General features: G+C 37.8%; 1 protein-coding gene across 1 annotated transcript; it reads right to left on the reverse strand.

The window, feature by feature from the left end:
- Positions 1-6871: 6871 nt before the first annotated feature.
- ZC2HC1A (zinc finger C2HC-type containing 1A) lies at positions 6872-40130 on the reverse strand. Its single transcript, XM_080338542.1, has 10 exons — positions 40069-40130; positions 28290-28363; positions 27501-27617; positions 27156-27291; positions 24336-24484; positions 23247-23349; positions 22222-22330; positions 15645-15767; positions 9782-9883; positions 6872-9085 (listed from the first exon to the last, which is right to left on the reverse strand). The coding sequence occupies exons 1-10, from the start codon at positions 40082-40084 to the stop codon at positions 8905-8907; spliced, it is 1110 nt and encodes a 369-aa protein (XP_080194668.1). The 5' UTR covers positions 40085-40130; the 3' UTR covers positions 6872-8904.
- Positions 40131-64396: the final 24266 nt, after the last annotated feature.

Raw genomic sequence — 64396 nt, forward strand, 5'->3', positions numbered from 1 at the left:
GGAAAAGGTTAACTTTTTGAAAAACTTAAGAAGGGTACTGACTTTTGAGAGATGTAGCACACGTCTACTGGCAAGACAGTGAGACCTACGGAAAGCGAGAAAGGAGATGCCTGAATGCAAGTTTGTTCAGCTGACTGGAAGCAGCACCAGCCTTGTGGGTTTGGTTATCACGGAGTTCGCTGCAGGAGGAACTAGAATTTCTTGCCTTCAGATTGTGATTTCTTATATGCAATTATTTTACATAAAGTGTTTAACATGTTAGACAAACATGACATAAAATGTGTGAATATTTTCAGAGAATAATATATTGGCATTTAACTAATAAAGTGTTCATATTTAATTTTGGATAAATAGAAGTATTTTTATAGTTGTTTATAACTCTTTTACAGTTTCTTACTTTGATATTATAACTCCTTTGGTAATAAAATATTTGTCTCCTATGGAATTGGGTTGCTGACTTTTTGGTTGTCATTACTCCTTTTTTAGCCTTTTTTCATAGTTAGTCATTAAAAGCACAGCTGGTAATATAACCTCCAGCTGCTTGGGACTTCCCATTATAAAATACCCATTTCTTAGTTGCTCATAACCTCACCAGTTTAGGTAAGTATTTCCATACCAGGAATCTGCCTTGAACTAAATACTTCAGGAAATTTTTAGTTAAGCCAGCCTGTTGTTTCCTGGTTCAGAGTAAGGCAACATACATTGTTGTATCTATGCTAAATTTTCTGTGGAGCTACTCTGATAAATCGTTTGTATTCAGAGCAAAGACCTGAAAAAATGGTGGGACGTGCTTCAAAAAACTGCATAGATCTCCTTTGACTGGGCTAAGATCACTGTACTGAATCCATGAAACCTGGCGTGCCCTACTGCTAACGGTGAGAGAAGAGGTTGAGAGCAAAGAAAACATAGCGTTACGCTTTCCTTCAACACATCATCTATTTATGGTGAAGAAACTTCTTGAGGTAGGAGTAGTATCTTTGTAAAACTGTGACTGAGACTCTCACATATTCTTTTTAGCTCTTGATGCAAGAGATTGCAACTTTAACTCCAAACACAGAAAACAAAACAACAAACACAAACCCAACCCATAACTCTTTTACGTAACAGGAAACAGATTTCCCAATATCATACTGCAGATCAGAGAATGTAACCGCTATTGTAAGGGCTTCTCTGGAAATCCCTTCTACTGAAAAAGTCCCAGGAGACTGAGGAATTGTCTCAGAGACTGAAGAACAGTTGCTTTTGTTTGGAAACTCAGGAACAGTTTAAAGCCAAGGTTTATTTGCTAATAACCACTTATCAAGAAAAGATCAGTGGGAATTAAAAGCACACAACAAATGCAATAGTAGCTATTAGAAAACTGGAATTTCAGTCAGCATAAATGACTTGAGCAGCAGCCCACTACTTAAATCTTGAGGCAAATCAAGGAGTTTCAGGCCTGTCCTGCTAAAAAGACCAAGCTTAGATCCAGACAAGAAATTCAAATCGAGTGATTATGAAATTGTATTCCACTTCCCCCCCCCGACCCGCCAATTGCTTCTCTTAATAAAAATCCTGCCTGATTTGTGTTGCCAAATTTCCTGAGTCACCACATGCATGCAAAGACTAACTGCTAAATGCAGTGACTTGTGTTCTGTGATTTGTTCCTTCCATTCGAGAACCTTCTTTGGTCTCTCTTGAAATCAGAAATGTGATAGCAATAAACTGCTCTGAGGAATGGGCGAAGAGATGAAAACCTTGCAGAGTATCACCACCACGCCTACCACCCTGCCACGTCAATTTCTAGATTTATTTATTTGGCCACAGCAAAGAAGGAATACAAGGAGGTCAAACCCATAATTTAGAAATAAAAGGAATTTACGGGAAGGTGTCAAGGGAAAACAATTTAGGTATTTAAAGTATCAAAATTAACTTTAGTACTGTTGCTGCTGAGAAAGCAGAAAGGGGTGACTAACCTCTGTGAGCAAGACCACGTGCATTTCGAACAGTAAAAATTAGTTAGGTGCTCTGTGGTTGATAACAAGACCAAAGAATTCCTGGTGTTTAGGAAGCCAGATAAAGGAAGGCCACTGGAAGAGAATGCTCAGATCCTACTTTACACCGCCAAACAGATGTTTAGAGCTGTAGTTCTTTAGATGAAGACGCAGGAGTAAACCTCTCCTGGCTCGCTATGTGTTTCCTTCCAGTTCTATCTCTTCAGCTTTGTGCTGAGAAAAAGAGATGTTTGCTTTATGATAGGTTTCATTCAGCAGCTGCTGAGGTTTTTGTTGGGTTCTTTTTGTTGTTTGTTTTCTCTCCTGCTATCTGATTGGAACAGTTCATGATGAACTAGAAGAACAAGGATGCCAGCATGAGGAATCTCACAGAATCTCAGCAGTGACAACAGATTTCGCAGACCCTTGGCACATAAATGAATTTCATCCCGAATGAAGGGAAAACCTATCCGCCCTCCTCTGAACAGGGTGTGGTGAAGTAAACAGAAGAGCCCAGTAGGAGGATCTTTCCCCTAAAAAGCTGAAAGAAAAGAGGAATTGGTCTCTATTCATCTGTACTTAGCAAAAAAAAATCAGGAACCCAAACCCTTATTACAACTTCTGCTCACATAAGTGAAAAATAGAACTTTTTTTTTTTCCTGCTTAATCATTTCATCAACACAAATGCTCTAACCTCATGAAGGAGAACAAGCCCAGATCAAGCTTAGATTTTATTATACCTTACAGCCTTATTAAAAAGAAAAAAAAACAACAATAATTTACTACAGGTATGACCGTGATAGGCTCTGTATAAACTAAAATCGCTATGTAGTTGGGAAAAAGAAGAGACAGAGAGTTAACTTTATATAAGCAGATCACATTGATTTAAATATCTGGTATAGAGTAGTTTTCAAGGCAACTGAGGAGTCCAAATGTCATCTCACAAATCAATCAAAAAGACCTGTCCTTTGAAAGGAATAACCAAGTGGTTCTCTCCCCGATCACTAGAGGAGAGGACAGTGGACGATCCTCACATCAGGGCTGGTGCACCTCAGACCAAAGACATCACAATATTCATACAGTTGAAAAGATGCTACCTATACCTATGCTATTTTATTTAAGACAATTTCACATTTGGCTCCAAAAATGTGTGCATCACAAAGTTTTATTGGCATATTTGCTTTATTGTTAACAAGTGGCAAATTAGCATTGGGTAGTGATTTACATTTATTAAAATAGAACTGACAGTTTAAAATAAACATATTATACCAAATAAGATGCAAACAAACCCAGGAATTCTGCAAAAAAAATACTGGATGGTCACAAACACAAATATTTAATGTTCTGAGGGGCAAGGCAAACATAATAAACACAGTGCTGACAAAATTAATTACCTCAAACACATGAATAAACACTTCATTTAAAAACATGGAACATCAATAAATAAACTTATGAAGATACACACTAAGTATATCATATGAAGGATGGAAACCAGGACCTAGAGCAATCATATAAAGTAGGTATTGTAACAGTCGTAGAACACTCAGTACTTTACAGATCAGACCCAAATCCATTCCTGCTTCTGCCAGAAATCCAAATACAGAACTATGATAAACCATGCACTAGTATTTGGAACTTAAGTCCAAAATTCAGGTACATCAGACTGAATATTTGATTTGCTAACTCAAAAGCTAATGTTCACATTGCAGAAATGTGATTTCCCTATTGATTATTTTTGTAAAGAAGAAACACTAATTTAGAGGAAATCTGAATAAGCTCTTTTCTGGCAACATGAAATGGAATGAGACTAAGTAGGATCCTCCAGAAATGTATATTCTAGAATGACATATCAAAACAAAACAACCCACTGCACTAGTATGCAAGAGTAATCTCTTATATTGTGAATATTGGGAAGAAAATATCTACCAAGTAACTGCTGAACACAGCTAGAGAATCTTTTTTCTATCATTTCTTCCAACAACACAATTAGGTAACTCAAAACTTACTTAGCAAGTTGAAAAAAACCCAAAACAAAAACATCAGCAACAAAACCACCACGAGTTGGAGTGAGTTTTATGTGAAAGGCAATAAAACTATTTTCATCGGTCACCAAAACCACTTTCACCAAAAATGAAAATTCTACTGTCATACAATCCATATAATTATTCATAGCTTAGTCAAACTGAAAAGAATTAAAAATGCCAAAAGTGCTTTTATAAAACACACATTTGTCATTCAAGATAAAAAAAAAACCCAAAACCTTGTAACAAGTTTGTTCTTTGCACATTTACGAAGTCTAGGTGATGGAAACTAGCACTTCTTGAGAACTTTGCAATACATAGACAATACCATTTCATTTTATACTCAGAGTACTTACAGGGCCTACACCAGTGTGCACTGCTACAGACCTCATTTATTAACATTTAAACTACTGCAGCCGTACCTCCTTCCACTGATTGCATAACCAGGCATCACAAAACCCTTTGCTTTGCACACGTCGCTTCAGGCGCTACCTCTCAGTTGCAATGGTGAATTAAGACCTAGTCTCAGACAATAGAGAACTCCCATGACGCCTGAGGACTGAGTCATGTCTTACAATACATTTCGGAGTTACCACCTTGTGGAGGAGGCTGAGCAGGCATTGCGGGGGGTTCGGTGCCTGAAGCACCATGGGGAGCTCCCCCCACGCCACCTCCCCCACCCCAGCCCTGTGGGGTGAGCTCCTCACACCCACTCAGGAGCTCAGTGACTCCTGGAGTCTCTTTGGCAAATTTGAAAAGTTCTGCCTAAATGTTAATCTCATAGGTACAAGCTGAAACAGTGGTAAAGCACCTCCCCACACCCACTCCCCTGGAGCGGTGTGTAAGACTGGGGGTATAACTATCCCTGTAGCATTATACCAAAGTTGCTGTATATTTAGAGATTTCAGATGTGAAACTACCTAGGGTATCATGCATAAATACAAACCTGTGTATGACACATCATGTAAAGATTAAGCTTTATACTATGTTGTTTCTACCAGTGAAATTGGTATTTTTCATAACTCCATTGCACTTGTATCAGTAGAGTTCCAATGATCCTGTGCTCCTTTCTGGCACAGAGATGTCTCTTGTATAACAGATATTCACAAAAGTAGAATGGAAATGCAAATATCCTCAAGGCCAGACCTCAAAACCAGCCTTTTCCTTGTTTCTTTATGTGGAATTTTACCTTTGACTTTTTTTTTTCTTTTTCAATTGAATGGAAGAACCTAAGTAAGCACGTTAGGAAGATGTAGTGGCAGACAGTAAAAGTCTGTTATAGCATCAGACATTGGTATACAAATTATTAAAAGAATCACATCAATAAAGTTCACTTTAAATGGACAGTAGCTACATTAGTCTGCTGTCTGAGATTTCACAATCCTTCAGCAGCATCCAGTTCTGTTTTGTATCAACTTTGCTCTACCAAAACAACTTTTTACATTTGTATAACTTACGAGTTCTCAGAAAATACAGGTGTGCTCATGCACACATCCCATATATATATACACACACACAGAGAACTGGAAAGATAGATACCAAGTGGAATAAACATATCATCCTAATTTTACACATGAACTCTAAGGAATTTAGGCTTTTAAGTTAAACATCTGTTAACAGGGCATCCAGAGCTTGACACTGGGTAAATTCAGACTCATCAGTGAAGTGCATCAGTGGTGCACAGATCATCTAGCAGTTTTATCTTCGCAATTATAAATATTTTGATTCTTGAGACATTTTGGAATACTGTCAGTGTATGTATCCATATACAGGATACAGGGGGGAGGGCTAGGGCATGGTGCTTCAGGCGCTACCTCTCAATTGCAATGGTGAATTAAGACCTAGTCTCAGACAATAGAGAACTCCCATGACGCCTGAGGACTGAGTCATGTCTTACAATACATTTCGGAGTTACCACCTTGTGGAGGAGGCTGAGCAGGCATTGCGGGGGGTTCGGTGCCCAGAGCACCATGGGGTTTGGACCTAGCTTGTTATAAATTAAATTTGGGAACTTCCTGACACATGTGATGTACCTAAAGATTCAAAGTCCATCTCCCATAACAGTTTATTTTTTCTTTAAATATAGCAAATTTGTTTCCCATACTCAGTTTTGCAGGAGCATTATTAAAACAAATCTACTATTTCCTAACGAACATGCAATTGAGATGGAATCACAGTGATCTGTGCTCACAACCTGTATAATACAGTCTATGGTCTGTAACACCAAAGACTCAAGTCACTCAGTAACAAAACCAGTTGATGAAATGGAAACATATTAGGCCTCTGATAGTCTCACTATACAGTGGTAAACTGCACAGCCAATTATATTTCCATTGTCTGCTTATAGTTATTGTAGATTTAAACACACATTACCCAATGTTGCTATCAACAATCATTTATGTTTCACTAGACCTTCTTGTAATGGCAAATTGAAAGGTCAGGAAATCTTTTTAAAACTCTTTAGTTCAGGTTAATCCCTTCTCTACTCCTTGCTATAAATCAAAGAACTGTAAATGAAGTAAATGTGTGACTCAAGTAATTTACCAAGCGCTGCATTGGAAGCAAACAGTTACACAAACAGCTCAAAAAGCAGAAACTAAGGTAACTGCATGTGGATTAATTTAAAACTAGGAAACCTGCCACCTACAACTCAAAGGAGAAACAGTCACTGTTTTTTATACAGTTACGGTAATCCTCAAAATCCTGGAAGGTATTTATTTCCTTACTAAACTTTCTCTTTGTAGAAAGCATTTTCACTAAATGGTAAGCTGCATTTTTCCAGCAGAAACAAGAACTGGAAATTCATTGAGCCAGACAAAGGAATTGATTCCTCACTAACTCAAACCTATTCTGAACTTTGATCTTTGCTGATGAACATGCAGCTTGCAATAATTCAGTCTGCAGACCTCCATGACCCAAGCCCAGGGCAAATTTTCTAAAGCAGGCTTATCTATGCAAAGGACACAGGACTCCAGCTTTTCCAAATACAAATATGAATGTGCAAAAATATGGATCCTAGAACCTAAACCACCTAGAAGATAATTTGGCTAAGATTTGTCAGTTCTAACTATTGTTACCAGTCATCCATCCTATCATGCTCAGTAGCCACCTTACACAAAACATAATAAAACAAGACTATCCTGAATGAAGGATAATCTCTCAAAATCTCTTTGTATAGAAAGTGTCAGACAATTCAACATCATTGAACTAATTCTAAAACATCAATAGCTTGTGGCCTGCAACACGACCACATCAAGTCTCTTAAATCTCTCCACCCTCCAAGACTGGTACCTGCTTTGGAGATGCTTTTCTTCAATCACACTTTCTTCAAAATTGGCCCCCATTGATGGTGATCACAGGTTGTGAAAATGCAAACAATGATCATACTGCTATAATGAAACACTACATTATTTTTTGTATAAGCTAGAAAGAAATTATATAATTGATACTAATGGTGTTTGTGACCTGAAAGTAATCATTTCTGACAAAAAGACTGTATTTATTGTGGGAAAGGCACAATTAAGTTCTTTCAGATTGTTCTTTCAAGCATAAGATGGTGCCAGCACTTCAAGGCAAAACAAAACAAATTCACAAAACAAATTACTACATTCAAATACAAGTGATTTGGCTTGTGAATGGTTTTAATAGCCTGTGTAATTTATAAAAAAAAAAAACACAACAACTTCTTCCAGGGCCTGACCCTTCTTCTCAACAAATAAAAGTCTGTCACTAACTTTAAGAGACTGCTATTCAGAGCCCAAGAATGGACAAGATTGCAAAAAAAACATGTAAGGTATTAACACATAAACCTGTGGAGCACAGTTACTCCATTATGCACTCACATATGAGCTGTGCTATTTGCACAGGAATAAGAATAAAAAAAGTCACTATGTACACATCAAGTTCTACTGTCCTAATAACCTACATTTTAATGGGACTCTATTTTCTTTTGTATTGGATACATCAAGAAGGCTGTTTTCAAAAGAAGAGTTCAACATTTAGGTAGGATAAGCAGAGACTTTGCCTCTCCTTCAGGAAATGAGGGAGGAGAAAAAAGGAGCAGGACCTTTGGAAACCTTTGAAGACAAAAAGCATCAAAGTTGTAGATGCTAATCATAGTGGAGCACAGGAGGAAGACGACAAGTATTTCTGAACAAAAGGAACTTAATAAAAAGACGATACCATATTTGTCCTTACAAATACATACAAATATTAACATTCTCTTTGGAAAACAGAACATAGAAAGCCACAAAAAAAATTGTTTCATCTTACATGTGAATAAAGTTCTCAGGTAGTTTTTCCACTTAAATTCTTTAAATAAAAGCCTAGGATGTTACTAGAAAGTCCAATTGGGATATCACTGTTAAAGAGTTTAAAAGAATCCAGACTTTTTCACTTTTAACTAGGAATTTATAAGGAGTTGCTCATGTTGTTTTCACTTACAACACAGCATCTAAGTTACTGTCACATATGAAGGAAATGCTTTCACAGAGAAACTTTTGAAGCCCAAGTTCTTCATGGCTAGTTACACATGGCTAAGCATTATCCTACAGAGGTGATTTAAATAATCCTTTACCTAGCAGGATTTACAAGAAAAATTACATTAAACCACTTCTGCTACCTAAGTTACTTAACACATTTTTACCTTAATTTTATATATTTCTAACAGGGATTAAAGAGTATTTCCTTGAATGGCACAGTTTTAGGTACTTGCTATTTTTATATACAGTATATATATTTGTTTATAAATAACTTTGTAACCAGAAGATTGCACTCAGAAAATTACAATGCGATGTTTCAACACCTTTGCAGCATGAAGTCTAACTGGACGGAGTGCTCTAGCTTTCCATGCAGCAGTACATAGCAGATGCTTCTGATTTCTCTTTTTCTTTTTGCTTTCAAGAATATGTTCACACAACCATTCTTCGAATTCCACACTCACAGCAAAATTTCGCCCATTCCACTGGATACCTTGTTCCACATTCATGGCAGAACTTGGATAAATGTACAGCTGAATTTCCTTCACTGCTTTTTGAACTTCCTCCATTGAGTGCGTGGTCTCCACTGTCATACCCCATTTTACCGTCAGACCTGGACATTCCCAGATAAAGAACATTCTCTGTAATACAGCTTAGCGTAACTTGATGCAAGATTATTCTAATCTTTAAAGTGAATGACTGCTATTGTTACTGTCATTTTCATACTTACACTTCCTATTTATTTATTTATTATATACCTTATATCTCTACCCAGACTTCCCTACTTATCTCCAGATACCCCTCTTCCTTTCAAGAAAACAAAAAATGCTGAAATTTTAGGAGAAGCATCAAATATTTGATTCTCTAGTTAGATTAACTGTAGTGTTTGAAAACTTAAAACTTAGCTTGTTAAAACAAGAAAGACTAAAACAGCGATATGATTTTTATCCTACCCTTTTAAAGGGCAGACATCAGAAAATTTGTGTGCTTGGCATGCAAATTTAATGCCATTTCAACTGAACCACTCACTTCCCATTTGGAAGACCACTTCCTTATTTTTTCAACAGCTCCTAAGAGGTTTTCGACATTTCTAAGAATTTTTTGTGCACATCTGAGAGAGCTGATGACACAGGTGTTCCGTTAGATGCTAAATATGCAAAATATATTAAGTATCTTAAACACGCCAAATAAGATTGACCATGAATTATCTATTAACTGAAGAGAATATTTTCCCCTATTTCTTTAGTAATAAGTACTCCCTTTTAATAAAAGTATTATTGCTGATAAAATCCACAAAGTTAAACGCTACCTTGAGTCTGAATTGCTAGTTTTTCTTTTGTTTGTTAGAGCACCTGTGCTCATGGTTCTTGCCACACTAGGAGGGGTTGATGTCCGTGTTTTTGTTGTGCCTCTGAAAGAGAATAAACATCTGATAAATTATATACACACAAAAATAATATGCATTTACAAATGATATAAAAGAATTAGTTCATCAATCTACACACCAATTAATTGTATGAAAAATATCACTTAATTCCTACCCAGAGCACACAGAAAAGCTTTGCCATGAACTTGCATTTGGACTCTAACTTCAGTCTTATAATGACAAGCTAAACGGAACAGCGTTTCACTTGCTATCACACCAAAATACAGGTAGATTCTGCACTATTGGTTATTTAGTATGTTCTAATGTCTACCTTGACAGACTACAAGTCACTTCTCAGGACTGGCAGAACTTTCAGAGAAACAGAGAGCAGTTGACTGCAGGTCTTAGTTAAAAAAATGTAGAAAGGATGCCGTATTCTCAACACTGTGTAACGAATATGAAGTGAGTCACAAGACTTTTTGTTTTTGCTTCATAGCCACAGACTTTATTTAGGATGCATACTTCTCAGATAATCCTGTAGATACTCTTTCTTCAAAGCACAAATTTTGCAATTGCAAATATAAATAGAAGGAGTAACGGGAATCCATCCAACTGAGCATCAGGGCCTCATTTTTTTCTAGCCTGTAACTGTGTTCTTAAAGTTGGCTTCAGCTGTATGAGCACAAGCCTCACAGGTTTTACAAGAAGCCAGCAGGCAATGCATAGCACATCCTAAACAGACAAAACATCTCACTGCTTGCTTTGATGAGTAGATAAACATCAGATGCCCCTGAAAAACCTGAGTAGCACTAAAAACAAGAGATAGGAAGGGGCATCCTTTTGTAATCAGTGACCAAGGACAGAATTTTTTGTCATTGCTCAAAACAACTACCATTCACTGGGACGTCTTCTTTGGCAAGATTGCAGTGACTATGACATCTTGTATAAGACCAAGTTTTTCTGTTCTCATTCTTGAACACCAACACATAAATGGGACTGGCTCATGGTCATTATAAAAAAAAACCAAACTAAAACACTGAAACAAGACTCCATTTAAAAAAATTAGTCACCAAGAACCAAACCAGGAAAAGCTCAAAAGTAATTTCTTTTTTTCTTCCCTTCAAATGAACCTAACTGCTCCTTTCAGAATTATAAACAACTTGGTCTGGGTCTGGTTTTCAAAGTATATATAAGGAAATACATTTATTTCCAGTAACTTCAAATGCAACACCAACACAACTGAGGAAGAATGTAACAACACGCACATTTTAAACACGTTGCATTAAATATTTCTTCCTTCATGTTATGAGTGTTGGCCAAAGACGACTTTTTGGCTCCTTCCATCACTTAAAAACTTCAGTGGAAAAGTGATCAAATTCTTAAGCACAAAAGCGGAAGTCAGGAACTAAATTTTAATATTAAATCAAGTGTGGTCTATCTTGATTTCAGTAGAGCATTTGATGCAGTCTCCCTGAGCATCCTCACAGCTAAACTGAACAAGTGTGGTCTAGACAATCAGGTAGTGAGGTGGACTACAAACTGGTTGAAGGAAAGAAGCCAGAGAGTCATGGTCAATGGGGCAGAGTCTGGTTGGAGGCCTGTATCTAGTGGAGTCCCTCAAGGGTCGGTACTGGGACCGGTACTATTCCATATATTCATCACCTACCTGGAGGAGGGACTAGAGTGCACTGTCAGTAAGTTTGCTGATGACACCAAGCTGGGAGGAGTGGCTGACACGCCAGAAGGCTGTGCTGCCATCCAGCGAGACCTGGACAGGCTGGAGAGCTGGGTGGGGAAAAATTTAATTAAATATAACAAGGGAAAGTGTAGAGTATTGCATCTGGGCAGGAACAACCCCAGGTTCCAGTATAAGTTGGGGAACGACCTATTAGAGAGCAGGGTAGGGGAAAGGGACCTGGGGGTCCTGGTGGACAGCAGAATGATCATAAGCCAGCACTGTGCCCTTGTGGCCAGGAAGGCCAATGGCATCCTGGGGTGTATTAGAAGTGGGGTGGTCAGTAGGTCGAGAGAGGTTCTCCTTCCCCTCTACTCTGCCCTGGTGAGACCCCATCTGGAATATTGTGTCCAGTTCTGGGCCCCTCAGTTGAAGAAGGACAGGGAACTGCTGGAGAGAGTCCAGCGCAGGGCAACAAAGATGATTAAGGGAGGAAAGGCTGAGGAAGCTGGGGCTCTTAAGCTTGGAGGAGACTGAGGGGTGACCTCATTAACGTTTATAAATATGTAAAGGGTGAGTGTCATGAGGATGGAGCCAGGCTCTTCTCAGTGACTACCAGTGATAAAACAAGGGGTAATGGGTATAAACTGAACACAGGAGGTTCCATTTAAATTTGAGAAGAAACTTCTTCTCAGTGAGGGTGCCAGAGCACTGGAACAGGCTGCCCAGGGAGGCTGTGGAGTCTCCTACTCTGGAGACATTCAAAACCTGCCTGGACACCTTCCTGTGTAACCTCATCTAGCTGTTCCTGCTCTGGCAGGGGTATTGGACTAGATGATCTTTTGAGGTCCCTTCCAATCCCTAACATTCTGTGATTCTGTGTGAAATTATATCTATCTAAAGTATTCAAGTTTAACACAAATGGCTTCTACATGCAACAGGTAGAGTGGAACCACCAAAGATTCTGGCTCACTGAGCAGAACACCAGCCAGTATTTAGCAAGGAGAGTCTAATGATGGTTTTATTAATTAAAAAAAAAAAAAAAAGAAAAAAGAAAAAAGAAAAAAGTAGTAAGTTCTATCAGAATGGAAGCCTATTAAAAGTTATGTCAGTCTTTCAAAAGTTACAGAGGGCCAGGATAAAAGTTCTAAGTGTAACCTAAATTACATTGCTACAAGTATGCACAACAGTACAGATGCTAAATACTCTGTGTCGTTTCCCTCATCTCATTTTACATGGAAGAGAAACCTTTCTTTATAATTGAGTAAAATTCACTAGATCTCAATAGTGGAACGAATATACTCAACTGTTACTTGTTACGGAAGCTAGGAAAGCACATAAAAAAATTCAGCTGTAGACACAGAATTGGTATTGATCATAATGGATCGGGGATGATCAGACAATGATACAAAGAATGACTGTGCTTCAAATTCCTATTCAGACAACTCCAAGTTAAATTTAAAGTTTTTCAAAAGTATTACTCAGTTGTCTCTGGATTTTCAACTTGGAATCAACATATTACTTTTTCAAAACTAACAGCATTAATTTCTTTAAGTGAAGCCTCTTCAAGGTGTACACTGAATTAGCACTTTTGTTTTTAACATAATGCTAGGAATCCTAGATATCTGAAAGAAATTAATACGAATAACTGTCCACTATTCTTTCTTGTATTTCAGCTGTTCCATTCTCTAAAATATGTATAATATACCCTCATGCCACTAGGTAGTCTGAAAATTCACTTGATACTCTAATACTAGGTGTATACTAGAGAAGTTTCCCAGAAATCAGTGTCCTTAAACTATGATTCGTAAGTGGAGGGAGGGGAGGGCGGAATATTGAAAAGCCACACTGAAAGTACACTGTCCACGCTGTTTATTGAGGGATGCAGAGTCCCAGGAACAGATAAACATAATTCATTAAAGGTTTAATGGGACATCTTAATTCTGAAATGTTTAAACATAGTATTCTGCATAATTTCTATAGATTTTATTTTCCCAATTCATTTTCTAAATGTACAGAAAAAAAAAAAATTGTATTTAGACTAGAAACTTTAATATGAGTCTTATAATTAACTGCAATGATTTCTGCCATTTTGATGAGTAAATCAACAGAAGTAGCAGGCTGCCACTGCCTACAACTTAATTCATCCCAGATCTAGACACACAATTAGCATCAGGTTTCATGATGAGAAATCTTGAAATTGCATCCTTAAATTGTAATCTGATCTCTAGATACAGATGTCTTCCAACAAAGTCAGACATTCCTGATTATCTCCATTTTTGTCACCAGAGCTTTGTCTCTTCCAATCTGCCCAACCTCTGCCACTTCTATCTACTTGTCCAGATCTGTTGTTTCATCTGTTTGGTTGGATTTTTTGTTTTGTTTTTGCAAAATTATCTAAATCCCTAATCTAAGTTGTATCACATGAAGTATTAATGGAGCCTAATGGCAGATGAGCCTGTGTACCAAAGCCACCTTGAACTCTTAAAATACAGACATACCTTTAAAGATGTTTATTATCCATTCTCAGTTTCAAAAGAAAGAAGATAGAAGGGGACCTCCCTTCCTAAAACAGCTCATGTCATTTGTCTAGTTGAATTACAACTACTTGCAAAACTAGAAACTGAATGAGATTTGTAAAAGAAGCTTGCCTTTTTTTATTTATGCTTTCACAATGCGACTGGATTTTGTTATGAAATACTGAAATATCAAGCTTGCTTCCTAGACAGGGCATTTTATGATATTCTTGATAGCTGTCACTGTCACCAACAGCTCATAGTTCTATGCAAAATCATAAATAAGTTCCTTATCACTAACAGCATGCATGCCCAAGTCCAAAATCCTTTGCTGTGAACTGTAACCATCCACACTACTGCACTGAATTGAACAATGGCAAGTAGCTATTCACATCTGTCCAGTGCTGTTGGCATATAACCTATTGAATAACTTCCCGCAAAGAAGGCAGATTTATTCAAATGCCCACTGGGTCTGTGAATTAAGAACAATAATGATGTTATGAAGAGCAGAATAAGTGTCTATACTCTTAAAGAAGTTCTCTTGAGCAGAAAAATCGCTCCAGAGATAGGGGCTATTGTAAGCAAGTTTAGTAACTTATGAAGACAAATTTTCAACATCTTAGTAATGCATTATAAAATGAAAAACTGACCTAATTTTTGACAGTTCACAGGATTTATAGCTCTAACCAAGAATGTAAAGGAACAACAAAAAACATTTCTGTTTGTCTAAGAAAAGCTTCCCCCAGCCCCTCTTCATTTCTTTTGTTTCTTCAAATAGAAACCCAAGTTCAAACATTCTGGCCCTGCCTCAAAGGTACTTCAGTTTTGATTACAACACTAAAACAGCATCAAGAGATTTAGACACTTTTCTACTATTTTAAGTATTACATCCCATGTATGTGACACATAATTCGTTACTAATTTATCTTTCACAGTATTCTTTAAGGTATTGTTTACAAAGAATCAGCCCATTTGAATTTGGCATTTCCAAATTATATCAAAGGATTAAAAACAATATAGTGTCTATTCCCTTTTTAAAATATTGGAATGGCCTTTCTTCCCAACTTAGATCTTAAACTTAGTGAATATTCACAAGTCTTTCTATGAGATAAGTTTGACTTAATGCAAGAGTTTACCTCTCCTCACAAAGCCTGTCTTGCTTATAGTCTTGGACCACCCTGGCTGTCTTACAGAAGTAATAGACAACTATTTGACTTTAAGAGAACAAAATTACTTTGTTATAAAATATTTGTCTGTAAGGCAGATATTTGTGCAGCTATCAGGCTTAAATGCTTACGTCAGCTTTACATCATGCTAATTCAGTTTTATCTCAGGTTTACAACTATAGATGTTCATTACTCAGTCCATTATCAGTCAGTGACAGAAGAAATCAAGTCTGAGAAAAGCCTTCACCTTTCCTGTCCTCCTATGAAGTTGTTTACCTAGTATGAAACAGATACTTATACTAATTACATTACATACTCTTCTCCCACAGCATCTATATTGAAGACATACTGAGCAGTAGATGTCTGTCAGGGTTACACTTTTACTATTCCAATTCTTTAGAGTAACATTTCTGCAAAATAGATAAACCAAGCTGATTTGTAATACTTACTTCTTAATAGGCAACAACTCATTTGGTCTTTTGATGGTACTGCCTGTTTTTGTGTCAGTGTCATAAAACCTTTGCACATCTCTTCCAGTTCGCAGTGGTGGGCCTAACTTGTCCATCTTACTACTAAAATATATAAAGGGGTACTCATAAGGAGATTGCTAGATTTCTATTTAAGCTATTGCAAAAAAAAAAAAATAAAAAAAAATAAAATTAAATACTTATATTCTCAAAGTACAACCATTAACTTAAAAACTGTGCAAATTAGACTTCAATAGTCCAGGAAACAAAAGAGTACTTTAAAGAAGAGAGGATTTCATAGCCTTATATTTGGATTAGGTTTCCAGTTGCTTCTTTACTTTTTAAAATGCTGTTTTAAACAAAGCAAAAAGCTAACACCAGTTATCCTCACAATTTGCACAACAGAGTTGCATTTGGCTTTTTTTTCTTTTAGTAATAGCTCTTATAAGGTTAAGCTTATCACAACTAGAAAAGGGGGCTCATAATTACAAGTCATTTTCTAATACCTTAATAAAGTTACTATAACAGAGATGTAAAAATGAGCCCCCTTAACTTTAGAACTAGCAAGAGGAAATTTTTTCCTTTTTCACTTCTGTTTGTTTGTAAAGGCTGAACATTGTGCCCAAAGAGAATAATATGCCTTCCATTTTATTTTCTCTTATGGAGATGAGCAAAGAACAGAGGAAAGCCTGAAAGAAAAACAACTTTGTTTTCATATGAAAAAAACCCTTTCATAATAGGTAGAACTATACATACAGGCAATAATTCAATATTTTTTTTTACTATTATGGATAACATTTACAAACCAAAAAGAATAAACTATAAATAAAATTTTAAAAACATTAATTAAATAAAAATTAAATAAAACAAACCACCACCCCCCCCATACAGCATCATAAGAATATCTTTAGCTTTTGAGAAACTACAACTTATATTAGAAAAATTAGGTCTTCAAGCAAAGTTCTGTATTTTTATCATCTAAAACCATACTGTAAAACGTGCAAAAAAGCCCATTATATCTCCAGTCCTACATTAACAATGCAATAGAAATTTCTTCTTATTCTCAAAAAAGCCTAGTAACTTAAGCCTTATCTGGGAAATGATGACACAGTATTTTTATTGATCTTTCTGAAATTAAAGAACTATGAAGAAACAAACCAAGCAAGATTGATTGAAATGGCTGGGTAAGCAAAGCTTAGCTCTTCTGTAAGCTTCTCACCCCTAAAGGGATGTCATAAGGTAAAACAAACAAACAAAACCAACAAAACACAACCTCACAAAGAGAGAAATAATTTCTTAAAATTACTATGCAACTTTCTGATTCTTGTCATATAGCCTTAATAAATTACAATGCAAGAAAAATTACTAAACAGCTAATTGCTGTCAAGGAAGAGTGTTATTTTCAACATAGCTTTTAATATATATAAAAAAAGGCTCTTGTGTACCTCCAACACCCATATCATACAACTTTTCATACTCTTTCTTCAATAAATTCATATTAAAAGCCACAGAACCCATATGTTTGCAACTTAATTTGTTTTTTGGGAAGCTTCTGATGTGAACCTTGCAATCCACATTACATCTGTGAAGCATCAGAGGAAATCTCTCTATGAGGAAGAACAATTCAACAGTACTAAATTATATTCATTCATTATCAAGTCAGCAGGGAACACAGAGATTTTAGTCTTGACAATTCAGTCCCAAATAACGCAGGGTATAATATAAGCTCCCCTAGAGTTGTTCTTCCCATTCTGCCTCCCAAACAGATGTTATAATTCAAACTAATTAAGTCGGGAAATGCTTAATCAACTCGTGTTTGACCAAATACATACTCTTTAAATATTTCCCAAGGACTGAGAAGGAAGACTGATGGTTTTCATGCAGCAAGCCACATACTCCAACCTATCATGATTTTCTTAGCTTTTTCCTAAACCTTTAACAATTTGTCAACATAATCTCTGAACTCCAGGTACCTGCAGCGTAGAATTCAGATGACAATAACCTAGAAACAGTCACAATACTGCCAAATAAACAACTACAGTATTCTTCCACACTTAAATATAAACAAACAAAACCCACACAAACAAACAAACAAAACAAAACCAAAACTCAAAGCTGACAGCACTTTCATGTACTAATGAAAAAAGCACAATCATAAAAATCTTCTGAAATGAAAAGACCACCAAGACAATTTCTTATTTACCTTGATTTCATTGAACAAAGCTATTTAAGTTATAGTCTTAATGAAAGAAACAAACCATTTAAAAAATATAAAGTCTTTAAATGCTACACATGCTGTATGGCAAATATATATGTAACCAGTATCAGTAAATTTTAGGTTAAGTGTGCAACTCACATTTCATTACAGCTGTAAGACAGTACTGGATCTGTCACTAATAGACATGACTCCCAGAAGGCATAACTTTGATCAGCTTAACATTAAATAGTATGTTTTATCTCCAAAATAAAATAAAAATGACAAAGTAATTTCTAAAGGTTCATTTTCTATACTGAAAACCACATAACTATCTAAGTCCCAGTAAAAACAAACAAACAAAAACCAAAAAAAACAAAAACAACAAACAACAACCATACTGGTCATAAATGAAATGTACATAGACAGTTTGTACATGCAGAAGATCTCTGGCTGGCCACAAATAGCAGTGTCAAGTTCTGCTATGCGAAACAGTTTGCATGCAAGGGTGGAGTTAGCCCATTTGTGTAGGCTTAGGATAGGAAGAATACACCCCTTTTTCTTCTCCTGAAGATCTGATTACTTCTGACAGCATCCTAGAAGTGCCCTACCCCTCAAGAAACGTAAGATAGTGCTGGTCTCTTACAAAATATGTATGAAACTCAGGATCTTAACATGATTCACTATCAAAATACAAGACTAACTACAATCTCTGCAGCATTGGTTTTACTTTTCCCAATTCTTCAACATCAGATAGATGAAATGAATGAAGTTTTTCCTACTGACTACAGTACAGAGTCACATTCTACTCTTTCCCTCTCACTTGCTTCTCTAGAACTCAGAAATGATGCCATTATGCTACACTTCCATTAATACTTATAACTGCCTGTGCTCTTACACTGTCCAGGCAGAATAAGAAAACTCTCACAGCAGAGCTCAGTTGACACATCTTGATCTACATGTACAAAGCAAGCCTCACTAACACTGACCCAGCTTTTGTTGATGATACTGTTGTGTGCTCTCTCAGTACTCCTGTACTTGGAGAGCAGAAAAGAAGAATTCAGATTAAAAAAAAAAAAGTATATAAAAAATGAATTAAAATAAGGGAGTTCATAAAATTTGTTTGCAAATAATAAATAAAATAATAATTAAATAATAATAAATAAAATAATAATAAATAAAATAATAAATAAAATAATAAATAAAATTAAAAAATACTGTGATATTGAAGTTGCACTTCATATCAAATGAAGTTCTAGAATCTTTCCTTTACAGAACTGAACACCTTAGAGACCCAGTTCATTTTTAGCCTTCATGTTTAACACAAACACATGAAACAGCTTCATGTGTCGCTCAGAAGTTTCACGGAGCAGTTCAACAGCGCCACCTAAAGAGCAAGAGGGAAACCGCACGCTTGTATATTTTAATCACTGGCTGTTACATTAGCCAGCAGATGGCTGTTTCTTACCACTTTGCATATTCGCCACAGAGAACAAGTAGCATGATTCTACAGAAAGTAACAGTGTCTGATTCAATTTTTTCCTTCCAATATCCATATAATTCATCCTCGATATTGCACAATACAATTGTAATCCTACTATTAAGCCTCGCTACCTCTCTACCAAACCTGGAGTTAAAAAAAAATCTAGGCAAAAATATGTAAAAAAAAACAACCCAAAAAACCAACCAACCTAACAAAAAACCACAGTTTGCGTTAGGGCAAACTGCAGGAGCTTGTTTCTTACAGCAACAACTGGAACTTAGCCTGGTCAAAAAAGTGTGTATGCTCTTAAAGACCTGCCAAAAATAATAATTAAAAAAAAAAATCACGAGATCTCTTAACATTCCATTTGAAAGACTGGCCTTAAAACCATACATGTGCAACACTGTGCTTAGTAAATCAGTCCACTAACAACTCAGAAGGAAGAACATGACATCATCAGCTCTGCCTGACTTTGGTACAACAGAATCCCAGATCTCATGCTATGACTTGTCATGTTACTGGTTAAATTGTAAATGTAGCAAAAGAAATACCTCATTTATAAAAAAAACCCTTTTATTATGATGAAAACTTCAAAATTGCTTTTATAAAATAAAAATATAAAATATTTATAAAATAATTCTAGCTGAAATTCACTACAGCCCAAACTATAAGATGTTTTAATGTTTAAAATCTGTGTCACTACAATATTAGCTATTCTTACTTAGGATGTTGACTGTTAGTGTCCCAGTCCCTGCTCTGATGTAATTTTGTAGGTATTTCAATAGAACCCTAAGTATTTTTCCCTTATAACCCAATACTATGGCTGAGATTATTAAGGTCAAAATTGTCACAAGTGGCCAATATGGGGCGTTTAACACTTCTGTGTTGTAACTGCTCCTACACCTCTTTCCTTCTAACTTAAATTCCAACTAGCTTGTTCTCAGAAGTGAATGCAACATAGTCAAAAGTAAAAGGAAGAATTGCTCAGTCTCAGGTAGAATGCTTAAGAAAGAGACACATTTAACAGTGAGAAGACTAGTTAGTAATGGCCAGTAAGAAATCATAAGGACTGGTTGGCAAAGACAAGAAGAGAACACAAGCTTTTCAGAACAGAGAAGTGTGGACTGCAGGCAGAAACACTCACATCCATACACTGGAAATCGTGTAAGCAATTCAGGATGTTATAAGCCAAGCTAACATTCACTGCCTCTCAGCAGAGATAATTATCTGAGAGCTATGCCAACTGGAAGTCATCTATTTGCAGTTAATGGCATGTGTGAACAGAGAGAACCTGTGCAAACATCTCTCCACATATTAACTGCTGTTTGGCTTGGTCACGTCGCAATTCTTCCTCCAAGCTTCAGAAGAGGAAATGGAAGACTACAGAATACAAAGTAGTAAATTCAGCGAGCAACTGACTAGTAAAATTAATATAGCTTCCTTGTTAGGAAGTGAAGACCAAATCTGTACCTACCCACAAATCAATACAGACTGCAATTAGAAACCCTATCAACAGGAAAAAACCTTTCCAGGCAGCTGGGATTCACCACTGGGGTCAGACACATGCCTTCAAATTATCCCAGCGTTTTTTACTATGATTTGCAGACCTATTTGTTTGCCACTCATCAGTAGGTGTCAATTCAACTTCTGAAAATGGAAAAATGGGATATAAAAATCAGTGAGTAACAGAGGCTGGGATTTTATGATAGTCAAAGCATAGATGCCTACAAACAGTAGTGAAGCTGAACTGTAGGCCAAAGACACTGGAGGGCTGAGGGGAGGGAAACAATAAAAAGAAAAAGAATTCTGACAACCTCATGGGCTTTACTTCCAGTAAGTGTCTGAAAGACTTAGTATGAGTGGGCAGAACATGGAGTGATAGAACTACATCCTCACGCTACATGGTGTTACGAGGGAGGTGTGACAGAGCTTGTGCATAACTTGTAAGACTTAAGAGAGATAAACTAAAAATCACTAGTTATGTGTAATTAATAAAGCTGTTCATCCCCATTAGTTCTTTCAGAATGTCCTTTTTCTTTCTCACAAGGTTAAGCCATTGTTTTTCTCCACCTTATACAACTTTCACCAATCTGATACACATTTTTATAAGTCTCCTTCAATCACCCATATTAAAACTGCAATCACTTTGTTGCATTTTTTGTTTTCTCCCAGCACTCCTTGGTGCTCCTCAGTCTTCTGTAAAATTGCGCTACTTTACTTCGATCCCTTCCATATATTTATTTGAGACAGTGTATACTGAGTACCCCTCCCAGCGAAATATCACTAACATCCTTGATTGCACCAGCACTTTCACTGAACTCCAGTAAACTACATCTACAACTTCTTGTTGCTGTTGTAGAGTACTGGTTTCCATTGCCTTATTTGAGCTCATTTATTTCTTGCCTCTTGAGTATTCTAAGACAGGAAAGGGAAGAGGCAAAGTATCCACGCTTTTGCGCTACGAGGGAAGATCCTGTCAAAACTGGCTTGTGGCAGAGACCTCTTTATTTAATTTCCACAAATTGAAGGAAATTATGCTTCATGTTTCCTCCTTTTTTAAGTCTCTTCACTTTTACAAAGAAAAAAAATTATAGCTCCAACCACTTCTGCATATTCGATAACTTTTTCATCTACTTTATATCTATTTTTATCACTTGCTCTCCTTTGGCATTCTTTTAAGATTAGAAAATAAATCTTTGCCTACTTAAATGTTCCTTAAACATTAATTGTGTTTATAAAGAAAGGATAAATTCAAAAACACTGCACTTCTGAAGCTCTCAGGACAAAAGAAATGCAAGTGAAATAGACCAGAGAGACTTCTAGAACTAGCACAACTAAAATATGAAATAAAGCATAAACAACAACACTAAATGGAAACTTACCCTGCTTGTGGGCTCGCTGGTCCCAATGAGTTTTTGTGAGCTGGGGATAATGTCTGAATTTTGCTCCCACTGGATCCAGATGAAGATAGTGCTTTATTTGAAGAGGCACCTTGCAGTTGAAAGCAAGCATGGAAATAAAAGAAAATGTAAAATTTTGCTGCTGGAAAGATACAATTATTATTTAGTTTTAAATTGTAAATTCAAAACAAGAGTTTTAGAAATATCAAGATAAGAACAAGTTTCAAGATACTAGGAAAAAGCAAATAGGTTTCTGGAAATTTACAGAAGATATCCAATGGAAACATAATGTTCTATTCCAATAAAAAAACATTGGGGCTCAATTACTTTCCTTAAAAAAGCAAAAGGAAAGAAGTCTGGAATGTCCAAGTATGTACAAACAGAGCATGTTTGATATCTGATGATATCTGAAATCAGAATAAGACCAGTGTTTGCATAGTTACAATATACATGGCTTGACTATGTATTTTCACCAATTCACATCATATTCAGCATACAAATTAGTTACAAAACTAAGCAACAGAAAAAACTCCATCGAGAGAAGAATATTAGCTACAATTATGCATTACTACACACAGTGATTTTGCATGTTTAATTCAGAAGAAAACCTAATTTGACCCAATATATAAAACAGAAAAGAATCCTATGTGCTCAAGAGTCTTGATGGAAATATGGCAATCAGTGTCCCTTTCAACTTTAAATGAATTTTTACAAACTACTATATCAATTTCAACAATAAATTATATAGCCGTTATATATTTAAGTTAAAAAAAAAAAAAACAGATCACAAAGACATCGATTAAAAAAATTGTATTATGAAAAATAGACACCATCTTATCCACTTGTGTAACACTGAACTCCTATGAATTTTTCTACTTCAACAGTTTAAATCACTGGGCAATGCTGTAGAAATCCTTCCAGCTATTAAAATTACACTGCTTTTACTACATAATTTGAGAACTAATATTTAGAAAGGAAATGGAGAATTAATAACATTCATTTCATACCTACAACCGTTTTGCTAACACCACTTGGCTGTGGTAAGCGTGATGATGATGACGGTGGCATTGATCCTACAGAAGGCATCTTCTTAACTGCAGCAGGTTTGCACTGTAACAAAATACAACCTAGAAATTTAAGCAATTAAATCAAACTATCTATATAACAAGACAGGTAGTTGTCTCAGGTACTGCGAGAAAACAACTGTGATTACCTACTTAGGTAAACTGTTTCTGGTACAGGATCATGCGAATGGCTTCTGCTACTCTGCTTTCTCATACATACAGATGATACTAGGTAAGACGGATTATTTAACTGGTTTTGTTTTTTCATTTAACTCTATGTCTTTGTTTATTTTCCCCTCTCTACAGCTTTGTTCATAGTTTTCCATAGCGAACTCACAGGATTAACATTATCACCTCATTACTAGTTAATTTTAAAAAGAATACTCAAGGACAGGATCATTTTTGTCTTTCAGATCCTCTCACCTGTGTGCTCTGAACGAGTCCCAGCACTGATTCGGAATATAGTGCAAGAATCACTAAGTAACTGCTTCTTGCTATTTGACTCTTCACAGCTTCCATAAAAAAAGAACATTACCACTAAATGGAAAACACACATATGCTTTAATCCTTCATTTGTTCTCATCATAACTACTGTACCTCTTACCTTAATAGGCCTGAAATCCTCTAAGCCTGTAATTAGCCAAAATATTTCTGACATCCGTTCTGTAGTTATCTACCTTTGTTTGTCCACTTAAGGAACAGTCTTGAATTGGATTCAGAACACTTGCACAACAGAAGTTCAACTTTCTTTAAAAACACTGCATATCTACTTCCTGCTGCTACCCCTACATGGCATTTTCACAAATCTCTGAATTACACTTACGACTGATTTTGGCTTTGCATCTGCTGCCATCTGATCTACGGATCTCTGCAACTCTCATAAGAAAGCAAAAGCCTCTTCCATGTTTAGTGTCTAATTTCAGTTTAGCACAAGTAATAAAAGTACAGAATAAAATAGCTAATTCCATTTAAGAGCAACATACTATTTAACAAGCTTGATTTGCAAGTTAGAAGAAAAATATTGTAGTTCACCTGTGTTCGAGTAGGAAGCTTCCCTTTGGTATCAGCTGCCAATTTTCCCTTATTAGTAATACGTGCTGCTTGTTCCTTACAGAAATTGATGTGTCTGTCAGCTGCATTTTCATTAAACCTCCTCTGACAATATGGACACTGAATGTAATCTTAAAAACATAAAAATCTAGCATTAATAACATGTTTCAAAAAAATAGTGTTTTAAAGTCTTCTAAGATCAACCCCACCCCCAGAGAAAATGAAGGCCTCTTAAATCTGAAAACGAAATACTCATTACTGGGGAACAGAATATTGTCCACGTGTAGCAAAAAAGATGTTTCTTGTTTGATGGATAAGAATGAGAAGGAAAGAGAAAAATGAGAGAAAGTTGAGGAAGAGAAAAAACCTAAGAAAAATCAGAAACACTTTGAGAGATGCTATTCAGCAGAGGAGGTAGCCAAAGAGGTATATGGATATAGCAAGTATATCAGCTGGAAGGAAGTTGAGAACAGAAGAGGCTAAAAAAAAAAACAATAATAAAAAAAAAATAAATTCAAAAACATAGTTCAGTTTGTTCAGAATAAGAAAAAGCATTAAAACATTTCCCATACAAATAGCAAAAAACAACAAAAATCTGTTTCCTCTGGCAATTTTGAAAGAAATGAGACATACTAACTGCAATATTGGAAACGAATATTAAAAAAAAAAAAAAATAAATCTGGAATTTAACAAAAAAAAAATCAGAGGAAATCCAGCCAAAATTAGGAGATATCTATAGAGACATGCAAAACAGGGTAATTGATGGATGTATGTTTTTTCAAGATTAATTTAGTCACATTACAAACAGTACTACTTGCAGGAAATATAAATTAGGGGAAAACAACCAAACAAAAAAAACCAACCACACAAAAAACCCCCAGAAAGGCTATGTAAATGTTTAAAACACTAAAAGACCCCACATCTGTATGCTGGAAATAAACTCCTTAAAATATACTGCCCTTGGAAAGCAAAATGTTTGGACTGCAATTTCAGATAGACGTTTTAGTGTCTAGAGATATCAATGTTGAATTCCCCAGATTATAGCATTCAAAACCATACAAACATCAATTTCAGAAGAACTAGAGACTGGCAAGGCAGGTTAAATTAGTATGATCCTAGGTGTTTTTAGACATGTATTGAAGAAACCAGTGAGATATTCAACAGTCACCGCCTCCGAGATTACAGTTAAATATTATACAATTTAAAATAAGAATTGTATTACGTGTTACTACTCCAAATGCAGCAGATCTGGCTTAAGTAGTTATCCCTTTAGATTAACAAACTATTTTGAGAAAGTCAAATGATGTAGTGGCCACCAAGCCATGAACTGTGACCCAAGAAGTGTGAGCAAAGGACACAGGAAGAACACAGAAATCCTTCAGAGAAGGGACAGCCTGGGAATCTCATGTGATAACAACAGATTTTTATTTATTTATTTTATATAAACTCTACTACTGTCAGAATACTCAAACACAAACTATACCTTAAGAGAGAGAAATTTAAAAGAACCGTAGTATCTATACGGTCAAACCAAGACAGGCTCAAAGTTTTATTAAAAAAAATAAACAAAGCTAAACAGATCAATAAAGCAGCTATGGAACCCCCTAGATAATAAGAAAAGACATTACTAGCTGGGGCACAGCTCAGTTCCCACAAAAGACTTTGAATGCCCCCTAAAATAAATAGATCAGACTATAGAGGATTAATGTAGGCTCTTAAGAATCAGGGATTGTATCTTCATTCTTTTGTAAAATGCTTAGCACCAGACAGCCACCTGGCTATCTGGAAGTACTGTTTGTACTGTCCCAAAGAGCTGTTAGGATTCAATGTAAGCTTTATAAAATACAAACTAACCAAAATAAGTGGGCAGTACATATATGCAGTCAAGTTCAATGCAAATGGGGTGACTTAAGGTCCTTTTTAATACCAGGAGGCTAGTCCACACTTCTAAGGAAAAGGTGGAACAGGAGATCAAAGAATCAGAGATACTGCTTTCTTATAAATGCAAAGCATGCAATTAACTAGGAAATATTAATACAGAACTCTCTTATTTGAAAGGAAAAAGACTAGCAGCTAGTTAGAGATGGGCACTCCAAAATGGTTGAGCTCTTATGACAAGAGGAAGAAATATATTCCCCAAAGTACTATCACATCTAGTATCTATTATTATCTATTTTATTCTCACATCAGACTGTTTAAATGCTTTACCCAGCCTCGGTTCTGAAGGCACCTGAGGACTGTCACTCCCTTGTTAATACAAATCCCACACATCTCACCCAAAACACAAGTACCCCCACCACAAGAGGAAGGATCACATGCACACTAGAGCAGGCACTACATACATGAAACTAAATGTGAACTCAGCAAGAAATGAGAGAGACTACATTTGAAGAACATACGTGACCTGCATTCCTACAATATGAACAGGCTGTGGGTGCCCAGCACTAGTAGCTAATCAAAAAGGTATCCCACCCTTTCTGAGCGGTTACACTGTTGTGGAAAGAAGTGAGGTGTTGAAACAATTTGTCCAGCCTATGGTTTATAACACAGTAATGACCTGCAAACTGACCACAACTACCTTTCAATGCATTGAAAACAAAAGTAATGAGCATTGAAAGCTGCTATGCAAGGAAGCTAGTCAGTCAGACCCACAATCACAAACCAGTATCTGCATAGGGATAATTAGACAGTCATCTTCAAGAACTTGTGAATAATGTATTCCAACAAATTCCTTTCCAATTTAAATTTTCACAAATTAAGTTTAAAAAACAAATTCATAAAGAACTCGATTGTTTTACATACCAGGGTCATATGATGGTGGAGGTGGTGGAGGGAGTTTTCCACCGTCTTTAAGATTAAGTCCTTTGGCTGCTCGTATAGTTGCTATAAATTCCTCATGCTTTCGTCTCCAATTGGAAGGTTTTTTGGGTGGTTCTGGCTAAGAAGCCAAAAAAGAAGGAGCTTTATATATATGAAGCTCTTACTTCAAGCCAAGTATGTGCCTTATTTCAGTACACAATATTATAGTAGATTTCTTCCAGATCCTAGTTGATCTAATTATCACAAATAGCCAGCAGAAATAAGCATTCTTACTATGCATACATAGTTTTCCTAAAATGTTCATATGCAGAGCAAATTATAACATACCCGTGGCTTAAGAGGTTTTACTGTGGGAATGTCAGTTCCTTCTGCTCTCTGTCGGCTGGAATCAAATGTCTTCCTTTTCTTGGCAGAAGTTTTTTGGCAAATGGGTCCATGTTTTTTCTACAAGTAGAAAAAAAAAAAAACGAAAGGAGAATACAGAATCAATCAGCAAACAAGGCCCAACTCTTGATGAATAAGATCAGATTGCTTTCAATCTATCATATATGCCAGCCAGTACTTTAGAACAGAACTACAGAAGTCACAAATGCATACACGTTCTCCCAAAAAATTGGGAAATGAAGAAGAAAAATAAGAGGTGCATGTATTTGCTCCTTGCAAATAAAATTTGATGGCAGGTAGACCGCATTTGCATTGAGTGTCAAGACAAATCAGAGGTGCCTGAAGTCCTTATTCATGCTGAAGGACAGCAATTTCTATTAAGACTGGAGAACACAGCATTTTGAAGGTACCTAACAAGACACTTAGTTTACTAGCTGGCACTGCATTATGTTAGGGCTTACATGTGCAAGGAATGATTCTGTGACCGTAGAGAAGATGATTTTAGAAGCGCGTATTTTCAGAAAGTGCTGGGACGCTGAAATAAAAATAACCTCCTTCTAAGCTTCAAAAGTGAGATAACTAGAACGAGTAATAGTTTATGAGAAAACAAACAAACAAAAAAACCCCATACCAACACCAAAACCAAGCACCCAGATGTGCTTTATTTAGCTATAGTGACCATGGCTTAACTCTCTTACCAGTTTATCAGATCTAAGAGCTCAAACCACTTACCAGCGCCGCTGGAAAGAAAGTCCTTCCACAAATCTTACAGGGCAACAGATCTCCAGTTTCCACTATAACCTCACCTTAAAAAAAACCAAAACACACATACTTCTGTAAGAAAATTCATTTAATTCATGATCAAAATTTCTTCCTGGATTGCTAACTCCATATACTTAGCCATATCAGTGGTTGCTGCCAAAAATACGCATTCTTTGAACTGTGCAGAGACTATGCAGATCAGAAAGGAAAAGATGATACATCAGTCCTTGATACACTTCTGGAAGCAGCCAGGCCTGGTAACTTGCAGCATAAATTCCGATAATTTACAATATGAAACCCTGAACCTTTAAAGTGATGCCTGTATGTCAACATGCAAATGACAGATTCACTGTAAGTCACAATGACAGCCAAAACACACACCAAGAATAATGATATTTAGTGTGTATTTCTGTCTTTGGAAAAGAATCACCTGTTATAGTATCAAATATGAGTCACATCCCATCATTTATTTTTCTCTATTATGTTAAACTATTCCACTTTCTCTTGTAAAGGAAAAAAAAAATATTTAATGTTATTTTTACTATATATTTTATTCAGATTTTTACTGACAGTTTACAAAAGCATTTCTGATGTTACTATTCAAGCATTGCTAAAAAAAATATAAATTGTATACTTGACATACAACAAATTCATAGAACCAGATAAAAGAACAACAAATTAAAGTATCCAAGCCTATACAAGCAAATATATTCATATAGCACACATTATGCAATGGAGTCATGGCAGAGATGAAAAACTACGTAGGGTTACCCAATAACAGGCATCTATTCTATTTAGCACTGTACTAGAGATAGAGCGTTCTTTTTATACCACATACACATCAATAAAGAGGTAGTAAGTTTGGATTGAGAGCTACCAGGTGCTTTCTCTGTACTCAGTCTGGCTATTGCAGACAATACAGCTCCCTCTATTTATACTAAGTTAAAACAAAACCACTTTGAATTGACTTGTATTTCAGGGAAACCAGTGGCTTAAATTAATGAAGTTATGAACATAGTAACATTTGATGATTTGATCACTTTTTGTTCCCAGTTCCCCAGTGGAAAACAATTTTCCATCTAAACATACACACCTGTCAATTGTCAGTAGGACCAGTCACAAAGATAATGGATAATTTAACAAAATGTTTCATGGCAAACAAATGTAGATGTGGATCCCACTGAAAATCTTTTTTTGCAAACGTAAAGATGAAAACTGCGTGAGATTTCTAGCACCAACATGTAACTATAAGGTCTATTTCTGCCTTTTTCAATTACTTGAATGAAATTCACCATAACTACATTAATGTATTAATATACTGCAGTGCACAATCCATCTTAAGAGACATAAATCGTATGAAAAGTGTTATTCCCTAACATTTTTGATAAAAACTTCAACTTCCTTTTATCACATTATTCTAAATCAATCCTCAGCTTTGAAACAAGTGAGAGGCATTTTATAGAAATACAAAGTGACAGTTTGTGTATGTAAGAAATTAACTGAAATAAATCAGAATTTGTGATCTTGAAATAAGGTGTATAGTATAAGATTAAGGATCTGACCAAGAGAAGAGTTCTTTCAACTATCTGCCTTAGTAGAAGAAAAAAGCACTACAGTTTCCACCATTTTCTTCTGTTCACTGAACAGAAGAATTCAAGGTTGTGTTTAAACTCACCATGAAAAGAAGTAGACTTGATAGACGCTCACCTGATCAAGCAGTGTTTACACAGGACATACCAGTGCACAAGGAATGCCAGTTAGCACTCAACTGCAGCTACAGTTACAAAATTGGATTTCCCTACAGCATTTCCACCCTCCCCTGCCGCTGGCAGGTACTCAGTCACACTTGCCAAGAGCCATTTCTACTGCCAACACCTCCTCCTCCATAATACAAATCAGTGAGCCAAAGCGGAAAAGGAAGTTATTTTAAAAAATTAAAGTCCCTTAAGTTTTGTTAAAAATGGGAAGCCTACAGTACTTTATATTTGCACACTTAGCCTTCAATCATTCCTCTGTGATTTTCCTCACATTTAAGGTGAAAAAAACCCTGTGCTGGTTCGACTGAAAATGAGTTAATTTTCTTCACGCAGATAGAAACCTTTCTTTCTCATAGCTAACATGGTCATTATTTGGACAAGAGAACACCCAAGCACAGAGCTAATGTTTTTAATTGCTCTGGTCTGAGAGTCAAGGACACTTGGTGCTCTGCCCACAGGTGGGAGGCATCGAGGAAGGGGGGCATGGAAGAGGCAGAGCTTGACTGATATCCAGACTGATCAATAAGAATATTCTATCCCATTAGCATCAGGCTTCATATTCAAGGAGAGTCGGGATCTTCTGGTCTCCCTCTCTCATGCATTCTTCTTTGCTCTTTTTGTCAAAGCTGGGAAAGGTCTGTTTGGGACATTTAGTTTGGTCTTTTGCCATTTTGCAGAGGCCTTTGGGCCTTTCTGCCCTTTTCTTTTTCCTCTCTCTCTTCAACATCAGCTGTTGGGGACCAGGTGCTGCCTCCTGGGACTGGCTGCTTGGTGTGGACTGAGTTTGTGAGGAATTGCATTGAGTATCTTTTATTTTATATTCTATTTCTATTTTATATATATATACTTACTAGTAGCGTATTAGTATTTTGTTATTTTATTAACCTGTGTTTATCTCAATCCAAGTTTCTCCCTTCGCTTTCGATTCTCTCCCCTACTTGGGGCGGGTAGGGGAAGTAGTGAGTGAGCAGCTATTGTGGTTGTATTGCTAGCTTGGATTAAACCATGACAAAAATGAAAAACAACAATCAAACAATCTCCCCAACCAAAAAAACAGAACAAAACACCAACAAAAAAAACCCCACAACACACCACACATAAAATAAACGCCCCCACCACAAAAAATGAAACAAACAAACAAACCCCCACCAACCCACCATAAGCACAACAAAACCATGAGTTAACATTTATCTCTAGGAGCCCAGGAGTCTTCCCTTACATAAGGGCTAGCAATGTCAGCAACATGTAATCTGATAATTTAAAAATAAAACATGAGAATAAAATTGTAAAAGTTGGAAAAGAGTTCTGTTTGTAGCTTTTTTGTTTTGATTGTTTGGTTTTATTGTTTATTTGTTTTTAAATGCATCAGAAATGGTTGTTCAACTGAGTTGTATTGGGAGATGGGGGGAACAGGTTAAAAGTGAACCCTCAAATCAAGAAACAGAAGAAGGATTTGCTTGGTATATGAGTCTGAGAATAGAGATTGGTAGTAAGATGGTGTCATAGCAATTTTCTTCAGCCTTCTTTAAGTCTAGCAACAACACAGGGATTACCCTCATTTTGGTTATACAACCACAGACCACCCAAGATTCAGCAGCTACACTTCTTTTTCCTTTTATCATCTTTACTACCACTAATCAGCAGCAGTTTACATGCTTGTATTAAACAGGAATTAATACAGTTAACTTGGAAAAGGACAGACATAATTATTACCGTTTATCTAATCTAAACACACTTTGGGAAAAAAAGAAATATGTTCAAAATAGTTATGTGAATACCAAAGGAAGAAGTAGTACTTCTGCTGAGGTGATGCCAGAACTATGATAAACAGCTTTCCACCCTATTCTCCTACTGTTTGCCTGAGGCCAGGTCTCAAATAAAAACAGAGTTCAACCTAGTAAGATGCTGGGTATCTGAATTAAACAACTAGATTGCAAATTTTACCAGCAACACTACAATAATCCCATCATTTGTGTTTCTAAAATGTCCCTGTCAGAGTTCTTCCTCTTCCAGCTACTTTCAGAGTACAATCACCTTCAAAATTATTTTTCCCTACCTACACATAAGTTATTGCACACATTCCTTTTGAATACGGTCACAGACTACTTACCCACACTTTCTGTTCTTGAAGCTGGAGTTTCACTGTGTAAAGTTAGAGTGGACCTCAAAGCCTGACAGGATAGCTGTACATTCAGTTTCCAGATGTAGCACAGTGCTTTCAATATTCTTATAGATGAGTTTAGATTTCCTTGAAACCTAGATTTCCAGGGAACAACTTTTTTTCTCTCTCTCCTCTCATGTCTAAATCCAGCAAGTGATTTAAAGCAGAAAGTGCAAGCTGCCTGTTCTCACATTTATATTTCTCAGTACAATGTGTGGACCCATCAATGCACACAAGGTCGATCTGACATAGTCACAGGCATAATGCTAGCTCTTGCTGTCATGTTTACAAATTAAGCAGTTGTGTAAATAGACTCCATACCTAGAGGGAACAGAAGTCTTCGGCATTGCTGAACAGCAATTTATTGAAGTTTTATTGCAGTTTTCTCTTTTGGAGAGCTTTGTATACTCAATTAGGTGTCTGCACGTTTATATACAAAGTAGAGAATGCTTCCAAGAAACAAGATTGCACTTAGTAACAGTATTTTGTCATGTGAAATCTGACTGACCACCCTTCAAAACCTTTTATCTGCAGCAGTGACAGTACTAAGTGACTTTGGCCAGACAACCGTGCTAATCAGAACCATCAAGCCTCACTGAATTCAAACTTGCAGAAACACTCTGGTATGAATTCCAGCCTTGAGACTAGGTACCTACTTGAAATCGGTAAGTCATCTACAACTACTGAAAGTTATTGTTTGAAGAGTGCTTGCCAAATTCTTCTCCTGCAAAATTCTATTTATTGCTTTTAGCATAACTCTCATATCCAAAAGTGAAGTATTTTCCACTTAAGAGTCCCACATACTTCAGGTATGAAAAAAATATATTGCATTCCTCACATTAATTGGAATCTATACCATCAAGCCACAACATCTTGTTCTCTGGGGACTGTCAATCTCCTGTGGATGTCCACTAATCAGTACTGACTGGGTTATACTTTTTAATCAACACATTAACGAACAACAGTCTGAAAAGACTAATGACAAATACCATAAACAGCAGTCACCTAAAAATGATACCAATGCAGTGACATAGGTAGGAAACAATTCTTTGAACAGCCAAATACCAATTAGAGCATTAATTTTTAAAGAGCACTAAATAAAATAATGAAAACACGAATACACAAAATGTACAAAAGTGAAAAAAAGTATGCCAATAACAACCGAAAATCCGGGTGTAAGTTTTGCAACTTTTCTTTATTTTGCCAAAATGACTTCTGAAATGCAAATGAAAGTCAGACATATATGACATACTGCTTAACAGCAGGCAGTATTTGCCATACTTTGCTAAGTTTGCTTGATAATCGACATTGTTCATGATGTACCCCACTGAGCAAATTCCTTCTCACCTATATGCTATTTAGCAGCTTGCAGGAAGAGTTTTTGAGTTTTTAATCCAACTAGATTATTCACAATCGTGTAACAAATAGCAGACAAATCTGCCTTTACCTATCTACCCCTAATTTTTGAGGAAAGCCTCATGAATTCTTTTCTACTTTTTGTATTGACAGTGCAGTCTAGTATTGAATAAACCTGTCACTTCTGCTTCCAAAAGGTAACAAAAAGCAGTATAACTTGTATTTCTTCAAGCTGAAAAGCTCAAGATTTTCATAGTACCTCTGCATGTTTTTATATCAGCTCTTCAGCCTGACAATGCTAGTGCATTATATTTGCCAAAATTACTGTTACTGCATTGAACATGAGTCTGATGATGGTTGGTTTGATATTACTTCCTTGAAAATAACATATCAAGGAGGGTCCCAGTGCCTCAAAGTGACAACCTGAAGGAGTATTCTGTGAAGAAGTTTTTTTGTGACTGAGAAATGAATTGCATGCAGTTAAGAATGGTTGTAAAAGCAGCAGATGCACAAATTGCATCATGGTGTACTCCCCTTTTCTACAACCATCTGTCCTTTTTTCCTCCCTTCCTCATATGAAGCTTAACTTTTAATGTGAAAAGATGCCAAAGCCACGCTATACATTCTCAAAAATAAGCAGCTCTCCTGGACTGCTCTCAAGGGCCATATCTCATGGTATCTCATATCTCTTTCAAGGAGATCCCTAAACCAGCCAAAGTCTGCTCTCCTGAAGTTAAGGGTTGGGATCCTGCTACTTGCCCAGCCGCCTCCTCTCAAAATCCTGAATTCAATCATCCCTTGGTCACTGCAGGTAAAGCTGCCCCTGACCTTCACATCTCACATGTTTGTAGGTGTGAAGACCAGCAGGAGTGCCTTCCCTTGTCAGCTCCTCCACCATCTGGGCCAGGAATTTGTCATCAATGCATACCAGAAGCCTCCTAAACACCCACAATAATTCCTGCATTGGTCTGCCTTCTAACCCTGATCCATAAGGTCCTAAGAAGCTCCACAGCAAAGCTCCATGCATTCCCACTGCTGTCCCACATAAAGGGCAACTTCCATCCTTGCAATCCAGCTGGTTCTTCCTGAAGAACCTGTATTCATCCACCACAACACCACAGTCCTGTGAGCTGTCCTACCACCTACATGTGATCCCAACAAGACTGTAGCCTTGCAACTACATGGACCTCCAGTTCCTCCCATTTTTTTCCCATACTATGAGTGTTAATATCAGTACAGGCACTTCAGAGGGGCACTCAGTCATGATGATTATCCAGAAAAATCGATGAGAGCTTCCCCTGCAATGTGTATGAAACACAACAAAACGAAAGTCAAATAAGCAATGCTATTTGATCGATTTGACTTCCTGATACATTATCTGGTCTATTAATTAGCTTTATAATCAACTAAGGCTACCAGAAAGCACGTGACCTGCAAAATTTATGTACATTACACAATTCTGTTTTGTAATCATAAACTCATTATTCTCCTGTATTAGGCTACAAGCACTATGATGACTGTAAGCAGGCAGTCAAGTGAACATGCGCCTTCTCAAACTAGCCTTAAACTTAACATACTCTACTACCCAAATGTAATCAGACAGAGGAATCCCAATCTAAGCCTGCCTGCTTATGAGAATATTACTTGGCTAACAATAAAATCATGTGCTAAACCCAATTTTGATAGTAAACTTCATTTATAATATATTCATTCCTAGTTTGCTTCCCCTGTTCAGAATTTCTCAAAAAAGTAAGTAAAATCCTCACCCCTCTAGTCAACTGTTTAATATAAGCCTGAAAGCAGATTTTACTGAAATGCAACAACTGTTTTTGATAATAACCGTATTTGATATTTGATAATAACTGAGTGTGTGTGCAGGTAAAATACATTCATCTTCTCACTATATTCAACCAATTGAATTCAATTAAAAGATCAGTCTAGCTTCTGCAAGTCAAGTTAAAAATGCAAGAATTCTACAAATGCTATAGAAAAAGGGGTAAAATCTGCTAGTCCTAAAATGCTGAAGAAACTAATCTGACACACTCAAATTCCTGTCCACACATATTACTTCCTTTCCTTTAAAGGTGAAACATTTTGTAACAGCGCACTTCCTAGCATATCAACCTGAACTTCAGAATTCTTCCTTAAGTAAAACTTTTAATTTTAAATTCTTCCCCAAAACATAAACATTAACCAAAAAAAACCCATAATAGCCTCAGAAAAAGTAAATATGTTGACCACAATTATCCAGTGTATGAGATGTCAAAATTAGATCACAACAGAGGTATAATTGTGTCTAGTGAAACATAGCAGTTCAATGCAAAGTCATATTTATCAGTGTTTAAATGACTATGAGAAAAAAATTCTTAAAAAGAATATATATGAATATTAGTTTTGCATTTTAATCTTTAACAGTTTCCAACTTGTTGATTTAAGAACAGTACCATAAAATTAATTCTTCCTTCTGTTGGACATAGAGATCTAAAAAAGCTGAAGCATTCCCAAAAGGTAGGAGCCTCTCTCAAACAGTGCTTAAGAAAATGGCTGCCAAAGTAAGGAAGCTGCTGCATGCATCCAGTGAGACAAGACAAAGATGAATACTGAAAGGAAAGGAAGTCTCATACTAATATTGTTTTGTTTTTTAAAAATAAATAAATTCCTACACTAATGGGGGAAAACGGAAAAAAAGACTGAGCATTAGCTTATTCAGAAATTCTGCCAAAGCAAGCCTAAGCATTTGCTTTCAACAGCCACATTACCAATAGAAAACTCTGAACTATAATACTTGCACTGTTCGGGGTGGAGCAGGTTGTCTCAGACATTATCAGTGCCAGTGAAGTGTCCACAGACAAATGCTATTACAGCACAGATGTCAGCTCTCAGCAGAAGATGCCGTACATCGACCCTTATTCTTATGAGACCTCAAGGGCACACCCAGACTGCTCAGAGTCTGAATGCTTACTCACAGTAGTCCTTACTTGGCATCTGCAAGGGAAATCTCTGGGTTTGAGACTGCAGGCTATTTCCTGAGCAAGCAGCCACCCAGCCCCTTCCAACCACAACCAGCCTTCTCTGGCTGCTGAAGGAGAATGCTGGGGCTGGGGCAGCACTGCTACTACCTACTACAGAGAGCTGGACTTTTACCCTCGGACACAGCTGCCCCCCTGCCCTTTACTCCTCAGGCAGTAGCAGTCCCGACCTGCTGGGATGGGCTGTGAACAAGTGTGGGAAGAGGCATTTAGTCAGCTCAAGCAGCTGTTCCCGGCATCCTCCCAGAAAAAACAACAGGCTGTAGAGAAGCCGATCAGATGCCACCATTGAACTGCTCTGGCCTAAATGAAGTCAGTAATTCAGTTCTTGGATGCCCTGCTCCATCTCCTTCCAGCAAAGCACAGAGCAAACATGCCAATGTGACAGGTTTTTTTCTTGCCGTCCAGAAGCAAGATGAACAAGCCCATTAACCCATTGAAAATGGTCCTGAGATTCAGCACATGGTTGACTACTCAGGAAAGGATTTTTAACCTCTCCTAAGAGATCGCTACATTTTAAAACACAGTCTATTGCTCTAAGTATTTTCACCAAGAAATTAAATAAAAATTGAATAACAGCCAAACAGCACACAGGCTGCAAAGTAACAAATGCTGAACTAGCAACTTTAGATTTAACTTTCAAAGTAAGCATCAGTCGCTTGTAATGATGTGTGTGCACTGATTCCTCTTAGCAAACTTGAAAGTTATAAACCTGACTTACAGTAACAATCTAGTCATATAACAATACTGATATACAAATAAAATAATAAAGCAAAAGACTTAACAAAAGCAACAAAATTTCAAAAGAAACATTTAAGTCATACAGAAACCTACTTTGTCATTTCACTGAACATTTACACTTGCGCACAGTGAGAAAATGCAACTACAACACTGGAAATATTATTTAGCTTTTTAAATGTCACTAATGCAAGCTCCACAAGCCAACTAATACACATTCAACTCTCTACATTATGGAAAGAATCCTTATAAACTGAATAGAGTTATTCCTTGCTAATAGCATGCTTAAACAAACAGAAATAAAACAGATCTTTCATCTACAATGCTGAGCTTCAGAAACACAAAGCACCAGCTCCTGAGGGTGAAAAGTTCAGGCCAAGCACCCTGAGCCCAAAGGGGTCTTCCACAGTCATAAGAACACACCAGCAGAGTTTTGCCAAACATCAGTCTTGTGCTCCACCATAACTGCATCCCTTGCATACAGAACTGCCAGGACCCGCTGCACAAATCAGCTCTGGGAATTGATTTTGCTAAGCACTACCATAGAGAGGGAGGAGGCTGAGCCAGATTTCAGAAGCAGCCCATACTTCCATATCAGATGGATATGACTGTGCAACTGTGCTTCTAAACACTGGGAAAAAAAGCATAAAATCCTATGAAATAATTTACTGTTGTTATTGGTTTTGCCTACACTTTTCCTGTCTTGGGGATAAAGTTTCTGTAGAAAGGTACCTGAGCCTAACCTAATGTGCATCAAGAGAGGCAGCTTAAACTGAAAAACTGTAAAATGAAAACCACTTGCTTCAAATGTTTTGAAGCAAAAAAAAGGAAGTATTTTATGTTGTGGGAACTTGTTTAGAGAAAGAAAAACATAGCATGAAGTGACCCACAAAAATGCAAAATATTATATTCTTCACTTTTGAGAACTCTAACATTCAAAGATGCTGGGCAACAGCATGGGATATGAGTGTTCACAATGCAAGGACATCTGAAGTTTTAGAAACAGCTTATCATCTGTGTTATTCTCAAATTAATCTTGAGTGTTTAGAAGGAACGTTTCACATTATGGAAAAATGCTTTGATAAGCTCTAGCTTTTGAAAATACTTTCAAGAAAAGGTTTACAGAGTAAACATGAGATTTCACCTATGACTTAGCAGTTCTTCCTCCCATCATCCCAGTACCTACTGAAATACAAACAAAATGTAAACCATTTCCAGAAGACTTAAAAATCAGCAAAGTCAAAACAGTCAGGCAAATTGTACTCCAATAATGACATGTTTTTTCAGGCTTCTGCTGTTATCTGTGGATCTGCTTTCTTCCCACCCTCTGTTCTGAAGGTGCTCCAGCTTATACAACACAGTTGGCATAGTTGGGCCTTGCTAAGTTAGCTCACCGACAAATCAATTGATGGATGGGCTGCAGATGATATGCAGTCCCAGCTGCAGTGAAATACATAGCCAACTCGAAATTAAACCAAGTTTTCCACTTCTGGACATGCAACTTATGGTTGTCACAGGACTGTCATGAGAATTCGAATGCTTGGTAAAGGATTACTTGATAAACACTGGACACTACCTTAAGAATTTAAAAGGCATTAATAGTCAGCAAAGTATAATGAATAAATCAAACAGAAGAGAACCTCTTGTCATTTTACTACCAAGTCATTTTGTGGAAATTGATGAAGTCCCTAAGCATAAGAACAGAATCTGATAACTGTAAAATCTAGTAGAGACAGAAGACATGTATTCAGTAAGAATTACTTCTGTTCTCCAACTGTGCTAGAAGGGATAAAGAACAAAGGCTAGTTTGTGCCCACTCCTATTTAAGCACTCAGTTACACCTAGTGAAGCACAGCATGGAAGGCTTAATGACTGTTTTGTGATAGTTAGAACAGGCCTGTATTTTTTCTTAAGTAATATGGTTAAAGAAGCTTGCCAAACACAGTGATGACAGGGCTACCGAAACGCTCAGATAGCAAGCTGTAGCTTCACAAATTCCACACTGATACCTACGTTATGATGGATCCTCTGGAGGGTGATGATATCTTCTTTAACACAGCTGGCACAGGATAAAGTTGCTAATACTCTATCAGCAAGTACATACTTAGTCTTCACTGCACTGAACACACTTCCCTAACATTATAGGCGTATCCTAACATGTACCTTCACCATCTGTTCGCCATGAAAGGATGCCTGGCAAAGATGCGTGCACGACTCGATGCCGCCCCGCCCCGCGTCCAGGGCACCGCCGCCTAGGGCGCAACACCGAGCGGGCTCCGGGCACCCCGAGCTCGGCCAGGCAGGAGGGGCCGGCGGGGAACGGCCACAACCCCGCGGTTCGGCTGGGAGACCCGAGCAGCGCCCGAGACAAAGCGCAGCGCGGCCCTGCCCGCCGGCCCTGCCCCCCGGCCCGCGGGGCTCCGCGCAGGGAGCCGCTGCCTCCCGCCTGCTCACCGCCCCAAAAGCACTCTGCCCCGTTCTGCCCACTCCCCCGCCTCAGCCCCACCACCCCCAGCACTCCCAGCTGCGGAGCGGGGCGAGGCCGCCGCGCCGCCTCAGGGGGCTCCGAGAACAGGAGAGGCGGCGCCCGAGCCGCAGCTCCCGCCGCCGGCCCAGCACGCCCCGCCGCAGCACAAAGGCGCGGCCCGCACCAGGTGCCCGACCGCGGCTCCGGCGAAGGGAGAGAATCCCCCGCCGCTGCTCCTCACCTTCCAGCCCTTCCATGGCGCTGCCCAACCGCCCGCTCCGGCCCCGCCGCTGCTGTGGCAACGCCGCCACCTCCCGGCCCGCTAACAACCGCCGCTCCCATTGGCCGGGACGCGCGGCGGGCGGACCCGGGCGGTGGCTCCTCACGGCCACGGCCACAGTCCCAGCCCCGGGGCGGGCGGGGCGAGGGAGCCAGCCGGTCTCTCCGCCTCCCCCGCGGGCAGCGCCTGCCGCTGCCGAGCCCTCCTACCTGCCCGCTGTGCCTCAGCGCTCTGCCGCCAGCCCGCCCCTCTCCCCCTGGCCGGCCGGGCCCCGCTGTCCTCCGGCAGCCGCCCGTCGCGCTCAGCACCTGTGAGCCCAACAGGAGGGTGCAGGCGTGCAGCGCAGCGTGGGGCCACCACAGGTGCCCCTTTGTTTGGGGACAACTATGGGCAGTCACAAGAAAACCACAAAAAAAATGGTTTTCAAATTCATGTCCTGAAAATAATTGCAGGCAATGCATTCCTCCCCCTTTTTTCCTCCTGTCGTTGTCTTAACTGAAAGCGCTGCGGATATGAAATTAATACCTGAGGGTATCTCCTGCTACAGAATATCATTTGAGCAAAAGTTTTGGAAAATGGTGCTACTAATGAATATGAATAATGCTTGACACATATTGAAACACTTCTGTTCCTTTTACAAGAACCCTCCACATTTTTGGCAACAAAAACACTTTAAGATTTTTTCTCCAATAAATTATTTTAGAATTAATTCTTAAGATCTTTTATTTCGATTGTGGCAATATGTCATGAGCAACAAATAAAGTTTTTCTATGTAAACTACAATAAATCTTGAAGAACTTCCTGCTATCTTTACAGGCACATGTAAATAATTTCTCTTGTTATTCTAGACGAGCTGGTTGATATAGATTTACTCGTCCATAGAATCACAGTTACTCTCCCAATCACAGTATATCTGGGAATGCAACACAAAGGAAGCAAAAGAAATACATAAAACCTAAATTAAATCAGAGATTATTATCATGTTATCTTCTCCATAGACCCTTAGCATGGGACAAATACATCCAGATGCTGCATACCAAACGGCCAGCATGTAAACCAGGATGAAAATAATTCTTTGAGACTAGAAACTTGAATATATATAGTAATTCTAGCTGCATTTTTTTAGGTAGTTTAGAACCATACTAAAAACACATCTCAGATTTGCCTTTGATCTATAGAGTTTAGGCTTATGAAATTACAGACCGTGCCAGAAGGAACCAGTTTGTCACCATGTTGCAGAGTCCTAAGCTTCGCAAATTATCCATGAAATCTTTAACATAAAACTTAAATGAGCCTGTAGCTGGCAAGTGTTTGCTGTTTACCTAACCACTAGGGTAGCATATTGGGCGTGCACTGCCTTCCATGGTATTTCTGTACTTGGACTGCAAATTCAAAACTAAAGACCCAGAATAATTTAATCTCTCAGCAGGCAAATATTTTATAACAAAAATATAAACACAATTTTTATTTTATATTCTCAATTTAATAAAGGGTTTCAGAGGAGTGCTTTGTTTGGTTTGTTGTTCCTCTTTGAAATTTGTGGTTATTTTTGTTAAAAGCTGGAGCAGGAGATAATTTGGACTTGGCAGTGCTCAGTTTATGGTTGGACTCAATGATCTTAAAGGTCTTTTCCAACCTAAATGGTTCTATGAACTCCAGCTCACCCATCTTTAGGTGTCTACAATGTGATGCTCACATCTGAGCTACCTGTCAAGTTCACCAATATAGTCTATAGAGATTTGTCTCTGTAGTTAATATAGTCTATAGGATTGAGGGTACAACCCACCTGGCCAAATGTAAAGCCTGTTTCAGAATAAGAGGCAGGTAGATAGTCAATGCCCCCATTAGAGTAGTCAAATCCTACCCTAGATTTCTTCAGGCTGAATCCTATACTGAAAACAGACATACTGCTGAGTTTCACTCTGCAAATATGATTGTAGATCATTGATTGACTTTGCCATCTCATTACTCATCTAAGAAGCAAAAGAAATAGGAGCTGGCTTATAAAATGAATGGGAAAGTGGCCATCTGCTGCAGAGCTACAAGGATCTCCTGGCTCTTGTGGCTGGTGTGTGAATACCCATTGCGTAACTATGCATCTGGACAGCATACCTTAAAAGACTCCTGACGCTGAAAAGTAGCTTTTAGTTGTGATGTCCATGTGGGGAACAGGGGACTAGTCCTCTGTTATAGCCACTGTGCTACAGGAATGCATTAATAAATTTACCTTAGCTTCATGCTAGGGAAAAAAAGGTGGCCTGTGTTATTCTGCTGTAGACCTGCTACTCCAAATACAAGTCTGTTCTGCAATGACATTACTGTAACTTTTTTTTTTTTCAAATTCTATACTAAATTTATTATTTGCTAGTTTGCACTTTGTATGTTTGCACCAACACTGATTTCTCGCTCATTTTATTTTCCCTATTGTTTATCTCTTTGATGTATTTATAGGCCATAAGCATGCATTCTGTTTCAGTATTTGGCTTGTTAGCCTGAACAGAATATACCTCTACTGAACTGTCCTCAGAAAGTATGGTCTCCATTTCCATATTAATCCCAGTACCCTTTATTTGCACCTATCCCATGGTAGTTCATATTTCATACATGATCAGAATTTTAAACCGTCCCTGAAAGGTGATCTTACTGCATCACTTTGAGGTCTTCATCTCTGCTGGGAGTATTTCTACTAATGCATCTTAGGTTACGTTTGCTATGTTATGGTAAGCTTGTAGACAGCAGTATATATTTAGCTCCTTTTCCATATGGGTTGTTTTGCAGAGGCAGCAATGATGATAGGAATTTTTGCCTCTAGAGAGTAATACAGTCTGAACACCTTCTGTTCAGATTATTCAGTATCTCTGAGAAGGACCAAGAAAGTATGGCCTTAAATGTAAAAGTCACATCTTCCTTGCTCGCACTTATTTTAAAGAATTGAAACAAAATCACTAACATAGACATGATTTCTGATGGCCAAATTCCAGAAGGAATTCCAAATAAAAGAGGTAAAACATAATCTGCAGTAAACTCAGAAATTAAGTAGGAATATAGAGGTGTCACCTAAGAGTCAGGGTAAGCCCTGGTATCAATACAGGCTGGGGGATGAAGGGGTTGGAAGCAGCTCTGGGCAGAAGGACTTGGGGGTATGGGTGCATGAAGAGCTGGCCATGAGCTGGCAATGTGCACTTGCAGTCCAGAAGGCCAGTTGTATATTGGGCTGCATCAAAAGCAGCGTGGCCAGCAGGTCGAGGGAGGTGATTTTGCCCCTCTGCTCTGCTCCGGTGAGACCCCACCTGGAGTCATGTGCCCAGTTCTGAAGTTCTCATACAGGAAAGACATGGACCTGCTGGAGAAGGGCCAGAAGTGGCCACTAAGACAATCACAGGCATGGAATTCCTCTCTTATGAGGACAGGCTGAGAGAGTTGGGGTTGTTCAGCCTGTAGAAGGCTCCAGAGAGACCTTATTGCAGCCTTTCAGTACTTAAAAGGGGCCTTCAAGAAAGACAGGGACAGACTTTTTAGCAGGGTCTATTCCAACAGGACAAGGGTAATGATTTTAATAAAAAGGCAGGGGGAGATTCAGGCTAGACATGAGGAAGTAAATTATTATAATAAGGGTGGTGAAACACTGGAACAGGTTGCCCAGTCTGCTGGTTTGACTGAAAATGAGTTAATACTCTTCACGCAGTTAGAAACCACACCTGTGGGCAGAACACTCAGAACGTCCTTGGCTCTCAGACCAGAGGAATTAAAACATTAACACTGTGCTGGGGTGTTATCTCTTGTTCTCAAACTAAGTCCAAATAGTGCCCGTGCTAGCTATGAAAAAGAAAGGTTTCTAACTGCATGAAGAAAATTAACTCATTTTCAGTCAAACCAGCACACCCAGAGAGGTGGTAGATCCCCATTTCTGGAGACATTCAAGGCCAAGCTGGAGGGGGGCTCTGAGCAACCTGATCTAGTTGAAGATGTCCCTGCTCATTGGAGGAGAGTTGGACTAGGTGAGCTCTGAAGGTCCCTTCCAACCCAAACCATTCTATGATTCGATGATTCAGCTGGTAAAGAGATATTTTTTTCAGTTTTAGTTGGTGTCACGGAGGCACCCCGAGGTTAGTTTAAGGGACAACAAGGTCCAAAACAACTTTTATTAAACTGGTGAGAAACAGGGTTTTAGCACTCCAAAGGTGACTTAAATACAGGTTCAGATATCAGTTGAGGAAAATTATTAAGGGGCAGCAACTAATGCAACAGGCGGTCCACAGAGTGCATGCATGTGGCTTCACTCAAAACAATGCCGGAGCCGTCCCTGAGTCCCGGAGGAGTACACACTTGCCTAAACATGGTGTGGGATTATTTTAAAGAGATACACGTACTCGTAGTGAGTATGGAAAGTGTACACTTGCAATCCTGCAAGGGTTAATACACGTGCAAATGTGCACAGAATATTACACGTGCTTATGTGGAAGCATGGGAGGAAAATACACTCGTGATTGTGTGAGAAAATAATTTATACACGTGCTCGTATTGAGCATGGAAAGTTACATGTGCAAATGTGCACGGAAAGTACACGTGCTTGTATTAAGCATGGAAAGTACGCATGCAAATGTGCATGGAAAGTTACACATGCTTATGTGGAAGCACGGGAGGAAAATACACCAGCGATTATGCGAGGATTAATTTTACACGTGCTTATATTGAGCACGGAAAGTTACATGTGCATATGTGCACAGAAAGTATAGATACACCCACAGTCCTGTGAGGGTTAATTTACTTACACCCGTGTCGGCAAGGCAAGCGGAGTCTCCATCCCAGGAGGGCGCTCTCGGCGGCAGCATCTTGCTCGTGCTCCGAGAGACCCGCGACAATGGGCCGAGTCTCGACGAGAATCCCGTTTTTATATTAGCTGATCAGATCTGACTGTAGGCATTCCAGTAGCTTCTCTGCACCCCCACCCTGGCTGTGGGTGCCCCTGAAGCCTCCAAACATCCCCCACACTGGCCGCAGGTGCCCAGCGGCTCACTGGCACCTCGGCACTCCCTTCTCCTAATGGCCCTGGCCAGGGTGCTCTGTGGCCAAACAAAAGAAGCTGTTAGCCTCAAGTAGCAGAGAGAGACGGAGATGTGCCCACTCCTTCCATACTGAAGGAGGGAGGGGGAGAGAGGGAGATTTGCATCCTGCCACAGTTGGTAAAAAACCAATAGTCTGCTCACAGGGATAAGTTCTGAATGATAAGTTATAAGTTTTTGATAAATTACAAAGACATTCCCTACATTTTGTGGGCATAGATAAAAGTTACAGCTTAGTCTGGATCTTTGGTTGCATAAATCAGCATTTTCAAAAGTGCCTAGAGATGTGGAATCGTGGCCTAAGGTTTGAGAGGGTCGTGAATTTCAGAAACCAGGGAAGCAGTGATACCAAATCTTTCTGCCAGAATCTGTCAAGGCCTCTTGCAGAAGAACTGGAGGACTATACTCACAGATCCCAGGTGTATGACTGATACATCAGGTTGTCTTTTTCCCTGGGCTTGATGCTCATGACTGGCAGAGCCTGACTGGTCACACAATAAACATAAGCCATCACCTATGTGTAAAAGCCCCATTTGTCATGCAGCTCCTCGTCCTATCAGATCTCTATCAAAATAGCTGGATTTTTATAATCTGAAAGGCACATATTGATCACAGGATATATTTAGTAAAATGCAATGGAGAGAGGATTCTGGCATTTAGAAATATTCACATAGCAAACAGTCTCCCCAGGTCAGGAAGATTGCTGTGGGCAATGGGCTGTGAGTCTCGTAGATAGTTCAGACAGGCCACTTTAGAAAATGACTCTGGGATCCAGAGTCTGACAATACATTGTCCTGAATCTTTGCAGAGCCATGCAAATCCTTCATTTGGGGCAGAAGTGTCATAAGAGGACTAAGCCCTGTAAAATGATCAGAATTTCATTAACATTTCAAATACTTCTTTCACCATTTGAATCTTTGTTGTGATGACTAAAATCTTTATAGAAAATCAAAACCTGTTTGCTGTCTTTCATGTTAATGATGAACATTGGATAAAGAAGTATTTCCCACAGTGGCATTTCAATTAATACATTTTGCACTACAACTAGCTTCTGGGAATTCAGATATGTTTGCACACATGGACTTTAAAACCTAAATATTCCTAATAAGCTTTTTCTTACAATTAATACTGATCGAGGACTACAGACAAGAATGATTACTCTCCTACTGAAATAATTGTGCAATTAAATTACTACAAGAGTGCCTTTTGTACTTTGGTGGGGTATAGTCCCAATTTATATTCAGGATTGCAGTATTGTGATTTTACTATCAATCTTTTTACCCATCCAGGTTTTTTTCAATACACTTTTATAGTTTTGTTTGCTGCGGGACTCCCAAATTAGATAGAACAAGACCAGAAGCCACAATGAAAATTCGTAAGCTGTGCTGAAGTGAACAGTTTTTGCTTTCTCCAAACGTGAGTTGCTCAATTTATAAAGCTGAGTCTAAGCTGGAAGTATTAGAGCAGATGAGATGTAATAATGCCCAAACCAAAAATAAAACAATAATTTAAATTCTAGGATGCCATGATGTTAGGTGTATATTCTTAGGTGAAGTAGCCAGTAATAGGAGGAGTGCAGGGACTGTGACTTTATCTGAGGCGTTAACTCTTCAGTTGGATAGCAAACAACAGAAGAAAACTATTTTATTCCACCAGACACTCTATTGCTGGAGCAATGCTATACCTTCATTATCAGTAAACCATCATTGCCACCAGAAACAGTTGTCCTTCTCCAATTACCATAGTTTCTCAGCTCTGTATTCTGACCTCATCCTCCTTGTGCTGGCCCAGATGTTCACGGGCTCAAGTGGTTTGGGGACTTACCCAGCTCCAACACCCTCCTATCAGATTTGTCCATCTTGCTGGCTACATGAGCAGCTGTGCCAGGACAGGGAAGGCTGTCTGCATCAAAATTAGAATTATTACCCAGTCTTTGGATAAGAAAGAGCTGACACTTCCATTGCTAGTTTATGTTTAAAGAGCAGATAAAATCAAGAGTCACTTCAGCTCAGCCTGTTGGACAAAATGCGGAGGTTTTTCTTCAAGGATTTGCAAAAAGACTGTAAGTTTCTGATCTCCCACATCTGATGTGAAATATCCTTCTTGATCTCTGGTTGTTGTTCTTGTTGTTGTTGTTTTGATTTGTTTTGTTTGTTTGTTTTAATATCCGATGCCCATTAAAATGCTTCATCTTTTTCTGATCCAGAAGCACAAAAACCTCAACACTTAAAATACAGCTCTGTGTGTAGGATTGGGTTTTTCTGTCTCTAAGATTCTATATGAAACCTTAATGGGTCCATTATACAAGTCTCACAGGGGTGAATTTTTTGATTACTTAAATGGGCTTAAATCCTTTCATGGTTTTGTAGCAGCCATTTCAAAAATAGAAGGGACAAAATGAGGAAGGTAGGCATTCCTGTTCATTGCTGTTCAGTCTCGCTGAAATATGAACCGTTGCAAGTTACCCTTTCTTATTCCTTGTGTTTTCAAGAAATCCTGACATTTTGCTCCCTCAGATAGGTGAATATTTAGAGACTGGACCAAAATAGCAGGTATGGAAAATGTTAAACTGTTAGAACAGTAGGAACTTGTGGAGAAGTCAATTTCGCAAATTGTTTGTGCTTCTGCCAGACATGTTCTCCCATCACCCTTTTTCTAGTCCTTGAACTACCTCATACTGCCCAGAGCAGAGGGGAGGAACCAGAGCTCCAGAAAACAGCAAGACCAGCTCATTCTTGCCCAAGGTGTGGTGTCACTCTCCTCTGGTTAGGATACCATCTTTCTTCTGCAGACTAAGGTATGCTTGTGGCATCTGTAAAGCCAGTACTGATAAACTGAAGTTTCAAGACTGAAGAAACAGGAGGATTATTGAGTTCTTTGCTTACATATTCCTTTTGTTTTACAGCTTTTGCTCATATTTTCTCTTTTAAAACAGGATTGCATTTGTATCGCCATCTCACTGCCTCAGCTGCTCTTCTCTATCTGAAGGAGCTTTATTTACTTTGCAATAACCAGGGCTCAAAAAAATCAGTAATTCCAAATTTATGCAATTAAGCACAAAATTCTGGTCTTTTATGACTCTGTATTTTTATGCTGAACTTGCAAATTACACAGTACACACAGTTTTCGTATATTATCTGCTTCCAAGTCCTGATTAGAGACACAGTTAAAGTTTCACATCATGTAGTACCTCTGCTGTTTTCTTCTTATATATATATTGGCATTTGCAACCTATATAACAGTTTTTGAATGGTGGGGTGTTAGTTTTCACAGTTCTACTAGCAGAATACTTCTTAAAAAATGAGTGGCAAAATCAGACTACAGAATATGTAAGCCAAACAGATTGACTTTTAGTAAGTCTCCTGCACTGTTTATGTTTCATTTCCAACACACTTCCACTCTCCAGCTTGTTGGTTTAGGACATGATCTTGTTTTCTAAGGCAAAGTACAAACTAGAGCTGAGAGATTACTGTTAAACAAAGCACTGCTGTAAAGCTGATTTTACAAAGCCATTTTATATGAGGGAGTTCCACAAAGCACTTTACAAGTCTCTGTTCCCTAAGTGTTTGATTAGAAGATGGACTTTGCTGGGTAAGCATGTAAAAATTTGTTGCTTCTATACATTGGAAAAAGAATTGACCACACAGATGATGAAATATTCTGCTTTTCTCCAAATGCTTTGTATGGCAATTAAAATTACAATTATGCATGTATACCATGTTAATGTGGATGGCATGAGGTGGTTTGATCCTTCTAGGAAATTTTCTTTAATTGAGAAATTAAAAAGGCATTACAATTTAATCTATATTTATAATCACTTGTGATTTTACTGTGTATCTTTACCATTCAGAGGAAAAGAGCATATTAAATCACAGTGAGAGCAGAATTTATTGACTGAACTTAGTTTTTATTTCAAAATAAGATATTTACACATATTGGTTTCCTTTTTTATTTACCACTTAATATAGTCACCTTCTTGCCATCTTCTGTCCCAGAATGTGATCTCATAATTCTCCTATTCTTAGACAAAAACCTAGACAGATTATGTAGTCCATATCATTCCTGATCACCTTGTGAGATGTGACTAAATTCGCACAGTTGCCATTCTTCTCTTTAGGAATATGTAGCCATATACATGGTGGTACAAATCCTTCTTAAAACAAAGCATTTTTGCATAGTACTTCAGCAAAGAAGGAAACCATTAAAGCTTCATCTAGTTTTAGATGAATAATTAGTTTTGTCTCATCCAAGTATGTTTAAATTGGATGTTATTTCCTTAAATTAAACAAAAAGAGCCCAATTAATGAATTCTCCAGGCCTGTTCTAGTTGTAGCTGATTTCCCAGTGATTGCCTTATAGTATTTGTCCTTTCAGAACCACCACCTCACTCCAGATATGTCTTTGCCCTTTCTCCCTCTATCACGTCTTACTAGTAGCATTTGGTACCTAACCATGGTGAGAATTCCCTCTGACTCATAATGATTTGTGGTATTCTTTTTCCAAATGCCAGATATCTGCATGTCCCATGTTGTTTTCCAATACTAAGAAATATCAGTGACTACATCTGCTTATGGTGTGTGGTAAAAATCGACTCTTCAGCCTCTCTATCACCCAACTCAACCAAATATTGCAATAATGGCTTTTTAGGTGTAGATCAAAGTTATCAACAAGCTGAAAGTTATTGTGGTTAAGGTAGTGGCTCTCAGTCAGAGCTACTCTGAGGTGGCTTCCTCTGCACAAGTTGGCTTTGCTATGTAGTTAGATGTTTGGATAAAAGATTAATTTGACCATATGATACAACTCCACTGATACTTCCAGATTCATGTGAATACTTACTAAGAGTCTTGACACATTTGGCACAGACTAGATTGTAAAACATTATTCATGATGATGAATAGTTGCTCATGAGTGACTTTGATAATTAATGTAAGTTCTATTAAAAAGAACTCATATAATATTCCACTTTAATGTGGATTTATTATCTGGCATGAAGCTTTCCATATCTTTATAAAAAGTCACCAAATATACATGGGATCCAACAAGAAACACAAAAATACTAATCGATGCTTTTATTTTCAGCAATTGGCCCATCATACTGAACTAATTCAACAGCTGGGTGGTGGCATACTTCCATTTTAATCACAGAAAACAGAAATAGAAGGGACACATGCTAGCACAGAATTATTTTAACAGTATATTGTTAAATACTTTGTGTTATTTGATCAAACTGTAGAATTCAGAAGTGCAAAAATCTTTGATTATTTGATTCACTGGGGAGTATTTGATTAGACATAGCTTAATATTTCCATCTCTCCTCTGGTTATCTGTGGAATTTCATATTGATTTAAAAGATTTGCATACATTGGTCTCAAAACTGGAACTGAGTGAAGGTTTCCATTTTTATTCAATACTATGAGACACACCAGGAACTCAGAGCCTGAATTAAGCTGATCTTTGCTCTAAGATACTCAGTCTAAAAAAACCCATTTGGATATAGAAGCTATTACTTATCAAAATAATGGCCAGAAACTAAGGAAATCTTTTGATCTTAAATTGTTACTGACACTGGCAGTGTAAGGCATGGAAAGGGGAAGTGAAATCACACAAAAAAATCACAAGCAGAATGAAGAGCTGAAATTGCGTCCCCTGACTCTTGCTTACAGTCATCTTTCTTGTGCATGAAGAAAGCTAAATACTTGCAAAATAATAATAATTTTTAAAAAGTATGTGAATTTGGCTTTTATTTAATACTGTGTGCCAAAGGACATTTTAAGACAGTATTCCACATTGATTAAAACACATTTATGACTGCAGTGTGCTGGTGCTGGTGGATATTTTCCTTATACCCCTTCTATGTTATCCTTGAGGAGTTTGTTGATTTTAAGAAGTATTCTATTTTGTTTTCTCAACAGATAATGTATAAAATAACATTAAGATAAAAGTGCCAGGGCAAAATTCCTCAAATAAATATTTTTTTATTTTGTGTGAGTTTACATCCACATCTCATATGTGGCTCTTCTTAGCCTTTCACCCATGAACATGTTTTAAGTTTTTAAAATTCTGACATGACTGTACAGTTCTTCTTCAGTCTGGCATGTCTGGCTGCTTCACACCTACCAAGGGGCTGCAACAGAAAGCCAAAAGCCTGTGTGCTCTTGGAGAGGTCCAGTCCCAGCTGGAGCAGAAAGGTAACATATTCTGTGACCAGCAGGACTGGGGACAAAGCTCAGCATTTTTAGAACCAGAGTCGCTAGTGACACCCTTCAAAGAGAAGAAACAGGCTGGGGAAGTTTGAGGAAAGGTATTCACAGAAGCAGTTAATATGACATGTCCTTGCAGAAGAAATCTGACTGTCCTACTGTACTCTTAAAAACACTGCTGTAAACCAGAAATTGAACCAGAAGCTTGGTGTGCATCAGGTTTTCAGAATTTCTCTGCACATTGTCTGGCTGTCTGCTGTGTTCTCTGATCTTGTAAATGTTTTAATTTTAAACATCCATTTTAAGCATTCAAACCACGAAAAATTCCTCCAACAGATTTCACATGTATCACTACAATTATGTTTAATTGCAGTGTATCATGTTGACAAAGTTACCTTTCTCTTTACATACTTTGAATGAAGGAAAAATGTTGTACAATCTGTACCAGACACATCTTAGAAAGGATTTGGTCTGTAGGGTCTAGCAAGCATGGGATGATCCCTTCTAGAACATAGCACTGAACATCTCAATTGAAGGACCCAGGCTTGTGCTCTTGTGCCCCTCAGGCCCACGGGGAGGTAAAAATTTTGTGTGCATCAACTCACAGTTCCCACTCACAGTAATGGTTTTCATTAGAAGGAAATTGCATCTGCTGGCCTAAAAAGCTGCTGTTTTTGACAATGTGAAAGTCGAATGTACTGAAGACAGCACTCAACCTCAGCAAATATAGTTAATAAGTTCCAAAAAGCACCATGTCTGAGGAAAAGAGGGTTTACTAATAGTATATGAGACCCTCCTATTTCCCCTCTCATTAAAAAGGTATGGGTGAAGTAGAGAGATGGCATCACCCAGTTTCACTGGTACGTCAGTCCCCAGGGTGGATATGTCCTAAGGATAAAACTTGGAGGCATGTAGGAGATGTCTGTTGCTGATACATACCATTAAATTAAATTAATTACTTGCCATGAATTAAATACGTGCATGCAGTGATTTTATTTGTGATTTTATTTTTTAACATTATATGGATGATGTCATGTTTCTATTTGGGTGACTATTTTGTGAGAAAGTCTTGCAGAGTCAAGCTATGACAAAAAACAATAACTCAGTATTTTATTTTTATACTTCCATGTTATTTTTGTTGTTGTTATTATTATTAACTATCATTAATAACAGCAACGACAACAATAATAATCCCTCCTCATGACTCCTCAAATAAAGTTTCAATGCTAAATGGCAAATTAATGGGGGGGGGCGAGGGGGAATAAAAATAATCAAGGTTTTGTCTGAAGGGCTGGATTTTTGTTTGTGTTTCCAATGTTGTGTTTGGCCTTGTGAAGTATCAAAACAATATGCTATTCTCAGATGCTGCCATACAGCTCTAACACTGTAAACAGTAACAATATTGTATTCGTATGCTCAAAGAGAGAACTGAGGTCTGAAATATCTTTGCTGGATTCCGTTAGGGAGAATTTTTTAGGATAAAGACATTTTGCATAATAGAAAATCCAGTCTGATGTTGGACCGCCCCCCGCCGGTGGGCCTGAAGTAGCAATTATGCAGCCAACACGCCCCAGGAATAAATACATCTATACAGAGATTTAAATCCTGCTAAATTATTAAGCTGATCTACAGCAGGAGCCTGATGCAGAAATTACAGGGTACAGTTGCTTACTGCTCTCAAAGCCTATAAATAACTGTGATACTCAATTCATCACTATTACTTCAGATTTACATCATAGGAACTAAATTTGCCCCTGCAGCCTCACATCCACTTAGGGACAACATATTGCAGAGAGATGGAGTAAAGGCAAAACTCCCACTTGTAATTTTCTTTTTGCAGATGACTACTCAATTTCAGTGTCAGACTTAATTAATATCTCTATTAATAGTCATAAATGTATGGTATGCATTTCTGTCATATATATTCCTATTTCTAAGCATACCAGATACATCTTTTTGTTAAACACAGCTGTATAAGATCTATTGGTTGTTGTTGTTGTTGTTGTTGTTGTTATTATTATTATTATTATTATTTTGTTTGTTTGACATATATTTTTTCACTGAAAAAAATAACTCTTTATTTATAAAGAATCTTGTCAAATTATTATTTTTTTTAGAATACTGTAAAAGCAACTCTCCAGGTCAGGAAAGAACTAACTCCAATGACTTTGTAGATGTTTTTTCTTCACCTCCTCCTCACCCCAGTTGTATTCATCTAGTTGTATGTTTCTCTTGATAAATGCTATTTTGGGGTTTTTTATGAAATAGCAACATCATACATGAAAAAGGCAGGTTGTATTATAAAGGCAAAGATTAGGATGGGGAAGCAGTGGTTAACTGACTGCTTCAAAAGCAACTGTTTGTCACAAGCCTCACCCCAAATTAGCCTGGAATATTAATGCCAGAATGAAATCCGCTCCTAGATGCCACTGATTGGTTGAATAGTTATAATTTAAGGAGGTTTTGTTATTCTTGTTGTTGGAGTGAAAATGGATTTCAGATCAGTCATGGTTAGTGATGTCTCCTGTGAGAGCTGAAGACGGTTAAGTAAAGTTGGACCGTGCTCATGAGGCGGATGCAACTGTTGCAGTTCTCTGTCCTTTGAGGTGCCCAGACTGACTCTGGGCTACTGGCATAGAAATGGGATTTAGAGAAGTCATGTGTCTGTGCATAAGCCTATAAAGAACAGCACAAGGTGGTGTTTAAGACCTGCTTATCAAGGACGTAAATCTCTCCCTTTGGGCTTGTGGGTGCCTTTCTCTTTTCTGGATTGACTGCTCTTATTAAGCATGTAAATCCCTTTGAGAAGTTTCCTTTGAAGATGAGTTTATCAATCCTACTGTTTTTCCTTAATGAAAACAATCAGTGTAGCTTTGGACTCATTGTCAGGTAGTTGAATGGTTAAGGCATTCACCTGGGAGAAGGTAAGGCCTTTAATTCCTTTTTACACAGTTGGAAATGCTTTAAAAAGAAGGCTTGAAAGTCTGAGCACCAGGATACTTTCTTGCCTAGAAGGTAGATGATGGAGATTCAAAGCCTCAGACAAAGGATGGAATTTGTTCTGAACCTTTGATGTCACGGATCAAAGCTTTAATCTTCAGACTGTTGTGGAAATAGGCACTGCTGCTACATCCTCCGACAAAGTGGTGTCCCAGGAAGACTAAATATTGGACTGCAACACGGTGTACTGTCATGATCATCTGGCCCTTGTCCTGTTCCACATTTGCTTGAGGTACTTCAGAGAATAAAATGCCCCAAGGTTTCTGTGGCTTTCAACAGGAAAGGGGAAGTGATCTCAACTTCAAGCACAAATGGACAGATCATCTAGACCTTGAGCTATATTTAGGTCCCTTATTTAAGGTTTTGAGTTTTGACTCTAAAAGATCAGATGGCAGAAGTGACGAATAGCTGTCTAAAAGAGAAGCAACCCAACTTCTTGGAAGAATGAAGATTTTAGGAGGCAGTTCTAGCCTTGGTATTCTCATACTTGGTGGCTGCCGTACACACTAAATGAGCTTAGAGAAAAACAATTTCTGCAAGAGAACCCTTCCCTCAAACATTTATTTGGCTTTCTGGTAAGGATGTGTGAATATATCAACTCATGGCTGAAGGATGATAACTGAAAGGGCTAACCTTTTTCATGTGTGACACTTCAAGGTTATATGCTGCACCTTCACTTCATGTGCAGGGCGTTTGTACCTTGTGATGCCGTCTGACAGAGTGGGTCAGAGAAATCACAGATTTCAAAGCCCAAGCTGACAAACTACAGCATGAAAGATTTTAAGATAAAATTGCATAGTTTTCCTGTAAAGTATCTGCAGAAGGCTTGGTGTCCTATCTTTACTGGAATATAAATGCTAACTTGCCATTACATCTCTACAATGTTCATATGATCAAACATACAGCATTGAATTAAATAGTTCATGTGTCCAAACAAAGTCAAAAATAATTTAGAGTATTTAGGTATTATGATAATCATAGAATCATTTTGGTTGGAAAAGACCTTTAAGACCATAGAGTCCAACTGTTAACCTAATAATGTCAAGTCCACCTCTAAACCTTGTCCCTAAGAAATAATGCTCATGAAAAATGTGTTCTGCTTTTCCTGTTGCTGAAACCGAAAAAAGGACTGAATTGCCATATGATTGTAGTCGGTAAGTCAAGCCATTTTTGTGCTTGGGGAAATTGTACCATTCTACTCATTATAAATTACAGAGAAATGTAATATATATCTATAATAGCTATGTGATTATATCTGTATAAATATAGTTAGTATATCTCCATATAGCTATAGTTAATCCATATGATTAGATGGAGATATAGATGTAGATATAAATAAAGATATATAGGTGTAGATAGAGAGATTTTATGGATGAAACACAGTTCAGGAAACAACTAGTAAGAAAGGGAGCTTTTCACTGGTCTGAACTCATTCAGATCTTAAGTTGGAAAGACGTGTTACTCCTGGCTGAGTAGTGGTATAGATTGATTTTCTTGGTCGATATGACTCCATATCATGAAAAAAACTCATCAGGGTCTTTCTGAAACCCTTCCTAAATGTTCTCTGGGATGTAGACAAAACAGCAGAATAATAAAACATGAATTTTCACCTCAAAGCTGTTGGCTACTGAGTTCATATGCTTCTCTGAAGCTGGAAGTTTCCTGTGTAAAAGTGTTTAAAAAACATTTTTATTTTATTCAAAAAGGCCAAAATGGGGTGATCTTCTAAGCATTAAAAGTAGACATCTCAGGCTCAAACAAGCAATGTATTCAGTCTTCAGAAAGAGAGAAATGTCAGTATATGGTACCTAAACAGCAAAAAAAGGAGATCAGTTTACTAATATGTATGAAACATATTAGTAAATAAGTAATAGATTATATGTAATTATATTGAATTCTATTAAATATCATGTTCAAGTCCAGACACTGGTCTAAGTTGTTATGATAGTTCCTCTGTTATATTCACTTCACAGCACTATCCAAATCCTAAAATAGAAAAGAACATGGTAATAAATGGAAAGGAAATAAATTCCAAGGTGACACATATCTCCCTTCTCCTTCTACCACGTAAGTGCAAAGAGATACGATACTATGAAATACAGTAGTGTTATCATGTTCTTTAAAATAAAATCATTGGCACAACCCCATCCACAGCTTTTTCATATATGAAAAAGTTTTCAAGTTTTCGTGTAAGAACAATTTTCAAATTCATATCAAATACCTCTGGAGGTTTAAAAGCAGAGACTTGTAGCTGTCTTACCACTGACAGCACTTACTTGTCATCTCATTTGCATACTCTTATACCCAATAAAGACATAAAAACAGCAGAGAAAAAAAAAATTCTAATAAGGAAGATAAAAGTAGTAAGTTCTAAATGTTTTCTGACTTCACAACACATGAATATCAATCACTTGGAGCGATTGAGAACGATGCACCTGAAGACACAGACAGAGACGCAGACAGTGAGAGCAGAGCCAGGCAGAGCTGAGCTGAGCTGAGCTTTCTTTAATTAACAGTTCTCAATTTATAGGTTTACAGTTACAGGCCTGGACCAAGTGGTTAGCCAGGATGGTTTATTTTCGATAATTGTTATTAGAAACACACCACACTCATCTCGTGACTGTTTTTAGTCACGTTCCCGTGCATATCTTGTGGACAGTTTTCCAACCCACTCATTCACATGCCCAGGCCCAATATTTATATGTCATACATAGCGGGGCGGTTTTCCAGCCCGAGATATCATTCTCACTGGCCTCACTCCTTCCACTCATAAAAAGCATACTCCTGTATAACCTGTCCAAGGCCCTTTATGTTTTGACTAATTGCTGTAATTTAATCGTGTTAGTATTATTTGTCCAGATGGTCATGTTAGTATTGATCTTCCTTTATCCTCCAGGTGGCTGGAACCGCATGTCCTGCCATTCCCACAATCACTGAAGTATTTAAGAGAAACAGAATAATGCTTCAGAGAACAAAGCCTGAACATTTCATGGGAGACAGCAGGGAGGGACCAGAAAGAGGTTGTGAGCTCTTAAGAAGATGTTGACTGGCCTTGGAGGTAGCTGATATGAAAGCAGGTCTCCTGCAGGTCAAACACTGATAAAAATATCATGTGGATGCATTTGTATACAAGTTTTGCATCAACATAATTGATGGCAAAATCACCTTGATAGAATAAATAGGGTATTTAATCCTTTGAAAGAACAGTGTCTCCAGGGCAATACAGTGACAATACACTGAGCTGACATTAACATCAGATATTTTATGGCCAAAATTTGGTAGAAGAATGCTATTTAGTAAAGGGTGTGGATTTTCCTGGCAACTTGTTTTGCTTTAACTTTCATAGGACAGTAACAAGCAACGAAAGAGAAGTCTGCCTATTTTTTCCAGTCTTTGAATATTCACAAACATATATATATATATCAGGAAAGTACATGGTTTTCATCAGGGAGATTTGTCATTTTTAGCTTTTGAAAACAAGGAAGTTTTAGGAAAGACTGTGTTCCCAAAAAAAGTAAAAAAATCCACAATTGGTAAGGTTCACAGGTGGCTACATACATTTAGGTATACCAGTAACTCAGCTGGAGAAAGCTGTGCACATGGCAGAACTGTGTTTGGAAGAGTTAAATAGCAATTTTCATTTTTTTGAGTGATACAAGCATAACATTTTTGCACCATTTCAAAAGAACTTACCATCACTGCCATGATTCATAATATTAAAATATACTGTGGACCCTGAATTTGTGAAAGGAGAGACAGGCTACTTTAAAGGGAATGTAAATTCTCTGTTTGGCTTTGCCTCATGCAGAACTGTTTTACAATCCTAAAAAAATTGGTCAAAAGACTTCATTTTGAAGAAGGAACATATCATAGATAGTTTAATAAGAAATTTGTTGGTATAAAATGGAACCAACTGCAGCACTAGGTCATTTTTCAGACATTGAGAAAGAAGGTAGAAACTGGGTTTACTCACCAGAGTTGTGACAGTATTGATTAGGTGTTATCATAAGCAAACATTATGTTGTCAAGGTGAATTGACAGTCCTCTATTTTGGCAAGTCCTGCCTTTAGAAAGGCAAGTATTTAGATTGTGGTCTTTTCCAGAGCTTCTAACATCTGCCAAACCTTCTTGAAATGTGATGGAATTAACACTGAAACAAAGAGAGAGGCAGTAACATACCATCATGGGTTAAAAGTGATCCCTTAGAGAGCCATTTGGACTGGAGACAGTAGAAGGCTTCGATCTTCTCACCTGTATGTATATAAACAGGCACCAGCATTGGTGGAGTGAAGAAGGTTTCCTCTGAGATTTTTTGTGTCTGGTGTGGTTTAAGTATTCAAGATTGACATCCTCTTTCAGGACTCTTCTGGTCTTTTGTAAAAACATGTTGAAAAGTTGTATTACTCTGAAGAAAGAAAAAAACTAAAGCCTAAAGTCAACAACAGGACACAATTTGGCAGGTGAGGTGGAAGAGGTGGTAGGACTCCAGCTGCTGCGTGGTATTGTTAATCTTCAGAAAAGAAGCTTTCTGAGACTTCTGCACTTGTATAGCATAGTAACTTATAAGTTTTACCAGCCTTTCCTGGTGTCATGTCTGGGGTAAGTGATACAGTTTAGGAGTACATTGTGTCCTTTTGTATGCTCCAACAAGAAGCCTTTCTGTGAGCAAATGACAGACAAGCTTATATAAAAGATCACTAAACTTAAGTGGCTTCTCATCCACCTTTCTATCTGACCTCTTCCTTTCTGCATTAAAAAGCTGATCTAGTGTGTTCCTTTTCCCTTTGATACATCTTGGGCTACTTATGGTAACAGCCACCAAATCCTTATTGGTCTCTAGTTGCTTGGCTCTGATCATGGGAACATCACCAAGAAAAAGAGGTCTGCTTTTTGTTCTTCTGAATTTGCCTTGATGACATTTTTTTTTTTTTAATTTTCAGAAATACCAGTTAGCACAAACTTCTCACCAATATCAGGGGAGTATTCTTTGGTTTTGCTATGACGACTTAATTTAAAGCCTATTTGATACCCTCAGGTTCTTAATTTGCTGACAGAAAAGGTCACTGGGGAGGTACAGTGTTCTGACTGTGCTGTCAGAGTGCTGAATCCAGGATGGAATTCTGTGGGCTGTCCTCTTAGCAATCTGAGTTTGTATGAAGACAAGAGAATAATGCCTTCCCAGTCTCAGTTCAGCTACTGGAATCAGTTGCACAGCCTACTTTAAAACCCTAATTTTATTTTCAGCAGTTACAGAGACCATATTAATGGGGTATGGATGCAGATCCTGGGGAAGCTCTGAAAAATAACAGGTGTTTTAAGAGATTAAGGACAAAAAGCAAGCCTGTAACTCTATCATGTAGAAGATGCATTTAAAATACTTTGCTCTCATGATTTCCAAATAATTTCTCAACACTTTAATCATCCCAGATCCACTCTGGCTGTCTGGGCCTTTGTTTATACAGGTCTGCTCAGTTTCTGATCCTTCTATTTAAAATACTACCCAGTGCCACCAGGAGGTGTCCGTGTGCTATTTATTCATTACTTTCCGGGCTGCTTGCATTTTCTTTTTTTTTTGGGGAGGCAGGAGACCTCCATAACATCACCACAATAATAGCAATTTTTGTTGTATCATTATTATATAGCATTGGTGTTTGCGCTTCCAAACAAATTAGGGTGTTGTGTTTGGGTCCGGAGAGAGCTTTTAATTCTTTCCCTGGATGAGAGGAATTATAGATGAGAAAGACCTGTTAAGTCATCCATCATCTTCCCCCACAGTATGCCCTGTTCTCTGAAGTGTGCTGTATAATGTCTTAAGGATATCAGTCTGTTGCTAGGGAAATGATGACTATAATGAGATGTTACACATTCTACATTTTGACCGCATTGCAGGATCAAAGATGAGGCTGTGGAAATGAAGATTTTTTACTGAAACATGTAAGTTGTGTCCTATTTGTACTTGTGTATAACTTTGAGGATTAGTAAAAAGAGATGAGTATATACTGCAAAAAGCTAAATATCACACAGTATTTTTATATTGCTTATTCCCATTTGGTCTGTGATATTTAACTGGAAAATATCTAGTGTATTTTCAGTGTAAAATAAGCAAAATTATGTACAGATCCATAGTGATCCGTAGGACATCACAAATTACTACAAGACATCCTATTGCACTAAAGCCTAAAGTATTGTGGTATTTATTACCACATGGGTATTCAGAAGCACACATTAGCGTAAATAGTAAATCTGATTCATTTTAACATCAGATAGGAAGAAGTAATTAATTCATAACATATGATCAGCCCTGCCTGGTGATATAATGTATGGTTTAGATGTATTCCACAGGGTCTCTTGAAAATCCTGTTCCAACCAAATTAAAATCCAGCGTGTTGCAGCAGTCACAAGTACTATCTGCAGAAGCTGTATGTGAGGGAGGGCAACGTGCAGCAGTGACTCTTTTTTCTTAGCTGTACAGTCAGACTGACTAATTCTGTTTTCTATGGCATCTTGCGATCAACGTGTGTTTTGATAAAGTGCATGCCATCCTTGTCAAGGTCATTAGCCTGAAAAAGATTTCCAAATACAGTGACATGTTATATGGGTTATAACCAAATTTCTTAGAATGTTGAGATTTGTAAGTTTGCCAAATCTAATTTAGTAGTCACACTTCACTGAGGATATGATTTTCAGGCTATCTGTGTAAAACTGCAACCTTAACCTTCCCCCTCAAATTTACTTGTAGTCTTAGTCTTTATTATAATTTGTCTGTAACTGTAACACTATTTCACCAAAAACCTGGCAAGGTCTCTTCCAAGAGTAGTTATTGGATTCGCACCAGTGACAGCAGTCCCAGGATGTTTCTGAGTAGTTCCTGATCACAATGACTCACATATGTCCTGTTCTCTTGATAAAGGGAAATATTAAAGCAGCAGATAGATATCATCACTGTATATGAGTTTTTGACTTACACAGTACACATCCCTACATGTATAGCCAGCTAAATCACTGAACTGAAAAGAATGTGGGCAGTAGAAATCATTTTACAGGGAAGTAAGTCAAATGAACTAGCAGGAAACAGTGAAATACCACTGACAATGAACAGTAAAACATTCCCACATCAAAGATATGGCTCATACATTGTCTATAGATACTTGCCATTTGAGGTCCCAGGTGACAACAGAACTCTATTAAAGCAAAAGCATGGTTTTGCTGACATGCACATTGCAATACTGAGTTTCTTTGCACAATCACATCTGTGTTCTTTTTGTTTAGTGAGAAAAGCAACATACAAATAGAAGCACACTAGTAGCAGAATGGATCTGTCACCATGCTACATGGTAAAAAAAATCTTGTTTTCACTTTGCTGCCTTGGAAGCCACCATTTATGTGTTAATATTTAACTGCTTCTGTACATCTGTTTGCAATATCCATGTTTGATGAACATAATGAGACTTAATTTACATGCTAATGCAACAAAATACATGCAGAATAGATCATTTCACCTGCTAACAAATGCATTATTTGAGCCACACTAGTACTGACTACTAACAGGTAGCTTTAATACCCCAACAGTAGTTTGTAGAGCTGCTCAAGGTTTGGTCTCCCTACAAATAACTCCCATTCAGCTCTCAGATATGTCACTATTTCCTATAAATTACTGCCGAGTTACTTTTTAAAATTTCATCTCTCATCCTTTTGTATGTTAAAAACTAATATTTCAAGATCAAAAGGTGTTATTTTTTCATGGAAGTAGATTTAAGCATTAAATGGTTAACCCTTGATAGGTTTATTATTTAACAAATACAAAACATCATTATCATATGTCTTTGCCAGTGCAAGAAAGTAGTGTGGATATTTTGTAAATGTTTTTGTCTCAAGACATTTTGGGAGCACTCAAGAGGATCTGCCTTGGTCAAGCCTGTGTCAGGCTATCACCTGTTAAACTACACTCATGGATCATCACCACAGAATTTCTTAATATCAAATGGGATTAAAAATGTATATTGTTGGCTAACATGCTAAAAGTTTACTTGAGGAACCCTGAGCAAATCATCACTAGCATTGGTCATTTTATAAACACTAGGTTTCAGGATACTGAAGCATAATGTGTCGCCTGAAAACATTGAGAAATCATTTGTACGCACATGGCATGAGTTAACAACCTGTCCTGTCCTCCATCCTAAAACATCAGCAACTCCAAGCCATAATGTAAGAATCAATGTAAGAGTATAGAGTGTGAAGTCCTGCTGCTTTCAGAAGATGGGGATGCTTCTTGTCAGCTGGAGCGCACTCTGTGGTTAGCTTTACTCTCTGCTTTCAAGATGTGTTCACATTTTGCTAACTCACAATTAGATTTATTAGTCACACACAACAATAGGAAACAATTCTGTACTCTGTTATCCTAATTTGACCATTATTTTCTCTCAGATATTGGCACTACATTCATAAATAATAAAGTAGCAGAGATGTACCAAACATCCATTGTGACCATCTCTGTCCTTATTCTCTCACATTCAGTACAGTATCCCTGATCATGAGGAAAAAAAGCAGGAAAGAACAGAGTTCACCCTGGGCCTGCAGAGAACAGTCAGAACATTCCTACTTTGACTTCTATCATTTTCCTTGATGTTAAAAGTTTCTGCTTTCCAGAGAGTATCCTGTATTCTAAGTTATCTAAGAAATCTCTTTTGTTAAAACCTGATGATTCTCATTTGTCTCAAGGGTAAGCGCCACAGATTTTTATGCATGTTTATGTTCTAGAGCACTGTTGAAAACAAGAAGTTGGTGCTGAAGTCAAAATATCACCCAAGTTGAACAATTTCTCTTTTTTTTTTTTTTTTTGCTAAAACCAATACTTCCTGACTGTTCATTAGATGATGGAGGTAGCTATTTTCTGCCTTGAGCATCACCTGCCTTACTATTAAGAAAATACATCCTCCTTATATTGCTGGCCTGTCTTATTGAATTCATGTTTCCTTCCTGGCTCTATTTCTTCTCTCATGCTGAGAACTTTGAAGTAGACGCTTCTCATTGATGAAAAAGATGAAGAGGTACAACCTTTCCACTGCAAGACTTTAGTCAGTTAAATATACATAAAATCCAATACAGGACTCCATATCCATATATTTCTAGGGTATTATATTACATGAGGGAAGCACAGGACAGAAAATAAACCAGCCAGGAAGACAAGAGCAAAACAAAGAAACATGTCAGGGCAAAAATACAGCAAATTAAGATAGGAATACTGCTGAGGTAAGGCAGACTTTGTCCAAGTTGAGGTTACATTACTTGTGCTCAGTCTCAGCAGAAGTTCAGAAGTCTTTTTTTTGGTAAAAAAATGATGTTTCTGAAACATAATATATAACCATTAAGCACATCTGGCATTCTTCACTATTTAGCTGAAGAAGGCATTCATACTATAGAAGTTCCAGCTTAACCACTTTGGTAGTTGCTCCCTCCTGGAGACCAGATAATTTCATTACCCATTTGCAAGAAATCTAACTCCACAAGATCTATCACTCATACCATAAAACACTTTTTCCTACTTTAAAATTGTGTAAAAAACATGGCAAGGGCAATAGCAGAGATGAGCAGCAGGTATACTGGCTTTTTTCTTATCTAGTTAATAACTGTTGTGTGGAAGGTCATAGTGAACTTTTGGCTTTAAATGATAGTTTGAGGAAATAATAGTATGTGTGTGCTTGCTGCTGTCTTTTAATATAAGATTTTTCAAGCACATGGACAACATTAATGGAAATAATAAGAAGAAATGCCAATACCTCTGTCCAGTTCTAGTTCTGTATTATTTGTGTTTCAAGTAGATGGAGAATCTAAACCTTGCAAGTGCAATGCTTGTGCACATAGACATAGACTTTGTTACGGGCAACAAGAACATGAGTACAGAGCCTAATTTTTAAAGTGACAGGGCTGGCAGGGTGAAGGAAGCACTAAAAGCATACAACTAAAGAGACAGTGTAAAAAAGCCCAAACAAACAAACGAACCCACAAAACAAACAAAAAAACCCAAAC

Source organism: Nesoenas mayeri (genome assembly GCF_963082525.1).
Source record: "Nesoenas mayeri genome assembly, chromosome: 2".
Taxonomy (NCBI): domain Eukaryota; kingdom Metazoa; phylum Chordata; class Aves; order Columbiformes; family Columbidae; genus Nesoenas; species Nesoenas mayeri.

What these genes read in the sequence shown, in the direction of transcription:
- ZC2HC1A (XM_080338542.1), bottom strand. An exon ending in CCAGCGAGCCCACAAGCAGG is followed by an intron (nt 15,768 to 22,221) that starts GTAAGTTTCCAT and finishes TATATATTTTAG; the next exon opens with TAGTAAGATGGACAAGTTAG. An exon ending in GAGTTGTTGCCTATTAAGAA is followed by an intron (nt 9,884 to 15,644) that starts GTAAGTATTACA and finishes ATTCTCTTTCAG; the next exon opens with AGGCACAACAAAAACACGGA.